At 45.3% G+C, this 70,721-nt stretch overlaps 4 protein-coding genes and 1 pseudogene across 11 annotated transcripts; 3 read left to right on the top strand and 2 right to left on the bottom strand.

Moving 5' to 3' along the window:
• Positions 1 to 5,179: 5,179 nt before the first annotated feature.
• LOC123082574 (uncharacterized) lies at positions 5,180 to 8,117 on the top strand. 5 transcript variants are annotated; one of them, XR_006439068.1, is made up of 5 exons: positions 5,454 to 5,485; positions 5,612 to 5,677; positions 5,750 to 6,220; positions 7,088 to 7,222; positions 7,566 to 8,117. XR_006439068.1 is itself a non-coding variant. In XM_044504877.1 (3 exons), exons 1-3 carry the CDS (start codon positions 5,267 to 5,269, stop codon positions 7,175 to 7,177), a joined length of 360 nt encoding a protein of 119 aa, XP_044360812.1. In that variant the 5' UTR covers positions 5,180 to 5,266; the 3' UTR covers positions 7,178 to 7,557. The 5 variants fall into 5 exon arrangements, 1 of the variants encoding a protein (XP_044360812.1); XR_006439069.1 differs by lacking the exon at positions 5,612 to 5,677 and having other exon boundaries at positions 5,180 to 5,485; positions 6,170 to 6,220; positions 7,566 to 8,105; XR_006439070.1 differs by lacking the exons at positions 5,612 to 5,677; positions 5,750 to 6,220 and having other exon boundaries at positions 5,180 to 5,485; positions 7,566 to 8,106.
• Positions 8,118 to 17,541: 9,424 nt separating this feature from the next.
• LOC123087500 (beta-fructofuranosidase, insoluble isoenzyme 4) lies at positions 17,542 to 25,510 on the top strand. Of its 2 annotated transcripts, XM_044509521.1 has the most exons (10): positions 17,543 to 17,725; positions 17,930 to 18,039; positions 18,140 to 18,194; positions 22,019 to 22,142; positions 23,208 to 23,216; positions 23,311 to 24,182; positions 24,283 to 24,441; positions 24,743 to 24,984; positions 25,100 to 25,193; positions 25,276 to 25,510. In XM_044509521.1, exons 2-10 carry the CDS (start codon positions 18,023 to 18,025, stop codon positions 25,294 to 25,296), a joined length of 1,593 nt encoding a protein of 530 aa, XP_044365456.1. In that variant the 5' UTR covers positions 17,543 to 17,725; positions 17,930 to 18,022; the 3' UTR covers positions 25,297 to 25,510. The 2 variants fall into 2 exon arrangements, with proteins under 2 accessions (XP_044365455.1, XP_044365456.1); XM_044509520.1 differs by lacking the exon at positions 17,930 to 18,039 and having other exon boundaries at positions 17,542 to 17,725.
• LOC123087502 (uncharacterized) lies at positions 22,790 to 31,540 on the bottom strand. 2 transcript variants are annotated; one of them, XM_044509524.1, is made up of 4 exons: positions 30,992 to 31,540; positions 30,657 to 30,764; positions 30,413 to 30,506; positions 22,790 to 23,190 (listed from the first exon to the last, which is right to left on the bottom strand). In XM_044509524.1, exons 1-4 carry the CDS (start codon positions 31,203 to 31,205, stop codon positions 23,157 to 23,159), a joined length of 450 nt encoding a protein of 149 aa, XP_044365459.1. In that variant the 5' UTR covers positions 31,206 to 31,540; the 3' UTR covers positions 22,790 to 23,156. The 2 variants fall into 2 exon arrangements, with proteins under 2 accessions (XP_044365459.1, XP_044365460.1); XM_044509525.1 differs by lacking the exon at positions 30,413 to 30,506.
• Positions 31,541 to 32,336: 796 nt separating this feature from the next.
• On the bottom strand, positions 32,337 to 38,034 carry LOC123087501 (inactive poly [ADP-ribose] polymerase RCD1). Of its 2 annotated transcripts, XM_044509523.1 has the most exons (8): positions 37,738 to 38,027; positions 36,227 to 36,511; positions 34,245 to 35,432; positions 33,805 to 34,046; positions 33,625 to 33,701; positions 33,040 to 33,225; positions 32,845 to 32,940; positions 32,337 to 32,718 (listed from the first exon to the last, which is right to left on the bottom strand). In XM_044509523.1, exons 3-8 carry the CDS (start codon positions 35,273 to 35,275, stop codon positions 32,641 to 32,643), a joined length of 1,710 nt encoding a protein of 569 aa, XP_044365458.1. In that variant the 5' UTR covers positions 35,276 to 35,432; positions 36,227 to 36,511; positions 37,738 to 38,027; the 3' UTR covers positions 32,337 to 32,640. The 2 variants fall into 2 exon arrangements, with proteins under 2 accessions (XP_044365458.1, XP_044365457.1); XM_044509522.1 differs by lacking the exon at positions 36,227 to 36,511 and having other exon boundaries at positions 37,738 to 38,034.
• A 5,861-nt stretch (positions 38,035 to 43,895) lies between these two features.
• Positions 43,896 to 49,278, top strand: LOC123084047 (putative serine/threonine-protein kinase-like protein CCR3; annotated as a pseudogene).
• Positions 49,279 to 70,721: the final 21,443 nt, after the last annotated feature.

Raw genomic sequence — 70,721 nt, 5'->3', positions numbered from 1 at the left:
ACATATTCTACGAAGATCTTTATCGGTCAGACCGCATAACAACATACGGTGTTCCCTTTGTCATCGGTATGTTACTTGCCCGAGATTCGATCGTCGGTATCTCAATACCTAGTTCAATCTCGTTACCGGCAAGTATCTTTACTCGTTTCGTAATACATCATATCGCAACTAACTCATTAGTTGCAATGCTTGCAAGGATTATGTGATGTGCATTACCGAGAGGGCCCAGAGATACCTCTTCGACAATCGGAGTGACAAATCCTAATCTCGAAATACGTCAACCCAACATTTACCTTTGGAGACACCTGTAGAGCTCCTTTATAATCACCCAGTTACGTTGTGACGTTTGGTAGCACACAAAGTGTTCCTCCGGCAAACGGGAGTTGCATAATCTCATAGTTATAGGAACATGTATAAGTCATGAAGAAAGCAATAGCAACATACTAAACGATCGGGTGCTAAGCTAATGGAATGGGTCATGTCAATCACATCATTCTCCTAATAATGTGATCCCGTTAATCAAATGACAACACATGTCTATGGTTAGGAAACATAACCATCATTGATTAACGAGCTAGTCAAGTAGAGGCATACTAGTGACGTTTAGTTTGTCTATGTATTCACACAAGTATTATGTTTCCGGATAATACAATTCTAGCATGAATAATAAACATTTATCATGATATAAGGAAATAAAATAATAACATTATTATTGCCTCTAGGGCATATTTCCTTCAGTCTCCCACTTGCACTAGAGTCAATAATCTAGATTACACAGTAATGATTCTAACACACATGGATCTTTGGTGCTGATCATGTTTTGCTCGTGGAAGAGGCTTAGTCAACGGGTCTGCAACATTCAGATCCGTATGTATCTTGCAAATCTCTATGTCTCCCACCTGGACTAGATCCCAGATGGAATTGAAGCGTCTCTTGATGTGCTTGGTTCTCTTGTGAAATCTGGATTCCTTTGCCAAGGCAATTGCACCAGTATTGTCACAAAAGATTTTCATTGGACCCGATGCACTAGGTATGACACCTAGATCGCATATGAACTCCTTCATCCAGACTCGTTCATTTGCTGCTTCCGAAGCAGCTATGTACTCCGCTTCACATGTAGATCCCGCCACAACGCTCTGTTTAGAACTGCACCAACTGACAGCTCCACCATTTAATGTAAACACGTATCCGGTTTGCGATTTAGAATCGTCCGGATCAGTGTCAAAGCTTGCATCAATGTAACCATTTACGATGAGCTCTTTGTCACCTCCATATATGAGAAACATATCCTTAGTCCTTTTCAGGTATTTCAGGATGTTCTTGACCGCTGTCCAGTGATCCACTCCTGGATTACTTTGGTACCTCCCTGCTAGACTTATAGCAAGACACACATCAGGTCTGGTAAATAGCATTGCATGCATGATAGAGCCTATGGCTGAAGCATAGGGAACATCTATCATTTTCTCTCTATCTTCTGCATTGGTCGGGCATTGAGTCTTACTCAATTTCACACCTTGTAACACAGGCAAGAATCCTTTCTTTGCTTGATCCATTTTGAACTTCTTCAAAATTTTGTCAAGGTATGTGCTTTGTGAAAGTCCAATTAAGCGTCTTGATCTATCTCTATAGATCTTAATGCCCAATATGTAAGCAGCTTCACCGAGGTCTTTCATTGAAAAACTCTTATTCAAGTATCCCTTTATGCTATCCAGAAATTCTATATCATTTCCGATTAGTAATATGTCATCTACATATAATATCAGAAATGCTACAGAGCTCCCACTCACTTTCTTGTAAATACAGGCTTCTCCAAAAGTCTGTACAAAACCAAATGCTTTGATCACACTATCAAAGCGTTTATTCCAACTCCGAGAGGCTTGCACCAGTCCATAAATGGATCGCTGGAGCTTGCACACTTTGTTAGCTCCCTTTGGGTCGACAAATCCTTCCGGCTGCATCATATACAACTCTTCTTCCAGAAATCCATTCAAGAATGTAGTTTTGACATCCATCTGCCATATTTCATAATCATAAAATGTGGCAATTGCTAACATGATTCGGATAGACTTAAGCATCGCTACGAGTGAGAAGGTCTTATCGTAGTCAATCCCTTGAACTTGTCGAAAACCTTTTGCAACAAGTCGAGCTTTGTAGACAGTAACATTACCGTCAGCGTCAGTCTTCTTCTTGAAGATCCATTTATTCTCAATTGCTTGCCGATCTTTGGGCAAGTCAACCAAAGTCCACACTTTGTTCTCATACATGGATCCCATCTCAGATTTCATGGCTTCAAGCCATTTTGCGGAATCTGGGCTCACCATCGCTTCTCCATAGTTCGTAGGTTCATCATGATCTAGTAGCATGACTTCCAGAAGAGGATTACCGTACCACTCTAGTGCGGATCTTACTCTGGTTGATCTACGAGGTTCAGTAGTATCTTGTTCTGAAGTTTCATGATCATCATCATTAGCTTCCTCACTAATTGGTGTAGGTGTCACAGAAACCGGTTTCTGTGATGTACTACTTTACAATAAAGGAGCAGGTACAGTTACCTCATCAACTTCTACTTTCCTCCCACTCACTTCTTTCGAGAGAAACTCCTTCTCTAGAAAGTTTCCGAATTTAGCAACAAAAATCTTGCCTTCGGATCTGTGATAGAAGGTGTATCCAATAGTTTCCTTTGGATATCCTATGAAGACACATTTCTCCGATTTGGGTTCGAGCTTATCAGGTTGAAGCTTTTTCACATAAGTATCGCAGCCCCAAACTTTCAGAAACGACAACTTTGGTTTCTTGCCAAACCACAGTTCATAAGGCGTGGTCTCAACGGATTTTGATGGTGCCCTATTTAACGTGAATGCGGCTGTCTCTAGAGCATAACCCCAAAATGATAGCGGTAAATCAGTAAGAGACATCATAGATCGCACCATATCAAGTAAAGTACGATTACGACGTTCGGACACACCATTACGTTGTGGTATTCCGGGTGGCGTGAGTTGCGAAACTATTCCGCATTGTTTCAAATGTACACCAAACTCGTAACTCAAATATTCTCCTCCACGATCAGATCCTAGGAATTTTATTTTCTTGTTACGATGATTTTCAACTTCACTCTGAAATTCTTTGAACTTTTCAAATGTTTCAGACTTATGTTTCATTAAGTAGATATACCCATATCTGCTTAAGTCATCTGTGAAAGTGAGAAAATAACGATATCCGCCACGAGCCTCAACATTCATCGGACCACATACATCTGTATGTATGATTTCCAACAAATCTGTTGCTCTCTCCATAGTACCGGAGAACGGTGTTTTTGTCATCTTACCCATAAGGCACGGTTCGCAAGTACCAAGTGATTCATAATCAAGTGGTTCCAAAAGTCCATCAGTATGGAGTTTCTTCATGCGCTTTATACCGATATGACCTAAACGGCAGTGCCACAAATAAGTTGCACTATCATTATCAACTCTGCATCTTTTGGCTTCAACATTATGAATATGTGTGTCACTACTATCGAGATTTAATAAGAATAGACCATTCTTCATGGGTGCATGACCATAAAAGATATTACTCATATAAATAGAACAACCATTATTCTCTGATTTAAATGAATAACTGTCTCGCATCAAACAAGATCCAGATATAATGTTCATGCTCAACGCTGGCACCAAATAACAATTATTTAGGTCTAATACTAATCCCGAAGGTAGATGTAGAGGTAGCATGCCGACCGCGATCACATCGACTTTGGAACCATTTCCCACGCGCATCGTCACCTCGTCCTTAGCCAATCTTCACTTAATCTGTAGTCCCTGTTTCGAGTTGCAAATGTTAGCAACTGAACTAGTATCAAATACCCAGGTGCTACTGCGAGCATTAGTAAGGTACACATCAATGACATGTATATCGCATATACCTTTGTTCACCTTGCCATCCTTCTTATCCGCCAAATACTTGGGGCAGTTCCGCTTCCAATGACCAGCCTGCTTGCAGTAGAAGCACTCAGTTTCAGGCTTAGGTCCAGATTTGGGTTTCTTCTCTTGAGCAACAACTTGCTTGTTGTTCTTTTTGAAGTTCCCCTTCTTCTTCCCTTTGCCCTTTTTCTTGAAACTAGTGGTCTTGTTGACCATCAACACTTGATGCTCCTTCTTGATTTCTACCTCCACAGCTTTCAGCATTGCGAAGAGCTCGGGAATAGTCGTTCATCCCTTGCATATTATAGTTCATCACGAAGCTCTTGTAGCTAGGTGGCAGTGATTGGAGAATTTTGTCAATGACGCAATCATCTGGAAGATTAACTCCCAATTGAATCAAGTGATTATTATACCCAGACATTTTGAGTATATGCTCACTAACAGAACTGTTCTCCTCCATCTTGCAGCTATAGAACTTATTGGAGACTTCATATCTCTCAATCCGGGCATTTGCTTGAAATATTAACTTCAACTCCTGGAACATCTCATATGCTCCATGACGTTCAAAACGTCGTTGAAGTCCCGATTCTAAGCCGTAAAGCATGGCACACTGAACTATCGAGTAGTCATCAGCTTTGCTCTGCCAGACGTTCATAACATCTGGTGTTGCTCCAGCATCAGGCCTGGCACCCAGCGGTGCTTCCAGGACATAATTCTTCTATGCAGCAATGAGGATAATCCTCAAGTTACGGACCCAGTCCGTGTAATTGCTACCATCATCTTTCAACTTTGCTTTCTCAAGGAATGCATTAAAATTCAACGGAACAACAGCACGGGCCATCTATCTACAATCAAACATAAACAAGCAAGATACTATCAGGTACTAAGTTCATGATAAATTTAAGTTCAATTAATCATGGAACATATAAAACACGCTGTGCTACCCACCCATACGAGGGATCTGCATCGCGCTTTCAATCTGGCTCGACCAATCTGTCTCGCTGGAGCTTTTTGACCTTGCTGTCAAAAATCGGACCACTTGGTTTCTCCCACGCTGCTCTTTCGTGCTCAAGTGAATGACGAGTGGGCCTCCATCGCTCCCAGGGCCGGCTTGACAGTGTGTGATGTGTGTGTGGCCTGTGCGTTGAGTGAATTTTTTTGACCGAGGCGATCGTGGGCGTATCCAGTATCCACCAATCTCGCATCCTTCTCGAGCCCCACATCCCTAGCCATGCCTCGCCGCCACCTCTCCTTCCCCCCATTCATCCTCTCGAGCCGCTGCCACTGCCGCCGCCACCCCTATCTCTCCTCCTCACACATCCTTTCTCCTCGTCACATCTGGCCGGAGGAGAATGCTGCGGCCGCATCCCCTGGCGATGGCAGTGGGGGCGGGTGAGGCTGCAAGGCGACGAGCCAAGGCGGCAGTGCAGGGCCTCACAGGTTCTCGATCTGGAGCGGCAGGGACGGACGCCGGCGAGGCTGGTCCCCCACCTCTCCTCACCTTCTCCGACGTTCCCGGTCTGGAGCGGGAGGGAAGGACGCCGGCGAGGCCAGCCTCCCTTCACACACAGGTACTTCCCCTCTCCCCTTTGTGCCCCCTCTCTCTTCCACGGCCTCTCTTTATTGTTACACACAGAGTCATTGGGGCAGCACACCATATGAATCCAAAGTTACTCACGTGATTCTTGCCTCTCCAGGTTTTAGATCTTTCTAAACTATTTGCTATTGTTGTGTGAGAACTGAATCAACTGATGGATATCAAGGTTTGCTGCCTTCAAGTTGTGTTTCCCCATAATAAGGGCTCCACTCAGTCAATTATTTTTTTATGGCTGCAGATTATGTGGGATGTTCTGCACAATCAACTTGGGAATAATTAGCAAGTAGTGGTGTCAATGGCATCCGTCAGAGCCATTTTGGTGGCACATGCACACCACGTTCTGGAATGTCTCACAATCAACTTGGGCAGTTGATGTAGGCTGCCTCAATTTTCTGTCTGTGTAGCAGCAACAAGTTCATGAATCTACTGCTTGTTGCCTTTATTATTTTGATCTATGAAAAAAGAAAATTTACCCTGTCATTTATGTGTACGTTTCTTCTCTTACTGATTTTACTTGCTCGACAAAAGTGCAACAAAGCAATTTTTTATTCATATAGATATATAAAATGCATTTTTATGGTGTCTCTTTCTACATGATATTCTTTGTGTTCCACGATAACTTTTAGTGATTTTTGGTGATGTATATGGATTGCGGCAGATGAAGGAGGATGGAGGGAATGTGGATACGGCTTGGTTAGCATCTATTGAGGTTGTTAGTGAGCATTTCCTCCGGTGTCAACTACTAATGATATTCTTTGTTGAAATTAGCTAAAAGAAAAAAGTGCTTATGCAATATGCTTGGTGAAACTTTCTAGGTTTTAGGTTGGTGGACCATACTTATGCAAAAAGGATAGTACAAATTTGGGATTAGTTTATGTTCTCATTCCACAAGGGTGGAGTGACCATTGTGTTTTTGTATGCCAACTCTTGTTTCGTTAGTTAGTGGCAGCAACAATGTATTTGAACCTTCGTAGTAAAGCCAAGACACTACTGGTTAAAAAGAAACCTCTTTTTTTAACACCCAGAGGCTTGTTTATTTTGTGGATGGTTGTTGCACTTTTCTCTATTGAAGAACAGGAATGCCATATGTACATTTATTTTCTCTGTAAAATCCAAATCATCAATACCAATCTCTCTTGATTTCTTATATTGTTTTTGGTCACAGATTAGAGTTTTTTTTTCTGTTCTAGCGAAACAGAGGTGGTGGTCCAATTATACCTATATTACTTCTTTTGGATGCTATCAAATGCTTTTATTAAATTTTATTCATAGCTGATTGGGTCTCCTGTAGGACTATTCAGAGAAACGTGCATGTTAGTCTCTATTGAGATCACAAGGTAAGGTTAAATGATTACCTACCTTGTGATCTTCGGTTTTGAGAAGAAGTGTATCTCTGTCCACTGCACGTTTCTCCCAAACTATTCAGTTAGTTTATTCAAATGACAGAGCGCATGGGTTCCTTTAGGTTTCTAAATGGAGCTGTGAAGTTTTCTAACCTAAAAAGTCTGCGTGATTAGACAAACTCTGGAGGCAGCCACAGGCTACCAGTTATAACAACCTTGCCATTTTCTTGCAGGAAGTCACTATGAAACAAGAGGAGATGGATAGGACTTTCAGATCTGGCGTTCTCCCTGTCACTTACTGCCTGATTTATACACGGAAATAAACAGATAATTTTACAGTCCGTACATCGCAGGCCAATATAAAAAAGGTAAATCTATACAAAGAAAAAGAATGTTGTTTGTTACTTCTTTTCACGTACTCATTTTTGTTTTTAAAGGTTAAATTCAATAGGTACCCGCGGTTACGGGTATATATAGATGAGCTTAGATATTGTTTCCTGTTCGGAAATAAGGGTACATGATATAGACAACATGTTGACAGTTTGAACAGCTTAATAGACGCAAAGAAATTTCCATTGCCTGCTATGTATGTAGCCTGAGCAGGCATTTGCAGCGAGTGGCCAAAGAATAGTAATCCCTTCCAGTCCTTGCATTGTTCTTTCTAAGAATCCTGATAGGCTGCATCTTGACAATGTTTACTATCTATTGCAGTACTTTTCCACTTCACAAAATAATACCTCAAAAGACACATGTATGAAGGGTATACTGTTTTCCCAATCAAAGTAGGAAACGGACGCGCCAATGTCATTGCTCGGCTTATCATTGGAGTCGACAACAGAGCTCCCATCGCAACAAACTGGGCTCAATTCTTTCGCATGACAAATATGAGAGCAGGAGCACCATATGTGTTTGCCTTTGAGGAACTAGCTGGGGAGCTCCATCTCACTGTACAGACTCCCTCTGATAGTGGTGTAGGCAGCCACCGGCATTATCTGATAATATAGTTTAGGTTCAGGACTTGCGTCATGTACTGTTTTGTGGCCCGTGAAATCTGCTTCACATCACCTTATTCTTTTTTTTTGCGGGTGATCACCTTATTCTTTCTGACTCGACTACTTGGTTGTACGAACTGGAAGTACTCCAAATGGTCTAATTGTAGTTTCGTAGGATTTATAGTGCCTCTGTGTTGAGAAAATCAATTCTATGTTTCTCGCTTTTACAAATGTGTGGTAACTATTACTCAAATAGTCCTTGACCTTAGTTGGTCTCTAAATCAATGACATATCCATGCTATGAATATCCGGCTTGCTCGCGCTTTTTGCGCCATGGGCGCAACGGGTCATCTACTATTACTAAAGAACTCCCACTTAGATAGACATCCCTCTAATCCTCTAAGTGATTACGTGATCCAAATCAACTAAACCATGTCCGATCATCACGTGAGATGGAGTAGTTTCATTGGTGAACATCACTATGTTGATCATATCTACTATATGATTCACGCTCGACCTTTCGGTCTCCGTGTTCCAAGGCCATATCTGTATATGCTTGGCTCGTCAAGTATAACCTGAGTATTCTGCTTGTGCAACTGTTTTGCACCCGTTGTATTTGAACGTAGAGGCTATCACACCTGATCATCACGTGGTGTCTCAGCACGAAGAACTTTCGCAACGGTGCATACTCAGGGAGAACACTTCTTGATAATTTAGTGAGAGATCATCTTAAAATGCTACCGTCAAACAAAGCAATATAATATGCATAAAAGATAAACATCACATGAAATCAATATAAGTGATATGATATGGCCATCATCATCTTGTGCTTGTGATCTCCATCTTTGAAGCACCGTCATGATTACCATTGTCACCGGCGCGACACCTTGATCATCATCGTAGCATCGTTGTCGTCTCGCCAATCTTATGCTTCCACGACTATCGCTACTGCTTAGTGATAAAGTAAAGCATTACAGCGCAATTGCATTGCATACAATAAAGCGACAACCATATGGCTCCTGCCAGTTGCCGATAGCTCGGTTACAAAACATGATCATCTCATACAATAAATTTAGCATCATGTCTTGACCATATCACATCACAACATGCCCTGCAAAAACAAGTTAGACGTCTTCTACTTTGTTGTTGCAAGTTTTACGTGGCTGCTATGGGCTTAGCAAGAACCAATCTTACCTACGCATCAAAACCACAACAATAGTTTGTCAAGTTAGTGTTGTTTTAACCTTCGCAAGGACCGGGCGTAGCCACACTCGGTTCAACTAAAGTTGGAGAAACTGACACCCGCCAGCCACCTATGTGCAAAGCACGTCGGTAGAACCAGTCTCGCGTAAGGGTACACGTAATGTTGGTCCGGGCCGCTTCATCCAACAATACCGCCGAACCAAAGTATGACATGCTGGTAAGCAATATGACTTATATCGCCCACAACTCACTTGTGTTCTACTCGTGCATATAACATCAACACATAAAACCTAGGCTCGAATGCCACTGTTGGGGAACCTAGGCTAGCCTATGGTATGATTGTTGTTCGTCCTATGGACTAAAACCCTCTGGTTTATATAGACACCGGAGAGGGCTAGTGTTGGGGAACATAGTAATTTCAAAATTTTCCTACGCACACGCAAGATCATGGTGATGCATAGCAAGGAGAGGGGAGAGTGTGATCTACGTACCCTCGTAGATCGACAGCGGAAGCGTTATGACAACGCGGTTGATGTAGTCGTACGTCTTCACGGCCCGACCGATCAAGCACCGAAACTACGGCACCTCCGAGTTTTAGCACACGTTCAGCTCGATGACGATCCCCGGACTCCGATCCAGCAAAGTGTCGGGGAAGAGTTCCATCAGCACGACGGCGTGGTGATGATCTTGATGTTCTACCGTTGCAGGGCTTCACCTAAGCACCGCTACAATATTATCGAGGAGTATGGTGGAAGGGGGCACCGCACACGGCTAAGAAAACGATCACGTGGATCAACTTGTGTATCTAGGGGTGCCCCCTGCCCCCGTATATAAAGGAGCAAGGGGAGGAGGTCGGCCGGCCCTAGGGCGCGCCAAGGAGGAGGAGTCCTCCTCCTAGTAGGAGTAGGACTCCCCTCTTTCCTACTCCTACTAGGAGGGGGAAAGGAAGGGGGAGAGGGAGAAGGAAAGGGGGGCGCCGCCCCCCTCTCGTAGTCCAATTCGGACCAGAGGGGGAGGGGCGCGCGGCCCACCCTGGCCGCCCCTCTCTCTCTCCACTATGGCCCATAAGGCCCATTACTTCTCCCGGGGGGGTTCTGGTAACCCTCCGGCACTCCGGTTTTCTCCGAAATCATCCGGAACACTTCCGGTGTCCGAATATAGCCGTCCAATATATCAATCTTTATGTCTCGACCATTTCAAGACTCCTCGTCATGTCCGTGATCACATCCGAGACTCCGAACTAACTTCGGTACATCAAAACTCATAAACTCATAATATAACTGTCAAACCTTAAGCGTGCGGACCCTACGGGTTCGAGAACAATGTAGACATGACCGAGACATGTCTCCGGTCAATAATCAATAGCGGAACCTGGATGCTCATATTGGCTCCCACATATTCTACGAAGATCTTTATCGGTCAGACCGCATAACAACATACGTTGTTCCCTTTGTCATCGGTATGTTACTTGCCCGAGATTCAATCCTCGGTATCTCAATACCTAGTTCAATCTCGTTACCGTCAAGTCTTTTTACTCGTTTTGTAATACATCATATCACAACTAACTCATTAGTTGCAATGCTTGCAAGGATTATGTGATGTGCATTACCAAGAGGGCCCAGAGATACCTCTCCGGCAATCGGAGTGACAAATCCTAATCTCGAAATACGTCAACCCAACATTTACCTTTGGAGACACCTGTAGAGCTCCTTTATATTCACCCAGTTACGTTGTGACGTTTGGTAGCACACAAAGTGTTCCTCCGGCAAACGGGAGTTGCATAATCTCATAGTTATAGGAACATGTATAAGTCATGAAGAAAGCAATAGCAACATACTAAACGATCGGGTGCTAAGCTAATGGAATGGGTCATGTCAATCACATCATTCTCCTAATAATGTGATCCCGTTAATCAAATGACAACAGATGTCTATGGTTAGGAAACATAACCATCATTGATTAACGAGCTAGTCAAGTAGAGGCATACTAGTGACGTTTAGTTTGTCTATGTATTCACACAAGTATTATGTTTCCGGATAATACAATTCTAGCATGAATAATAAACATTTATCAGGATATAAGGAAATAAAATAATAACATTATTATTGCCTCTAGGGCATATTTCCTTCAGCTAGGGTTACACAGAGTCGGTTACAATGGGAGGAGATCTACATATCTGTATTGCCAAGCTTGCTTTCCACGCCAAGGAAAGTCTCATCCGGACATGGGACGAAGTCTTCAATCTTGTATCTTCATAGTCCAAGAGTCCGGCCAAAGGTTATAGTCCGGCTATCCGTACACCCCCTAATCCAGGACTCCCTCAGCGACTATCCGTCATCACCACCATCTTCTTCACCAGCAAAGGGAACCTGAGTATTGGCTATGGGCACCCCCCCTTGGCAACTGCCAAGCTTGGGGGAGGTGCCCCGGTATCGTATCACCATCACACTCCTATCTTTACCGTTTTTCTTAGTTCGATCCTTTTAGTAATATCTTGATCTAGTAGAATAAAGTTTTAGTATGATCTAGTTGTGAGTTTTGCTTTATGATCCCTCTATGTAATCGAGTCCATTAGCTATATAATAAAGATTAGTGTTGAGTCAAGGGCTTGATTATCTTGCTATGATCTTAAGGAAATAAAAGAAAACAAGAGTAGAATAAAAAGAAATAAAGAAGATCATATGGATCTTATGGGGAGTAATGACTTCACATATAAAGAGTATGATGATTAAAAGTTGTTGAGAGTTGACAAACTTAGTTTTGGTCATCGTTGCAATTAATAGGAAGTAATAAAGAAAGAGAGGTTCTCACATATAAATATACTACCTTGGACATATTTTATGATTGTGAGCACTCATTAAAATATGACATGTTAAAGAGTTGATGTTGGACAAGGAAGACAACGTAATGGGTTATGTTTTCTTATATCCGAAATAAAGTATATTGTCATGGATCGTCCAACATGTTGAGCTTGCCTTTCTCCCTCATGCTAGACAATTCCTTGCACCAAGTAGAGATACTACTTATGCTTCCAAATATCCTTAAACCCAGTTTTTGCCATGAGAGTCCAGCATATCTACCTATGGATTGAGTAAGATCCTTCAAGTAAGTTGTCATTGTTGCATGCAATAAAAATTGCTCTCTAAATATGTATGATTTATTAGTGTGGAGAAAATAAGCTTTATATGATCTTGTGATGTGGAAGAAATAAAAGTGACGGACTGCATAATAAAGGTCCATATCACAAGTGGCAATATAAAGTGACGTTCTTTCGCATTAAGATTTTGTGCGTCCAACCATAAAAGCACATGACAACCTCTGCTTCCCTCTACGAAGTGCCTATATTTTATTCTTATCTTACCTTATGCAAGAGTCATGGTGATCTTCACCTTTCCTTTTTACATTTTATCCTTTGGCAAGCACCTTGTGTTGGAAAGATCCTGATATATATATATCCAACTGGATGTAAGTTAGCATGAGCTATTATTGATTGACATTACCCTTGAGGTAAAAGGTTGGGAGGCGAAACTATAAGCCCCTATCTTTCTCTGTGTCTGATTAAAACTCCATACCCATAAGTATTGCGTGAGTGTTAGCAATTGTGAAAGACTAAATGATAGTTGAGTATGTGGACTTGCTGAAAAGCTCTTACATAGACTCTTTCCGATGTTATGATAAATTGCAATTGCTTCAATGACCGAGATTATAGTTTGTTGGTTTTCAATGAAGTTTCTGATTCATACTTGACATTGTGAATAGATTGTTACTTTATCATAAGAAATCATATGACAATATTTATATATGTTGCTGTTATAAGAAAGATCATGATGCCTTCATGTCCGTATTTTATTTTATCGACACCTCTATCTCTAAACATGTGGACCTATTTATCGTTATTGGCTTCCGCTTGAGGACAAGCGAGGTCTAAGCTTGGGGGAGTTGATACGTCCATTTTGCATCATGCTTTTATATCGATATTTATTGCATTATGGGCTGTTATTACACATTATGTCACAATACTTATGCCTATTCTCTCTCATTTTACAAGGTTTACATGAAGAGGGAGAATGCCGATAGCTGAAATTCTGGGCTGGAAAAGGACCAAATATTAGAGACCTATTCTGCACAACTCCAAAAGTTTTGAAACTCCACGGAAGTCATTTTTGGAATTAATAAAAAATACTCAGCGAAGAAAGTACCAGAGGGGGGCCACCCACCATCCACGAGGGTGGGGGCGTGCCCTACCCCCCTGGGCGCGCCCCCTGCCTCGTGGGCCCCCTGGCAGGCCTCCGATGCCCATCTTCTGCTATATGAAGTCTTTTACCCTGGAAAAAATCATAGGAAAGCTTGCGGGACGAAACACCGCTGCCACGAGGCGGAACCTTGGCGGAACCAATCTAGGGCTCTGACGGAGCTGTTCTGCCGGGGAAACTTCCCTCCGGGAGGGGGAAATCATCATCATCGTCATCACCAACGATCCTCTCATCGGGAGGGGGTCAATCTTCATCAACATCTTCACCAGCGCCATCTCCTCTCGAACCCTAGTTCATCTCTTGTATCCAATCTTTGTATCAAAACCTCAGATTGGTACCTGTAGGTTGCTAGTAGTGTTGACTACTCCATGTAGTTGATGCTAGTTGGTTTACTTGGTGGAAGATCATATGTTCAGATCCATTATGCATATTAATACCCCTCTGATTATGAACATGAATATGCTTTGTGAGTAGTTATGTTTGTTCCTGAGGACATGGGAGCAGTCTTGCTATAAGTAGTCATGTGAATTTGGTATTCGTTCGATATTTTGATGAGATGTATGTTGTCTCTCCTCTAGTGGTGTCATGTGAACATTGACTACATGACACTTCACCATTGTTTGGGCCTAGAGGAAGGCATTGGGAAGTAATAAGTAGATGATGGGTTGCTAGAGTGACAGAAGCTTAAACCCTAGTTTATGCGTTGCTTCGTAAGGGGCTGATTTGGATCCATATATTTCATGCTATGGTTAGGTTTACCTTAATACTTCTTTTGTAGTTGTGGATGCTTGCAATAGGAATTAATCATAGGTGGGATGCTTATCCAAGTAAGGACATCACCCAAGCACCGGTCCACCCACATATCAAATTATCAAAGTACCGAACACGAATCATATGAGCGTGATGAAAACTAGCTTGACGATAATTCCCATGTGTCCTCGGGAGCGTTTTCCTTCATATAAGAGTTTGTCCAGGCTTGTCCTTTGCTACAAAAAGTATTGGGCCATCTTGCTGCACTTTATTTACACTTGTTACTTGTTACCCGTTACAAATTACCTTATCACAAAACTATCTGTTACCGATAATTTCAGTGCTTGCAGAGAATACCTTGCTGAAAACCGCTTGTCATTTCCTTCTGCTCCTCGTTGAGTTCGACACTCTTACTTATGGAAAGGACTATGATAGATTCCCTACACTTGTGGGTCATCAACAATCTCTTTGACAGGATCAAGGTTTCGGATGAAAACTCATCTGTTACAAAGGGATTTCATTTTTTTGAACTTATTTGAACTCCATACTTTTGTGTGTTCAAAATGCACCATTCAAAGCTAAATCATCAATTTTCAACTCTTTCTGACTTCATCTGGTATTTTTCATGCATTTACTGATTTTTTTGAGCTATATGACCCTGAAATTGAAAAGCAATACAAATGAACTCTGAAAAGGTTGAAAGTTGGCATGGTATCATCATTTCACCCACATAGCATATGCTAAAAAGTTGAGAGGGTTACGGCAAAAACTGGATGCACTTCCTGTACAAAACGGACAATCTCTTTCGAAGTATTAGGGTTTCGGACGAAAACTCATCTGTTACAAAGGGATTTCATTTTTTTGAACTTATTTGAACTCCAGACTTTTTGTGTATTCAAAATGCACCATTCAAAGCCACATTATCAATTTTGAACCCTTTTCGACTTCATTTGGTATTTTTCATGCATTTACTGATTTTTTTAATCTAAATGACCCTGAAATCGATAAGCACTACAAATGAACCCTGAAAAGGTTGAAAGTTGGTATGGTATCATCATTTCACCCACATAGCATGTGCTAAAAAGTTGAGAGGATTACGGCAAAAACTAGATGCACTTCGTGTACAAAATGGACAATCTCTTTCGAAGTATTAGGGTTTCGGACGAAAACTCATCTGTTACAAAGGGATTTCATTTTTTTAACTTATTTGAACTCCAGACTTTTTGTCTGTTCAAAATGCACCATTCAAAGCCACATCATCAATTTTGAACCCTTTCTGACTTTATTTTGTATTTTTCATGCATTTACTGATTTTTTTTAAGCTAAATGACCCTGAAATTGAAAAGCACTACAAATGAACTCTGAAAAGGTTGAAAGTTGGCATGGTATCATCATTTCACCCACATAGCATGTGCTAAAAAGTTGAGAGGGTTATGGCAAAAACTGGATGCACTTCATGTATAAAATGGACAATCTCTTTCGAAGTATCAGGGTTTCGGACGAAAACTCATCTGTTACAAAGGGATTTCAATTTTTTTGAACTTATTTGAACTCCAAACCTTTTGTGTGTTCAAAATGCACCATTCAAAGTCACATATAGGGCATGGACAACACATAAAGCCATTCTGCTTGTTTGCCTCAGCCACTGCGAGAAAATTATGTACACCCTCAATGTACTCGGAGGTGCGTCTGTTACCGTACATCCATTGCTGATTCATCTGCGTGCATTATATATAATTAAGTGTGTCAAAAACCATTACAGAACATCATGAATAGATAAGTCACCAAATTAATAGAAGTTCATCATCATATTAAAACCAAAGTAGATACATAGTTCTCATTGAACAACATATAGCTCTCCAGAGCATCTAATTAAACCATACATTAAAACTATGTAAAACATTTCAATGCAACAGCAAATGCAATCATAATCGGAACTAAGGTAACAATTGATCCAACGGCATAATGATATCAAGCCTCGGTATGAATGGCATATTTTCTAATCTTTCTAATCTTCAAGCGTGTTACATCCATCTTGATCTTGTGATCATCGACGATATCCGCAACATGCAACTCCAATATCATCTTCTGCTCCTCAATTTTTTTCAATTTTTCCTTCAAGTAATTGTTTTCTTCTTTAACTAAATTTAACCTCTCGACAATAGGGTCGGTTGGAATTTTCAGTTCACATTCCTCCTAGATAAAAAAAATCTATGTCACGTTGGTCGGCATAATTGTCATAAACACTAAATGTACCAAATAGTTATAAAAGATAATATATACCACATCCGAATCATAGACAGGACGAGGGCCGGCGGAGACGGCTACCAAAAGCATCGCACTATATAATAACAAACAATAATAAAATTAAGAAAATTACACAAGTATCTATGTAAATCATACAAGTAACAACTTTTTTTAGAAAGAAAATAAGATCAAGAGGCTCACCACGGTGGTGTCGGCGATGAGATCGGCGCGGGCGATCGACGACGGTGAGGACGGGGACAGGACAGGACGGACCGCCAAACCTAGACAAATCTCGAGGAAAATGGAGTTTGGACAAGGAGCTTCGAGAGGAGAAAGCTTAAGTGTGGCTCGGGCATTTCATCGAACACCTCATGTGCATAGGAGGTGAGCTAGAGCACCACAAAGCTCTCCCACGGCCGGCAAAAAAACAAAGCACTCCACTGCTCTGCTCGCGGGCAGAGGGGTATATATAACCATCTCATTGATCCCGGTTCATGGCTGGAACCGGGACTAAAGGACCCCCTTTGGTCCCGGTTCCAGCCACGAACCGATACCAATGGTTGTGGGCCAGGAGTGAGGCACATTGGTCCCGGTTCGTGTCTGAAATCAGGACCAAAGGGGTTAGACGAACCGTGACCAATGCCCCACGAGGCCCAGCCGGCCCCCTGGCCTCACGAACCGGGACCTATGCCCCAATGGATCCCGGTCCGTGACTGAACCGAGACTAATGGGCTGACCCGACCTGGACCAAAGCTCTGTTTTCTACTAGTGGACAATGATGTTGAATGTATATAAACTGATGAGAATCAATTTAATGGAGTCATGTGGTACTATTCAACATGAAATATCCACGTGCAATAACAAGGCTGATGGTGTATGCGTGTTGATGGGGTTGACCCAAGAACTGGAGCGCAGGTCAAGGCTCAATGACACTATGACGTAGGAATAATTTGGATCAAGCTCAAACAAAGTCTCCCTAATTGCCTGACAAAATGTTGGGCGGGCGGGACAAATGTGACAAGACAAGTGCATCAATTGTGATCATGACAGCAACAACTCCACGGCTCACTAGGCAGGTGGAGAATGGGATGATCCATGAAGCACAACTACCGCCGTACCGCCAATACCGTAATTTACTTTGCTGGGGCCCTATCTTACGTGGAAAGACGAAAACAATACATGAAGCAGCGGACCCATGCATGCCGGCCATACAAACAAATTGAGCGTCAGACGAGAAACATGCATCCCACGCTCTTCATAATACTGTATATTCTTATGATTGCATGTCAGTCACGGGTGCCCCTACCCACCCACGCACCCAGTTCATAATATATATTATTACATCGATGTTCTTCGTTCAAACAGCGAAGCTCGATTTGCGTGGTGCTCTGCCGCCCGCCGGAGAGGATGGCGATGACCGTGCAAGGTGAGGAATTCTTCCTTGCTTGCTTAGTTAATTGTTCCCTCCCTGGTCCCGACCCCAGCCCAGCCCTGTTGCTCGCTCCAACTCCAGCTTCATTGGTTGATTTGTACTCCCTCTGTTTCATACTAGTAATTTATTACTGGATTGTACTTCCTCCGTAAAGAAATATAAGAGCGTTTAGATCAAGCTTTTATATTATTTTTACAGACGGAGAACTTGCCAAGTGTCTGTCTGACTAACTTACTGGATTGTATGCTCCTGCTGGCTGGATGATGTCTTCTGTCAACTCACTCTTGCTTGATGTCTGTCTTCACAGTGTAAGTTCATGCATTGTTCGATTGTTTGTCAGGTTCATTAACTATTTGAGTCGATTTGTTTCTTCGGATTATTTAGTTTCCAGATCTTCTGCTGTTGCAGCTGGCTTGCTGGCCTTGCGTGTATGTTCTCCACCAGCGTTCTCTTCCAAATCCTGGTAAATAAGCCATGTTCACTCACTCACTTCACTCTAATTATTATGGCTAGCTCCCCTCCTTTCTTTATTAAATGGACTTTAGCCTTATACTTACTGACGGTGCCAACCATTTGTTTTAACTAGAGAATACCACGCGCGTTGCTGCGGAAATTGATTGATGAAAATTGGACTGAAAACATAAGAACCAAAATTTAAAATACAAATGACACTCCAGAAAAAAAAAAAGCTGAGTATGAAACATACTCGGCAAATCCCCAAATAACCTCGGCTCAGATTAAGCCGAGTGATGCACTCGACTTATGGCTCTCAGCTTCATTTGGACTAGCTTATGGCGTATAAGCCGAGTGTCGTTTTACGGCTACTTGGCTTACAAATAATCTGAAGTAAATATAGAGGCTCTCACCAAACAAAGTTACATGACGGCCGACTGAGACTAACGGCCACGGTAAACCGAGTGTGCCGCTTGGCTTAATTTTCCAACCAGGGCCAACGGCCTGCCGCCACGTGTCATGATGTCACATTAAGTCGAGGGCAGTAGTGCACTGATGGTGTATGAGTAAGCCGAATGTTGCTGTTAGCTGGGGGCATTTTGCCCGGCTTAATTTTTCACCCACAGGCGACGTCATGCAGCCACGTGTCCGCTGTAAGACAAGTTCCATTTGTAAGCCGAGTGCCGAGGGCAAACATGGACTACGTGTAAGCCTAGTGGCCCCATTCGGCTTACTCGGCTTAAACCAATGGCGGTCCGGCTTTAAAAAATGGTAATTGTTATCCAAGTACCGTGGGAGTGTACTTGGCTTATACCAACGACCGTCACGCTAGCCGTTCGGCGGCCACGTGGCAAACATCGTTGCCGGGAGTTCCATGTAAGCCGAGTGCTTTAATTTTCATGCCAGAACGAAGGCAAACGATTTGCCTCGTCTCATTAGTTAAGAAGAGTTTTGAATTACATGACCGATCATCCATAAACGGCCTGAACCCGATTAGCCTACTCTCATAGTATAAGAGAACTCAAACGCTTGGCACCTACCAAACTCCAAAGCCTGGTCTCGGCTTTGATTCTAGACGTGATTACATTTGGCATGGAGGACACGTCCTTAAACACTCTTGCATTCCGCCCATTCCAAATCTCCCATGAAACAAACATGAAGAGAGATGTGAGGCCCTTTCTCACATTGGCTTTGACGCCCATCATGTGGTGCCACCAATCCTTGATGTTGTCGAAGCTACTTTAGTCGGTGATGTCCACACTAGTCAACCCCATCCAAGTCTTGATCTCCGCCCAAATGCGCATCGTGAATCGACACGTAAGATGATGTGCGCCGCCATCCCCGGCTCCCTCTTGCATAATTGTCATAGGCCACCATTCGGCCATCCTCTCCATTGGAGCCTATCCGCCGTCCAAACACGATCCTGAATGATAAGCCAAGTAAAGAATTTATGATTTGGTGCCGCTCAATTATTCCACACAGCCGGTTTCATTTGCGATGCAGTGGAGTCGTCAAGCTAAAGTCTGTAAGTCGATGATGTTGTGTATTCACCGGAAGGCGAAAGCTTCCAAACGATCTCATCGTCCACCTCCTCATCAAGGAAGACCTCTCATAATCCAACCCAAAGATTATAGTATTCAAGGATGTGTTGAATTGTGAGCCCCAAATTTGTGTTGATGTTCGTAATCCACCGGTTGAGATCCATAGCCTTAAGGATGGTGTCATTCTTGTGTTTTGAAATTGCAGAAATGGAGGGAGCAATTGCTTTAGGCTTCCGACCTCCAAGCCAATGGGAGTGCCAGAAGGATGTCCTTTGCCCATTGCCAATAGTGATGGAAGTGCACTCATAAAATAGTGTCATATCCTCTTCATCACCCGGGTGCTCCAAATCAACCCAAGCTCTATCTTGTTCCTTCCAAACCAACCAAGGCCATCTAAGCCGCAAGGCACGTGCGAATTTGTCCATGTCCAGGATGCCTAGGCCGCCCATGTCCTTGGGTATACAAACCTTCTCCTATTTTGTCTTACATTTCCCAAACCTTATCTGTGCCTCCCCATAGGAAAGCCCATTGCAACTTGACAATGGTGGTCATCGGTCCTTTGGGCACCACAAGCGAAATGAGGTGGTGGATGGCCTGTGAAGTGATGACCGATTTTACCCACGTGCTCCTCCCAGCCATCGTAATGTACTTTCCCTGGCCAGTCATGATCTTTCTGGTAATCTTATCAAGCAAATGTTGGAAGTCCACAACCCACAAATGATGAGTGGACAGCGGAAGGCCAAGGCGCGGCAAAGGGAATTGAGCATGAGCCGCCGCGAAGGCACAAAAAATTATGTCAAGGTCGACATTGGAGCATCTAATAGGGGCCACCAAGCTCTTGTGAATGTTCGTAACTAGGCCAGTGACGTTCCCAAAGCTTTTAAGTATGGTTGCAAGCATGTCCACGTCCTCTTTGATAGGCGCCAATAAAGTTGCAGCGTCGCCGCGTATAGAGAGGTGCGAAGGAAGGCACCATGGCCACACAATCTGTGTAGATCTCCATTCTATGTTGCCGCATCCAAGATCTGTTGTAGGGGGTTAATAGCATGGACAAACAAAATGGACGACAAAGCCCCCCCCCCCCCCCTGGCGGAGGCCCCTTCCATGCTGAATAGGACTGTTGGAATACCACTGAGGAGAACCATCGATGTAGATGTCCGAAATAGAGTCGTGATGCACTCACGAAACTTCGAAGTAAAACCTCTTCCCTATAATACGTCAAGCAGATATACCCATCTAACTGAATCAAATGCCTTCCTGATGTCCAACTTGAGCAGAAGCGATGGTGTGTTTGTTTGTTGTAGTCGACGAGCATAGTTGCATACATACATTAAGTTGTCGTGGATACACCAAGATTTGATGAAAGCACTCTGAGCACGGGATATGAGGATGTTCATAAATGGGGTGAGCCTCATTGCCATCACCTTGGCCACAATCTTGGCGATGGCATGGATCAAACTGATAGGCCTAAAGTTCATGATCACCTCAGCCCCCTCCTTTGGCAACAGAACCACATTTGCGGAGTTGAGCCACTGGAAGTTCACAACATGCAAACTTGAGAAGATGGAGATGACCTTCATAAGATCATCCTTTATGATTGGCCAACAGCTCTTGAAGAACACACCGGTAAAGCTGTCGGACCTCGGAGCCTTATCACTAGGCATTGCCTTTATGGCCCCCTGAGTGCTTATATCATGTCAAGTATATCATATAAGTCAAGAGCATTTTCTATAGTCACTCGGCTTACAACTATGTAAGCCAAGTACTTTTTGTTTGCCGTGCGTCCTTCATTTGATACTCGGCTTATGTTGATGTAAGCCGAGTACTCATATTTTTACACTTGGCTTACAGCTAGCCAAATGGCGACATGTGATTTTTCTGTAGTATGACCTCTAATGCATATGAATTATTCTACTTATATTCAACAATTGAATAGAAATCATTTTCCCCATTCATGGTTGTATGTTATGGTGGATCTTTTTTCATGCATGATTGCATCTTGAGGTGGGCTTTATCCCATTCATAATTGTATAGTGATTTGGCATGCTTGCATGTTAAGATAAATAAATTAGTGAGAATGACTCTCTTAGGTATATAGGTATATAGGTATATAGGATTAACGTACTCGCTCTCCGTTTCACTTTCTATTAGTTTCTACAAATTATTCAGTTGTGCTGAAGAGACAACTAACTAATAATTTCTTGATTATATGAGTACTCCTACTAACTAATTTCTTTCTATAAGTAGATCGAGCCTAATTAACTTCAGCTTGGTCCGCCCCAAAATTTCTTAGGTACGACCCTGCAGCAATGGAGGGGTCTTCTTCTGCTCACAGTCGTCAACAAAAATCCCCTCCATTGTCAGCAAGAGGTACAGGACTGCCTACCACTTCCAGCCTCCCAAGAACTGGATGAATGGTATGTATATATGTTTACCTCTCTGGTTTTTCTTTTCTTTTCTTTTTAAGCTCCCTCTATGCTTTCTGTCGACTTCTATTCGTGACCAATCAGATATAGTCTCTGATTTGGTGTGCTTTTTCTGTTCTCTTGGTAAAAGAAAACTTGGTTAACTCGCACAGAAAAATAAAATTGGTTAGGGTTTCGCCTAACTGGGGAGGCTAAGTTAAAACCTATTAGCCAATCTAAATTTGGTATGCCAATATACTTGTTAAATGTAGGGAGTAATATTTTTACAGTAATACCGTTATGAACCTGTATCGTTATGAACTTTTCTTTGTGTCAAAAATAATTACAGGCCAGGGAAAGCTTCGTAGGCACCTGATTACTTATGCAAATCTGTTGCTGAATGTTGCCCAAAGTAGGCACACACTGTAATGCGATGCAGTTAGATTTCAAGTAATACTACCATAATATGATGATAACCCTGTTCTTTAGATGCTTCCGCAAAACCCAAATCGTAAAAGTTGGCTAAGTTGGCAAAATTTTTAATTGGAGCTTATGCAAAACATTTGAACTACGTACCGAGATATTTATGTAGATTTTGTTTTTATAGAACCGGGAGGCTTCAAGACTTTTTGTATTTTCCATCTTATTTGGATAGAGTTTGCTTTGTAACTGGAGGTACAGAGGCAATATAAATCATTTAAGTGTGGCGGAAATGAGGGAGAAATATTGTGACATGGTATCTAGGGAATGGGTGTATGTCAATTGGGGAAAATAAGGTGGAGTTGATCCAAGCATAGGCACTAAAAGCAAAGATAAACGAGAGAAAACAAGGCGACAAAGAAAAACAAGATAAAATCATAAAGCCGAAACAAGGGTGTTACGGTTTGAATCCATTTAAAAAAACATGTTTTGCAATCTAGAATATCTTTGGTCCTGTTTTACCAATAGTAATATCCTTTTTTTTTGGAGTAATCATATCCTATTAATTGTACATCTGTTGCAAGTCATCGACATTCCCTCACTTTTTCATATATTTGATGGATTGGCGTTCCTTGGAAATCTGCGACAACAATAAAGATCCAAGTGGTATGAATATCTCCGGCACAACCACTTTTAAATAAAAAGGAGAAAAAATTGCAGCATTCTACATCTTATACTACCTTTATAAAAAAAAATTCAGGACCAATGTACTACAATGACATCTATCATGAGTTCTACCAGTATAACCCCGATGGCTCCAACAGTCCCAGTCTCTCCTATAACATAGTTTGGGGCCATTCAGTTTCAACAGACCTCGTCAACTGGATCGGTCTTGAACCCGTACTAGTACCGGATACCCCAAGTGACATATGCGGTTGCTGGACCGGCTCAGCCACAATTCTACCTGGTAATCAACCAGCGATCACATACACTGGTCTCATCAACATGGAGAAGCATCAGGTCCAAAACATTGCGCTTCCCAAAAACCGGTCTGATCCGTACCTCAGGGAATGGACCAAAGCAGGCAATAACCCAGTGATCCAACCGGTCATACCAGGCTTGAACTCGAGCCAGTTCAGGGATCCGACAACTGGTTGGATCGGACCAGATGAACTATGGAGAATAGCAGTTGGTGCTGATCTGAACGGCTCCATTACTGCACTTTTGTACAAGAGTGAAGACTTCTTGAATTGGACTAGTGTTGAACACCCGCTGTATTCATCCAATTCCTTCGACATGTGGGAGTGCCTGGATTTCTTCGCGGTATTGTCGGGAAGTAACGGTGGACTGGACATGTCTTCAGCAATCCCTAATGGCGCCAAGCATGTCCTCAAAATGGGCATGGATTACAGCGACAAGTACATGATTGGGGTTTATGATCTCAAACGTGATGTCTTTGTGCCAGATACTGTCATAGACGACTATCGGCTGTGGCTGAGGATCGATTATGGAAATTTCTATGCTTCAAAATCGTTCTTTGACTCAAAACAGGGTAGGAGGATCATATGGGCTTGGAGCAACGAGACAGATGCTTCTTCAGATGATGTTGCAAAAGGCTGGGCAGGAATCCATGTAAGAAAATCTGCCCTTAATTGGTTGTAATTGCGTCATATTGACATAATGATTTAACAAATCGGTGTAACATCTTTAACCTCACTTTTATTATATTTAGTCAATCCCTAGGACAATTTGGTTAGACAGCGATGGCAAGCGGTTGTTGCAATGGCCAGTTGAAGAGATTGAGTCCCTTCGAAGAAATGAAATCAACCATCAGGGACTAGAGCTCAAGAAGGGAGATCTATTTGAGATTAAGGGGATTGACACTTTGCAGGTAGTTTCATGTTCACAAACGTGTTTACTTAGTCTTCCAAAGATATTTTTTTAACTTCAAAAAGGGTCATGCCAGTAAAAGCTATATATTTAAGGGATATTACATTTACTGGCATGACCCTTTTTGAAGTAAAAAAATATCTTTATGTTTGACATGACCCTTTTTACTGGCATGATACATTTCTGTCAACAGAAAGATAGGCATATATACACACACACATATATTCTTAGGTTTATGTGTTTTGTGTATTTTCTTAGAGCAAGTCTGGCTAACCAGGCACATAATTTTCTTGGAAAAACAGGCTGACGTCGAGATAGATTTTGAGCTGACATCCATCGATGACGCCGAACCTTTTGATCCTTCCTGGCTTTTAGACGCTCCGAAGCAGTGCCGGGAAGCTGATGCATCGGTTCATGGTGGCATAGGGCCATTTGGACTTGTTATCCTGGCCTCCGACAACATGGAGGAGCAGACTGTTGTGCATTTCAGAGTTTACAAATCACAGGAAAAGTACATGATCCTCATGTGCACTGACCTAAGAAGGTTAGTGCTTATGCTTTTTTGCATTCATTTTGGTTAGCCTTGGTTTCCATAAATGCCTATCTATTAATGTCTGGAAGGAAACTAAAAAGAAATTTCTCTCATTTTCTTTGCATAGGTCTTCCCTGAGACCAGGACTGTACACACCAGCCTATGGAGGCTTCTTTGAATTTGACCTTGAAAAAGAAAGGAAGATCTCTCTCAGAACTCTGGTGAGTTGGGAGGATTTGCTTCATTAATTTCTCCAGTTATTTACTTCATGACAGAACTAAAAAAATGGACGCCTCTGTGCAGATTGATCGGTCGGTGTTGTGAGGAGTTAGTTGCAAATAGGAAAGTGAGAAGGGTTAAAATGTAAATGTAGTTTGTATATACTGAGACAAGGAGGAATGAATCGGGAGATAAGGTTCTTCCAGAAATCCCTAGCTTCCCCCCTTAGCTTCCTGACTAGAGAAGAGAAATCCACAAAATCCAACAACATGGTATCAAAGCAGGTGCTGTAGCCGCCGCCGGCGACCAAGGGAATGGTGGCGCTCCTTGCTGTGGTCGAGGAGAGAAGAGGAGTGCTTCTGGTGGTGGACTGGAGCGAATAGAAGGAGCTGCGGCCAGGGTGTGAGGCGGTGCAGCGGGTTGGAGTTGAAGCTGGTGGCTGTGCGACCTGGGAGTGGTGCTCCTGCTTGTAGCCTTGTGCAGGCTGCTCGAAATCGGAAGCCTCGGCAAGGGTGTCGCCGGCAGAGAGAGCCAGCGCACGGATTGTGTTCGGTTGGGGCAGCAGTTGGTGGAGATCCACTGATTTGGAGGCGAGCAGAACTGTAGGTGTGGAAGCAGGCTGGAGGTGCCAAGCAGAGGTGTAGGAGAGTGTTCCCTGGAGGTGGTTGCGTGGTGTTGCTGGGAAAGATTTGTGTCCAGGAGGAGGCAGGAGCTGCTGTTGTGTTGCAACAGAGAAAGAAGCACCAAAGGTCACAAGTGTGCTTGGTCCTAAAGCAAGAGGATTTCTGGGCTGCTGAAGACCAGGTCAGAGCAGCACATCAAGGAGAGGTTTGCAACGATGGGTGACAAGGATGCTGCTCCATCGGGAGTCACGGCAGGGGAGCTTGCAGCGGTGTTGCAAGCCATGGATGATAAATATAGATTGTTGTTCGAGGCTATGAGCAAGCAAGGAGGGAGTTCAAAACCAGAAGCAGAGGTCAAGGAGGAGGTTCATCCATTGCAAATGCCCCTGGTGAAGTTAGATGGGTCTGAAACCTATGCAAGTTGGGCAGAGCACGCAGAGACAATTCTTGTCTCAAGAAGTCTAGAGGGCTATATACATGGGGCAATTGAAAAACCAGCTGACGAGAACTCCAAGGAAGGCCAGAAGTGGAAGATGACCAACGCATTGGTGAGAGCATGGCTGCTGAGTTCAGTCTCACCTCAAATTGCTAAGCAGGTGGAAAGGATTAAGGAGGCGTCAGAAATTTGGCGGCTACTGAAAGGTACATATTCTGGAGTCGGTAATGAGATGCTTGCTTGTAAAATTCAGAAGGAGCTGCAGGGGTTGAGTCAGGGTGACAAATCAGTTGTGGATTATGTGTCCGAATTGAAGAGATTGTGGAGTGAGATTGATTACTTTGATCCAATTGATATGGAGTGTGGTAAGTGTATTGAGAAATTTAACAAGTGGACGGAAAAGAGACGTGTGAGGGACTTCCTAAATGGACTTCATTCTAAGTATGAAAACAGGAGGGCTGCACTGTATGGTAGCGGAAAGCTTCCTACACTGGAGCAGGCAATATCAGCTATCATTAGTGAGGAAACCAGATTGAAATTAGAGGCAGCCGGGTCAGTGATGCAAGGTATCATGCAGCGGCGATCAGCACTCTATGCAGTAGAGGGTGGAAATTATCAAAGGTTGGGATCAAATACAACTGAGAAGAAATGCTTCGAGTGCGGTCAGCCAGGACATTTGAAGTTTTCATGCCCTGAGTTAATGGGAGGCGGCAGAGGAAGAGGGCAGGACTGGCGTGGAAGAGGCCGTGGCCATGGGCTTGAAGGACGAGGCTACCGTGGGCGAGGTACACGCCCTGCTGCTAAAGCAAACACGTCGGTGATCACTGAAAATACCACCCAAACTATGAGTGTTGAGATGACTGCTGAGGATTGGGAGAAGTGGTGCCAATTCAAGGGGCTTTCTCTAGGTGACAAGACAACTGTTGAAGCGCCTACCTCTGCTGCCTTAGCAAATTTCGGTGGTAACAACTCTCACACTGTGATAGATAAGTCCATTGATGCACCATGGTTATTAGATTCAGGTGCATCTAGACATATGGCTGGTTCCTACAGAAATTTTATTGACTATACTCCTGATTTAAATAAGAAAACCGTTAAATTAGCTGATGGCTCCTCCCAAACCATTATGGGATCAGGAACAATTATGTGTAGCACTGATATGTCTTTGTCATCTGTTTTGCATGTTCCCTCGTTCCCAATAAATCTGCTATCCATCAGTTGCATCACAAATGAACTTAATTGTGTTGCTATCTTCTTTCCATCATGGTGCTTGTTTCAGGAACTTGGGACTGGAAGAAGACTTGGGACGGGGATCATGCATGATGGACTGTATTATCTGGATAATAATATGCCACCTGTGGTTGCAGCTGTTGCGTCCCTTTCACCACTTGACGAATTCCTTCTTCACCACCGCAGGCTAGGACATATGTCTTTTGTCACCCTTGGTAGGCTTTATCCTGCTCTTTATAGTAAAGTTAACCAGGGGAGTCTAGTATGTGACGCTTGTCAATATGGTAAACAAACACGTAGCTCCTATACATCGTCTGATAATAGAAGTGACACGCCACTTCAAGTTATACATTCTGATGTGTGGGGTCCTAGTGGAGTTTCATCTTTAAATGGATATCGCTCGTTTGTTACCTTTATTGACTGTTGTACTAGAGTGACTTGGGTTTATGTGTTGAAGAACAAGAACGATGTGTTTGAATGCTTTGTTGATTTTCATAATATGATCAGAACGCAATATAATGCTTGTGTGAAAACATTTCGCACTGATAATGGCACAGAGTATGTGAACAAGGAATTTAATGAGTACTTATCCAGTTTTGGGATTATTCATCACACAACTTGTCCAGGTACTTCAGAGCAGAATGGTTTGGCGAAAGGTTATAGCCAGACATATGGAGTGGACTATGATGAAACCTTCGCCCCAGTTGCAAAGATGAACACCATCAGAGCTTTAATCTCGGTGGCAGCAAATAACAAGTGGAAGTTGTTTCAGCTAGATGTGAAGAATGCATTTCTTCATGGAGATTTGAAAGAAGAAGTTTATATGGAGATTCCACCAGGGTTCAGTGGGCCTGAGACAATGGGTAAAGTGTGTAGATTGAAGAAATCACTTTATGGACTTAAACAGTCACCAAGGGCTTGGTTTGGGAGATTTTGCAAGGAAGTCTGCACTTTGGGTTTTCGACAAAGCAATGCTGACCATACCCTTTTCTTTAAGCACCACGGAAATAAAACTGTCGTATTGGTCGTATATGTTGATGACATTGTGATCACAGGGAATGATGATGTGGAGATAAAGAACTTGAAGAAAATGTTGGCGAAATCATTTGAAGTCAAAGACCTTGGCTTCCTCCACTTCTTCCTGGGAATAGAAGTAGCTTATGGAGCTCAAGGTATCTATCTCTCTCAAAGGAAATATGTGCTTGATCTTCTCGCTGAAACTAGGATGCTTGAAAGTAAACCAGCTGCCACACCAATTGAACCAAACCTTCGTATTACAGCCAATTCAGGAGAACCTGTTGATAGGGGGAGATACCAGAGACTTGTGGGACGTTTAATTTATCTATCCCATACTAGACCAGACATTGCATATGCCGTGAGCCTGGTGAGTAGATATATGCATGATCCTCGATCAGGTCATCTAGATGCAGTAAATAGAATTCTGCGGTATCTCAAAGGTTGTCCTGGAAAAGGAATTCTCCTTTCCAACCATGGGCATCTAGAAGTTGAGGGATACACAGACGCTGATTGGGCTGGGTGCTTGGATGACAGGAGATCCACTTCAGGTTATTGCGTCTTCTTGGGAGGAAATTTAGTCAGTTGGAGGAGTAAGAAGCAAAGTGTTGTCGCCAGATCCACAGCAGAAGCAGAGCTGCGATCCATGGCTTCAGGGCTATGTGAGTTGTTATGGCTTCGATTATTATTAACTGAACTTCGGTTGTTTAAAGGAGGACCACTCAGGCTCCATTGTGATAATCAAGCCGCAATCAACATTGTCAACAATCCGGTTCAGCATGATAGAACAAAACATATCGAAATTGATAGACATTTTATTAAGGAGAAACTTGATGAGGGAGTACTTCAAGTAGGTTTTGTTAAAACTGGAGACCAACTTGCTGATGTATTAACAAAGGGCGTGAGTGTTGTATCCTTCTTTAAGTTGTGTGGCAAGATGGGGCTCTTAGACATTTTCACCCCATCTTGAGGGGGAGTGTTGTGAGGAGTTAGTTGCAAATAGGAAAGTGAGAAGGGTTAAAATGTAAATGTAGTTTGTATATACTGAGACAAGGAGGAATGAATCGGGAGATAAGGTTCTTCCAGAAATCCCTAGCTTCCCCCCTTAGCTTCCTGACTAGAGAAGAGAAATCCACAAAATCCAACAACAGTCGGCGGTGGAGAGCTTCGGAGGTGGTGGCAGGGTCTGCATAATGGCTAGAGTTTATCCGGTGGCGCTTGTCAATGATGATGGCGGCCCTCACATGTTTGCCTTTAACAATGGAAGTGCCACGGTCAGAGTGCCTCAGCTCAGGGCATGGAGCATGAGGAGAGCGCAAGTGAGCGTTTAACACGAAAGAGCAATTCTATGTGACATGTGATTGGAGTTAAATCTAGTCATTTGTTGATTTCAATATTTAGCATGGGTTTTTGAAGTAGAGGCGTGAAGTAGACGCCGGCGAGCTACGATTTAAATTTGCAGAGATTTGGAATAAATAGTGTGAGCTTGTGCATGCGAGAATTCATGACGGAAAATGCGTTTGCGCTTGCGAGATTGTGAGATATGGTGCCGCTCATTGTGTTTCCTGAATGATATGGATTAAGGACATCTCTTGCTTCAGTTCTGCACATCGAGTTGTCGTTTCTTTAATTCTTTTATGATTCTACCATCTATTTGTAAAAGGGCGTGCCCAGTGCTGAAAACTCCCACACAAGCTGGAGTAGGAAGGGAATTTCTAGACAGCCTTACCCTTGCATAATAATTCTGCAAGGAGGCTGGTTCTGAACGTAGATTAGGAAGCATGTCTATTCTCTCGCAGGCTGTGACTCTTTATGATGAAAAACATGCTTCCCTGAATATGATGAAAAAGACTCCAAATGTACGCGCACAATACGGAGGATTGGATCACATGAGTACTTTGGATAACTGATCAAGTACCTTGTGTTGTAGGCTGGCTTACTACCGGAGGATTGAAACCAGCAGCTTGTCATTAAGCCGGGCCTGCTTAACATTAACAGGCATACTCGAGTGCCTGTTTATCAGACCAAGATGCCAAGGTTTGGAAACTATCATCGCGGTTGAACAAAAAAATGAAAACACAGAACTTTCAATTGGAATCCATGCCGTCCACAAAATAGCAGCAGATACAACCATGGGTAATCAAGAGAATAGGTTCACTTACCAGAAGAAACTATGCTATTATTTGTCAACTGGGGCAGACAAATGATCTGGCCGGTTCCCTTGTAATCGGCAGGACACTGGCCAAGCTTGTGAATATACGCTAGATCACCTACAACAAGAAAATGATTTAATGGTATATCCATGTAAAGCCGGACAATAGTATAATCCACAAATAGTCAGATTATATTACAGCAGGATGAGTGCAAGCAATCAATCAATCACAAATTACAGAAAAGCCAATTATGTTGAGACTTAAGAGACATCGGACCTACTCCACAAGTACAAAACAGCAGCACATGCCACTTATTAAGACAAGCAGAAATTAAACACACTCACAGAAAGGGAAAGCAGTGAGAACGAAACTATGCACGCGGCAGTGTTGGTTACACGCCTCCAGCTTGATGCTCGCGATGCCCAGGAAGAAGAAGCTTTGGCACAAAAAACCACCAAGTATGAAGAGTATTTTGACAGTTTTGTCTTTCGACGGTTTTGTGGCAATGCTTAAACATTCAGCGGGTTTTGCTGCCCTATCTTGAGAAAATGTTAGCATCTCTCAGAGTACCATGTTGCGATGTGCCAAGTCAAAATAGTGTGAGTCTGATTTTGCTTTCTCTGGGACTAGCTTGGATGTGGGTGCATTTCCCACTGACAAGCGGCCCACAAGAGGTGTTGTGCTCCATTCTACTGTAACTGTAAAGAAGATTTCCCATTGCTTAGTGTAGCACCAGTACGTATAAGGGAGAGGATAATACTTCATCAGGCAACTCCACAGATTTCCCAGCTCCTTTGTGGGCCCTGGATGCCTAATCATTTAGGCGATGCTGGAACACCCAGTCGAAAAGATAAAAACAACTCTCCAAAGTACGAGTAGCACCGTTGTGCGTGTGTTAAGAGAGAGTTTACCTGCTCATGGACTAGGATTGCAGCTGACTGAATCAAGTAATGGGTACTGCCCAAGCTTGTGCTGCCAGTGGTCGTTGTTTGATGTATTCCCTCCGTAAACTAATATCAGAACGTTTAGATCACTGTTGTTTTACAGAGGGAGTACATGACACGCCAATATTGGCAAGAAACCCCTTTAATCCCACGATCCACGCCAATATTGGCAAGAAGACACACAGCAATCTTGACAAGAAACTCCTTCAACCCCATGACAAAAAAGTTACCCTCTGTGCACGCTTCTTTCTTTTCTTTTCTTTTCTTGAATCTTGCCTGCTCTCTGATAGACTGACAAATAAATGATACTCTGCCCCAATGTCCAGTAAAATAATAGCTGTAGGAATTCAAGTAAAGCAATGGATGCAAGTATCACCAAGGTTATAACAACATCATCTGTAACGGTGCTTGTGAGAGTGGAATTTGTCTTCCCAAAGGCCTCAGAAATCTCTTCAACGGAGGCCTGACAATAATGTATGCTGTGATAGATACTACCTTGGAGAGATAGATAGATGCCTGCTACCAAGATTGCTTCTTTTTCTTGGTGTGGTTGGATCCAAGAAACAAGAAAACTCTGGATTTTGTCTTCCCACCATGTTTCTTCCAACACAACAGGAGCTGAAGAAGCAACGGCCCCCAAGGGGGAAATCACATGAGCCGAGTCAAGCTCACCATTACTTGTATCAATTCTATGCTAGGCTCGTCAGCAAAAGAGAGAAAATCTAGAGCCAACTAAAACTCACCATTACTTCTATCAATTCTATGCTAGGTTCATCAGCTCAAAATTAAAACAACAAATCTACCAAGTATAGTACAGTACAAGCTGCAAACAGATTTGCACACAACAGCAGCGGCTACAACAGAGTGTTTCCAGTTACCGACTGACGCCAAGAGACCAACCAGATGGAACCAAACAACTTAACAGGCTGCTCACAGTCTACTCACTAGTTTTGTCTATAACCAACTGACGCATAACTTAACGGCTTTCCTTGTACTCTCTGTATCTCTCCACTAGGAGCGGCTCCACGAGCTGTTATATCGACAAACTGCTACTTCTGGAGGTGCTGCTCTCCCGTGCCGGGTGTTCTTCTTGGTAGCACTTCAGCACCTGCCATGGGTGGCACCACCTGCAACCGTCATGGACAACATGAGCAAGTGTTTAGCACAACAAAACAGGCTACACTGCATACGATGAGAAAGACTTTGAATGTATGCACACGACATGGAGGATTAGCGTTAATGGTCTCAAGTACCTTAGGTTGCAGCCTCATTACTGTAGAAACCAGCAGCTTGTCGCCGACGATCTGTCTTAGTCGTCCCACAAACTCGGGCCTGCTTATCTTTCTCCTCTGTTGGAACATCAACAGGCACATCACATTTAGCATGTTGACTGGGAACAATAACTGTAACCAAGTACAGTATCTCAGAAGGAAAACAGCATTAACAACCTTGAATTCTTCATAGTGTCCATGGATTACGTCCATGTCAGAACGGGGAACTTTTGTGGAGATGGCAGCAAAAAGCATTGGGAGGGGCATCCAGGGTGAAGTAGGAGGCCTTCGAGTTGGAGCACGCCCAAACCTGGGTGCTTGTTGTTTACCAGCTGGAGATGCCATGGTTTCGGAACTATCGTCCTGATCACAACAAACAACCAAAAAATAATATGAAGAGCTGAATGTTCCCAAGTAAAATGTCGCACCAAAATTAAGTACGTACTAACTACTGAGTCCATCCATATGGAGTGCATATAAGTACAAGTAAGCCCCGTTCCATCGCAAGCTTGGAAGCAAATTATGACAATCCTTAACAGGCACGCCAACAACTTTCAAATCTATGCTTAATCATATTTTGTAGATAAAAGAAGGCCAACGGCCATAAGATGGTAGATAATAACCTATCTGAATACACCTATCTAATACACACCAAACATGCAGCAGTCTATACGTGTGGGGTATCAACATGCTGTCCATTCAAGACACAATGTGTACCAAAGCTGAGATATGATTGTAACCAGTTAAACATAATAGGAATACCTTGATTACACTTTCTGCTGAACCAGAATTTCTTATCTCAGATACGTTGGATGCAGTATCTTCTCTAGCCATGTATTCTGCAGTAATATTAAATGAATTCTCTTGTGTAAACAACACAGAAGTAAAAATGAAAAATGGAAAGACAGATAAAATCAAGAACCATGAGAGTGGCTGTAGTACCATTGGTCATGGAAGGTGCTTTGATAACAACAGCATATTCAGCATAGATGTGTCGATGCACATTAGCATCCCATATGACATAGTGCTTTGGCTTTTGAAGATCATCCACGCCACTATCAAATCTTTCATTGGTTGGCTGGAATTGCTTTGATCCAGGAAGTACAACCTCAACATTCCCCATTATAACACGGCACAGCATCATCCTCATGATGCCATTTTCGTCAATATCTGAGTAGCTGGCACTGTGGAAAAATAATCAAGTAAGATCATAAGAAACCACTGAATATTCAAAGCAAGAACAATCCAGCAGAAAACCTAAAGATGCATATATACAAACAAATATTCTATTTGTTGCAGTGAATTTTTTTGAACAGATGGACGTATGGCCTAAAGTTTAGATTAACATGCATAGATTAATCAGAAACAGAACAAGTGTTTACCAAGTTTTGGCGCAGTTCGCTGGAGCAAGATGTGTACCAATGCCATACATTGGCCCCAGCATTGGTTTTGTAACTTCCAGAACACCACGCATCATCATCTCCTCCATAGCATCCTTGGAACAAGGTAGCCACGCATAGCGCACATTTGCATTCCCACGATGCATTTTGGTGACTTCAAGTTCCTTCTGGAAAAGATTGAAGCGAGCCCGCCCTTGCTGATCTACCAGTGGGGTTCTGTAGATCCCAACAATATTTTCTTCACTAAAAGGTTGGCCTGCCCCTTCAAGTAATAATTTGCGCACAGCTGAATCAACAGGTTGGCCAATTTTCTGCTTACAAGTAGCAGCATGTATGTTTCCACTAGCAGATTCCTTCAAACAGATTGCAGGACCAGCTTTATTTTCAACAGCAGCATAATTATGTACCTTCTTAGCATGAGGGAGTACTGCATCAACAGAATCTGAACTCGAGCTTTCAGCTCCAGCTGTTAAAATCAAAGTCCCAGCACACTCACCAGCTTCAGATTTACCACTGGGGTCACTTTTCCCATGCTGAGATGGTTTAGATGTTACCAGTCCAGCACATAACTCTGGAAAGAAGCGGTTACCATGAACATCAATCCATGCTATTGGCTTGTTTGTGGTCATTGAAGAATCAATGCAGACCATGTGCATAAAGTCCAACAGGACTTGCTGGTTCTTGAATACAGCATTAGTAATTGGCCTCTTCAACTTGAAGTCCTGCTGTACCAGATTCACAACATGCTCTGGAAAATCCCTCCATTTACCCTGGTGGTAACAAAGCACACGCACCGGCAACCCGCTTGTCTTGAAGTTCTTATACCACTCCAGAATATGGCCAGCACAAGAGGTCATTTTAGACTTCTTAAGGGCAGCAGAACCATCAGCATGCTGAGAGACCTCAGCAGAATCATCTGTGCCAGTAATCTTCACAGCAGACTCATGTTTCCTCTTGCGATCATTAGCTTTCAGAACATGTTCATCCAGTATCATTCCAGCCTTCCTTTCCATATTTTACACAAAGCTCGACTAAAACTAAGTATTGACTTTCTTTACAGATTTACACCACCAAGTAAACAGTATAGCTTAACCTAGCTAGTTAGATTGTGCTAGCACAAAAGTAACTTCAAAATGAGCCACGTTATCCACAAGGGTAAGTGAAATGGACCTGGGACATAAGCACAAAAAAAAGGAATAAAGATATGTACAGAGGGGGGAGCATGGGTGGCGGAAAAAAAAAGTATTGTGTGACAAATCTATGTATTTCTTTCATGACACACCATGCAGAACCAAACCATGGAAAGATATCACCAGAAAAGAAAATAGCAATCTACACCAATATTAGCTCAATGATTCACTAAGCCTTTCAACTAACAAGTAAAAACAACCTGGAGATGTTATCAGTGCTCATTTTGTTCTCCGGATGAAGTGTTAACTATTAAGGATTACCATTGGCAGTAGTAAGTTGCAAATCACAAAGGGGTGTGAGTTTCCTCGGGACTAAATTCACCAATAAATACTGATGGCGCATGGAAACTCATAAGAATATGAAATGAATATGATTATGATTATGTTCTGTTTCTCTGAAAAAAAACTAGTTGAGTATTCATGGAATTAACCTGTCCTGAAACATTAAACATGAACCCTTTACATTGATAGAAATGACTTCTTGTAAGTGGATGATAGATTGTTAAAACCTGTCTTAGACGCTTACAGATGCTAAAGATTAGTATCTAGGAAGAAGGTGCTCTTGCCAGTGGTGCTTTCCCATTTAATAACAATACAGTTTATTTGCCAGCTCATATGACCTGATATGCAAACGACTAAAAAGGTAGGTGTTGGTCGATCTTGCTATATGGAGTATGATATTCTAGTCAGTCTATGAAATTTTCTTTTTCTTGAATAATACTGGGTGCAATACCACAATTATTAACGAATAATTATGCCTTTGTGACTCTTTACCCATGCAGCTTCACATCGTTGCTCCAACCAGGAACGCTGCTGGTGCAGCCACATAAGGGCTCAGCAGCGAGCAATGATGGAGAGAAGCTAACACTGCTGCTGCTGCAACAAACATTAGCATTGCGGGCTTGTGGCCTGGTTGTAAACCACCATTGTTGCTGTCGGGAAAACAGCAACATCAAGGCCATAGTATAATCCCATGGCATTAAAAGCCCCTTAAGGCATCGCCATATTAGTCTTGAGAATGGCTGGATGATGACAGCTTGTGCACAAAGCTTGTTGTGCCTATTAGGTAAGCAGCGTTAGTCCGTAGCACTCAGCACATCAAACTTCTAACATTTGTTTAGTCAGTATGCAACTTACGATGTTATCCAGCTGGCAGACACGTGTTGCACTAGACAGGCATTCAAAGACATTTTTACCATTTCGGAAAGCATCATATAAGGTTGTTTCTGAATATGTAAATATCTAGCAGTTACATGCATCCTATTAACTTAATATGCAAGCCGTGCATGAAAAATTAAAGCACACGTCTTAAGTAGCACGTGCAAGCTCGAGCGCACAAGGGTGGATTTTGAGCACAAAAATGTCCAATACTCAGCACCGACCAAACACGTTAAAGCAAAGTACGTAACTTGCTCTGTCGTCTAGCGAGGTAACGGCTATGCAGGAAACTACAATTAATTAGTACACACCGAAGGAAAGCTCTAGCTTACTGAATCTCCGACCATTTTGGCGCTGCACTAGCACGAGATGTAATGCATCACATCACACAAGGTTGTCCCCTGACTACGCAAGCATATTACATAGCTAGTACTTAGAACACTTTAATGACTCAACACAAGATGTCTGCACAAGACGCAGACGCATCAATCAATATGAAGCAGCAGCAGGGACCAGCGCGCGAAACGGTGAACTTTTCGCGCGCCAACGGGCCATCTCATGTAAACTTGGCGCCAAGCCGCCAACCAATCATGCTCAGCAAGTATGTGATCTACTTTGCTAACCTAGCTACCAGGAACGCTATACACAAGGCAGACATACACGCCTGGTACCGCCGCGCTGTTGCTCCCATCCCATCCTACCAAACAAAAACTCTAGCTTCTACTCTGTTCCTTGTCATTTCTAGCTAGGATGCAACAGCATGGCATGTATGCGAGCACTGAATAGTTAGGTCCCATAGAGCAACCCATAGCACGATGCCTACACGATGAGCGAAAGCATGAATGAAACTGAAGCCGACCGAACCAACCCAGCACAAGAAACTGAACTCTAGCTGCGACACCATGACATGTATGCAGACAACGAATAATTAGATCGTACCACATAACAACTAGTAGCCTGACTAACGCCTACACAAGAAGCAAAAGCATCAAATCGAAGCAATCTGAACCAGCCCAACACAGATAACTGAACTTGGAGCACAGAAATGGCTATCCAATCCAAGCAGCCACCGAAGAGCACGCATCCTCGAGGTAGAGAGATTTAAGAGGGGTTAGGAGGGATTATACCTGCGGAGGCTCATCGCGGCGGGCTCGGGGCGTAGAAAGGAGCAGCCGGGAACGGACTAGGACTCCACTGCGCTCCTCCGGTTCTTCAGATCAGAGATACGGCGGCGAGGTAGGGTTGGGGTGGGGGTACAGGAAGGGCTGGAGAGGCCCTTTTAAGCCGCCGCCTCCGCCGCTATCTGCCGCGGCATGTGCCTTCCCTTCCCTTACCGTGGGTGGGTCGCCGGGTTGGGGTGGGGGAATCCGGTGGCCGCTGCGGCTTCCGGTGGGCGGGGGAGAGACTGGCGGTGCGGCGCTGGGTGCGAGGGTCGGGGTAGATCTAGCCGGGCGCCGACCGCGGGGAGGCGCGGATCCGGCCGTCGGATGGGTTCTGTGGGCGGGATCGGACGGCTGGCGTGAGATAGGGTGAGGGAGCGGGGTGCGCGTGAGGGTTTCGGCGGGTGGGGCCCGTGGGGGTGCGTGGTTTCTTGCCAAGGGGGGCGTGGACCCGCCGCTCGTCCTCATCGCCACGGCATGGGTCTTTCTTTATCGCGTCACAATCCCGCTCTCTTTCTCGCTAAGGAATGTATATAGACATATTTTAGCGTGTAAATTCATTCATTTTGCTTTGTAAGTAGTTAAGTTGGCAACAAGGACGGGATGACTCCCCCACCCCCGTCCCGATCTCCACCAATCCCCATACCCGCGAGCCCCGTGAAGCTTCACGGGGACAAAACGCCCCCCATCCCCATTAATATCGGGTACCCAGTACCCGTCGGGTATCCATGGGGATTTCAAAGCTGACTGGGATAGGTGAGATTAGAGAAGACATGGTTGTTGGGGGAGGTGGAGAAAAATAATTGTGTGAAATATCTAGGTATTAATCTATATATCCTGCATTTGTAGTACGCATGGCATAGTTTTTGGGTATTCATGAAGTCTTCATGGGGTAATTTTATACCCATTCCCGCCTCGTGAGACTAACAGGTACCCACCAGACAATACCCCATCCCCGCTCCATGACGATAAATCCCCACGGGTACCTGTCCCCATGGGGAATATTGCCATCTTGAGTATGTAGTTCATTATTGAAATCTCTAAAAATAAGTGAATCCACATTGTAAAATACGTCTATATTCATCCATATGTAGTCCATATTCAAATCTCTAAAAAAAGCTTGTATTTAGGAACAGAGGAAGTAGTATATAAGCCCGTAGAAAAACTCACTATTCTTTTAAAGGCATACCTCACTACACCTAATTTTTATTTTTCATGTTGAAGTTGGATGTATTAACGCTTATATGGTTCTTGACAAATTTGCTCGGGCTTTACCGGGTATGACATTTGGGAAGAAAAAAGAAGTTGTAGACGCTATATATTTTTGAAAACGAAGGAACCATGCCCGCACAAAAGTGGCTCGATCCATGTCTTTTGATTTGAAAACCGAAGCTTTCGATAAAGCCAAAGGTGTTCTTCATGGCTTTTGATCTCGGATGGACTAACACCCGCGATATGCGTGGGGCGAGGCATTTCGATGTGGGCGCCAGGTTAGGATGTGTTCTTTGTGTTGTTGTGCTCCTAAAGAGAAAATTAGCATGTTAGTATTCAAGCGCCCTTTTTAGTGTGTCTTGCTAGACAAGTCTTCATCTTTATTGGAGTCCGAATGTGACGCGGATTGCGCTTTATTGAGCAAGCTGGACGAACATTCTATTGGGACATTAGTAATTGTGGCCTTGAAGTTCTAGGCAGAATTTTCCAAAGCAATGCTTAGTTTGATACAGAAGTTTGGCATGTCTCTCGCACTTTTTTCTCTCCAAATAGTGACTACCTACTGGTTTGTTACCGAATGATCAAACTAGCCTGGCCTGGAGCGCGCCTGGAATATGCTTGCAAGTTGTTTGGTTTCCGTTCACAGAAAGTTTGAAGTGACATGGCCTAGAAAGGGAGGGAAATTATTAGCCTGGTTTGAGGAGCCAGGTAGTTAGTTAGCCTGGTCCAGGCTTTAGCAGCCGACCGCCTGGCGAGCTGACTGGGTCCTAAGGCCTCCTTTGATTCATAGGATAGAAATGTTGTAAGAATAGGAAAATCATAGAAAGTGAGATAACATACATCTTAATTCCTATAGAGAAAGAGATGTTATTTGATGCATAGGATAAGAATTTTTCCATTGAGTCTTATCTAATGTTTTTTTTCCTCCAAAATGTGAAGGATTGATTCCTATCCTATATAGGAATAGGAATCCATTCCTACAAACCAAATGGCCTCAAAGAAAATTTTTCTATGCAAATCCTATTCTATAGAAATCTTATGACATTCCTACAAACCAAAGGAGGTCTAAGTACTAAGCAAAATGTACTTTGTATTTGTCCTCACGGCTCACGAGTTAATTTTTTAATCCTAATAGCTCTTCATGGTTAGGCTAGAACCAAGCACCCTTTTTGCCTAGGCTGCCTGACCAGGCAAGAAATCATTCGGGATTCACGTCCACACCAGGCAGCAAATTTTCCCAGGCACACAACCATGGACAAGAACCAAACTAGCCCTAAATGCCCACGATATGCTTGGGATAAGGTATTTTGGTGTGGGCACCGGTTTGGCATGTGTTCTTTGTGTTGTCGTGTTCCTAAAGACAATTCGAGCATGTTACTATTCAAGCGCCCTTTTTAGTGTGTCTTGCTGGGCAAGTCTTCATCTTTATTTGAGTCTGAATGCGACGCGGATTGCATTCATTGTGCAAGCCAAATGAACATTCTACAGGGATGCTTAATCTCGTCTCTGTTTCGTTTCTCACTAGTATACCTCACTTGTTATGCAGACCCCTAGACTTTTTTCCATGTAGAGTTGGATTATTAATAATGATTATATTCCCTAAAAATGCTTATATGATTCTTTATAAATCTGCTCGAGCTTTACAGGGTCCGATGTCCGGAAAGTAATATATAGACGTTATATATTGGAACAAAGGGAGCATGCCCACACAAAATTAAAATTGAAGCTTCGCATGAAGTTAAAAGGTGTTTTTCATGGCTTTTGATCTCAAATGGACTAAACACCTGCAGCATGCTCAGGAGAAGGCATTTCGGTGTGAGCAATGTTTGGGGTGAGTTCTTAGTGTTGCCGTGTTTCTAAAGAAAAAATGATCATTTTATTTTCCAAGCGCCCTTTTTAGTGTGTCTTGCTAGACAAGTCTTCATCTTCGCTGGAGTCCGAATGCGACGCGGATTGTGCTTGTTCAGGTAAATGCACATTCCATAGATGTGACTTTTCTTTGGGATATTAATCATTGTGGCCTCGAATTTCTTGGGAAAATGCTCTAGAGCAATGTCTGGTTTGGTGCAAAAGTTTCCCGTGCCACTTTCTGGCAATTTTTTAATATTGACTACTAATTAATTGGTTATCGAGTGATCTAGCTGGCCTTGCATAAAGTTGTGCAATTTGGCAAGACTTTGCTTTAATAATTTCTGGAAGCAAACCAAAGCACACTCGTAATAAGTACGACTTTCAAAACGTCAGGCCATCTAGATCAGCCTCCAAGGAGAGGATTTTATGGGGCCTATTGCCTACATCTTCTTAGGTACGGAGCATCTCCAGCTCTTACTGGCTACATTACTTCTATTGCAAACACCCTTTGAGATTTGATACTTTGGTGTATTTGTAGGGGAATGTGTTGTGCAAAACGCATTTTCTTTACCGTGCAGCCAGGATCATTATTGATGTGCAGGTAACGAGATCATACCCTCGATGATCGTCGGCACAACGGAGATACTGATGGTGTCGATGAAGTCCTCCAACTCCCACAACTAGGTTGTACCTCTCAGCCGAGAGAGATTCTCCTCATGATGATCCGTCTGGTCTAGCTTTGGCGATTATGACACCTCCAAGGTATTCACATCTACCGAAGTAGCAACACCACAACAGCTTGTGGACCGACACGACGAAGCAGCGGGGAACTACGAGAAGGAGTTACAGCAGCCTTACGGTGAACACTAAGATCTAAGGTAGATGTGTAGAGGGAAGCGGTGGCCAACTAGGAAGGGGGAGGCAGCCAGGGGCTTTCTGCTGTGCTCCCTAGTCCCTTGTATATATGTGTCCATGGAGGAGGGGACGACCAGGGCGGAGTCCTACCAGGACTCCACCTCACTTGCCTTGCCCTTCAAACTAGGGGATCTGGCTTGCCTGCTCCCTTTCCGTGCTCCCATCCGTGCTCCCACTTAATCCTACGGCTGTCTTTTTTCCTTTTTTCTTTCTAATCTAATCATTTTCCCCCTGATTTTAGGGGGATGGGGCTGGGCCTTATTTTGTTCCAATCAAATCAAGCCACGTAGACGGGAGCACGGATGGGCACACGACGGGGGAGCAGGAAAGTCTCGTCCCAAACTAGGAGGGGTTCGGCCAACCTGGCTCCACCAGGCTGCCTTGCCCCCCAGGAAAGCGGGGGGTTACCCCGTAGGAGTCCATTGAAATGTTTCAGAATATTCCAAAACCTTCCAGACCTTCTTTGAAGCTTCCATCATATTCTAGAACATTTGAGTACCTTCCGAAACACTTTACAGAGGAAGCATGCATATAGAGTTGGATGTGTTAATGCTTATACGATTCTTGACAAACTTGCTCGAGCTTTACGGGGTCTGACGTTCGAAAAAAAAACTATACGCATTATATTTTGGAAACGAAGGAAGCATGCCCACACAAAAGTGTCCTGATCCATGTCTTTTGATTTGGAAGCCGAAGCTTGGGATGAAGCTAAATGTGTTTTGCATGGCTTTTGATATCTTGGATGGATTAAACACCCGCTATATGCTTTGGATAAGGCATTTCGGTGTGGACATAGGTTTGGGGTGTGTTATTTCTGTTGTCGTGTTCCTAAAGAAAAAATTGAACATGTTATTATCCAAGTGTCCTTTTTAGTGTGTCTTGTTAGGCAAGTCTTCATCTTTATTATAGTCCGAATGCGACGCGGATTGCGCTTATTGAGCAAACCGAATGAACATTCTATTGGGGCAGTTTTTCTTTGGGATATTTAGTCATTATGGCCTTGAAGTTCTGGGGAGAATGTTTCAGATCAATGCCTATATGATTCTTGAAGTTCTGGGGAGAATGTTTGATGTAGAAGTTTTTCTTTTTTGCATATAGAGTTGGATGTGTTAATGCCTATATGATTCTTGACAAACTTGCTCGAGCTTTACAAGGCCTGACATTCAGAAAAAATAAAATCTATACACATTATATTTTGGAAAGGAAGGAAGCATGCCCACACAAAAGTGACCTGGTCCTTATCTTTTTATTTGGAAACTCAAGCTTCAGGGTGAAGCTAAAGGTGTTCTCCATGGCTTTTGCGCTCGCATGGACTAAATACCCGTGACATGCTCAAGAGAAGGTGTTTCGGTGTGGGCAACATTTTGGGGGTATGTTCTTTGTGTTGTCGTGTTCATAAAGAAAAAATTGAGCATGCTATTATTCAAGGGTCCTTTTCAGTGTGTCTTGCTAGGCAAGTCTTCATCTTTATTGAAGTCCGAATACGACGCGGATTGCGCTTGTTGAGCATGCTAAACGAACATTCTATAGGGGCGGCTTTTCTTTGGGACATTAGTCATTGTAGCCTTGAATTTTTGGGGAGAATGATCCAGCGCAATGCCTGGTTTGGTGTAAAAGTTTGGCATGCTAATTCTGGCATTTTTTCAAATACTGACTACTGAACTGGTTGATTATAGAAGAAGAGGTAATAGCACCGCAGGTCCTCGAACTTATCCTAGATGTGATAATTTAGTTCTATAACTTGCAAAAATGGACTGATCAGTCCTACAACTTGCAATGGATGTGCAAGTTTAGTCCTAGGCCACTCACACGCTGCCAAGTGGCGCGAGAGTGGTGGAGACAGTCAACTCTGTGCTTTTTGCATACACCCCCTGCTGTTTGTTTTAATCAACCCACACTACACCCTATCTTAGTTAATTTCTGTGTTGGATCCGTTCATCCTACTCCCTTCTCTGTTCCCAACTCTCCCAGCTCTGAACTCTCTTCCTCGCCACCGCAATCCAGCTGGAGCACACCCGTTGTGCTCCGGATGTGCCTTGTTCGTAGCTGGAGGACGCCATCCGGAGGCCCATGGCCATTGTGCTTTTGCACGGCAGTTTAATCTGCTTCTTGTTGAACATTGGAACACGCTTATGCGGTTTATATAAATGTATTGTACATACGAACAAGGACTTCTTGTACCAGAAGATGCAGCTCACAGGCTCAAAACTGGTACTGCAAAGGTAAGAAGGAGATAAGACATGCCTGTCTGCTCTATGTAGAGGGACATCATGTATAGTATAATGGAATAATCAGCTATAACTGAATGGCTGGTCGAATTTCGCATAGGAGTGCCACACGGCTCCTGCAATGTGTGCACCTAAAACACTTCAAAACTTTTATTCAGGTGAGGTAAATAGACCCAAATGAACTATGCAATTCTGCAAGATAGTTATGGATGAACTGACTTCGCAATATTACAGAATTGGCTTGGCTGCCGGGGAGGGTGATGAATTGACTTTGCAACAAGCCCATGGAGTAAGATTTATGCAGTTCCAGGCTGTGCACCCCTGCAGGCCAAAAATTTCTTTGCTGCCCTCCTTGTGAGTTAATTGATCTGTGATAACAAAGTGTGCCTAATTTTTGCTGTTCTTATATTATTTTCGTTAGAGATTAATCAAAGTGCGCTGGCTTTGACTCAATTTCAGCTAAATGAAGCAGGCACATCTTACTAAATTTCTAAACTGACAAGTGAATTATGCATTTGCATTATTGCAGCTCAAACATACTCCCTCCGTTCCAAATTACTCGTCGCAGAAATGGATGTATATAGAAGTAAAATACATCTAGATACATCCATACCTATGACAAGTAATTCGGAACGGAGGGAGTACATTAGAAACCTGATCCTGTAATGGTTTGCAGGCATTGTTTCTAGTCCGTTATGGTTACACTGGTGAAATTATGGATAATCTGGTAAGTATGTACATTGATTTTGGCAATGTTTAGTGGAAGTAATGAGATAAGTACTGAATATCTGTCTTGTTTTCATGGGAAAACATAACTCTCGATCCTAATTCTAAGATAGAGAGATCCTATTCTTTTCCGGAACTGGACTAACATGACTTCGTACATGAACTTTTTACAATATACACATATTATCACCTGCTAACCGTGAGACTTGGTCTTATATATAATTTTTTTCCGGAACTGGACTAACATGACTCCGTACATGAACTTTTTACAATATACACATATTATCATCTTTGTATAGAGATTTTTTTTTTTGCTAATTCACATTTTCTGTCATAACCTATGTTCTTGATTGTTTTCTTGGAACCCGTAAGTGCACAGGTGTTCTGGTTTGAATAGGTATAGATGACACTCCATCTAGATTTGCTTTGCATCCATCGTTCATCGTCAATGGGGAGAATCTAATCTACCTGCAGTTCTTGCCGGCGGGGTGCGTGGACCCCTAGTCGGCGAGCCTGACCCGCTTGAAGCGCTGGTCGTCGAAGCTGCAGTCAGCCTCGTGCGGCTGGGTGTTCCTGACACTCATGGCCCAGTTTTTGTTCCGGACGATGAGCGTGAGTGAGAGGTTGTAGGCGAAGGCGGTGGCGGGGGACGTGGGCAGTGCGAGGCGCGTGAGGGAGGCGTCGGCGACCTCGGCGTGGCGGATCAAGCCGTAGGCCACGAGAAGGACGGCGAACTGGAGCTCGCCGGATGTGCCAAGATATCTGAAATCGTTCTTCCTTCACTACATACAGAGTCATAATAATCCTGGAAGATTCGTAAGCCCTTGCTGTTGGCTTTCCAGGCAGGACGATGAGAAGATGTTGTTCGGCAAAGAGAGAAATTCATTGTACGTCATTATACTTGAGCCGGTTGACAGATTGGTACCACTATTTTAAAATACCGTAACTACGGTCCACGTACTTGCGCACAGGGTTCATTCTGGTCCATTTGTATGATTCTGTGTACGTATTTGCTGACTTGGCCTGATCAGCGGGGGGGGGGGCTCCGCCGTCTGCGGTGTTGCCGCCGTCAACGGCACCGTCTACTGCGTCGCCGGCGCCGGCTCATCGGCCTACAACGCCTCCGCCTCCCCCGTCGCGCCGCAACTCGTCTTCTCGCAGGTCTCGGGCGGCACGGGGTTCCTCTGCGGCGTTGGCGCAGTCCCAGGCGGCGGCGTCACCGCGCTCTTCTGCTGGCCGCCGGCGGCCCCGGGGCAGCTCAGGCGGGTGTACAGGGGACCGGTGCCACTCTCGGACCTCGCCGTCGGGGCCGACCACGTCGCGGCGTAAGACGGGCAGGCGCGCGGGATCCGATGGTGGAGGAGGGGGTCTGGGCAGTTCCCGGAGCTCGTGCCTGGCGCGTTCGGGTCCCTCGTCTCCGGCGACGGCTTCACCTGCGCGCTGGAGACCGGCTCCTCGGTTGTCCGATGCTGGGGGCCGCTGGGTAGCGCCGTGCAGGCAGACTTTGCCAATGTCGGGGGGGGGGGGGGGGGGGGGGGGGGGGGGGGGGGGGCGCCGCATCGCCGCGCGCACTGGCCTCTAACGCCGAGCGCGGCATCCGCGGTGACAGCGACGACCTGGGGCGCCGCAAGAAGTCGTTCGGCGCGAACATGCACCCAAAGCCCATGCCCAAGAGCTTCTTCAGCTACCTCTGGGACGCGCTCAAGCCTCAAGGACGACCTTTTCATCGTGCTCGTCGGCTTCGCCATCGAGGAGCACAGCTGGTACGACAGCGTCGGCATCTTCCTCGTGGTGTTCCTCGTCGCTGCCGTGTCCGCCGTCAGCAACCATGGCCAGGCCAAGCGCTTCGACGAGCTAGCCAGCGAGTCCGACAATATCGCCGTCACCGTCGTCCGCGCCGCCCGGAGGCAGGAGGTCTCCAGATTCAATATCTTGGTCGGCGACGTGGTGATACTCAAGCAGTTTGTCTAATTTACATCTAGATGTTTTTAAGGATGTCACATCTAACCTCCCACAAGTATATAATGCATCAACAAGAAATAAAAAAAAACTAGAACAAAAAAATAGACCACAAACAGAGTGAAAATCAGCTTAGATGTGACATAACTATGTCATATCTAGATGTGTCCTAAATAGATCCATACTCAAGATCGGCCACTCGGTGCCGATGGACTGGGTGTTCCTGGAGGGTCATGGCCGCCTGCAGGTGGACGAGTCGAGCATGACAGGCGAGTCCCACCCGACCGAGATCGATGCCGAGAATAACCCCTTCCTCACCGCCGGCGTGAAGATCATCGACGGCTATGGCCGAATGCTTGTCACCGTCATCGGCACCGACACCTTGTGGGGCGAGATGATGGGCAACATAACCAAGGAGGACGCCGATGAGCCAACGCCGCTCCAGGAGCGCCTCGATGGCTTCACCTTAAACATTGGCAAGATTCGCGTCGCCGTCGCGGTGCTCGTCTTCACCGTGCTCACCGCGCGCCACTTCACCGGCAGCACCAAGGACGACCAAGGGAAGCCACTGTTCAACAAGGGCCACGTCACCTTCGACGCCGTGTTCAGCTCCCTCGTCAGCATTTTCCAGCAGGTGCGTGCAGCGTGAAGGCGGCCACCGGCTCGGGCGCGGGCGTGCTCCCACAAAGCGACCTCGACCCACACGGGCGTGTGGCCTGTTCCGGCGGCAGCTCTCCCGCGCCATGACGCGGCAGCGCAACGGGCCGTCACCCTTCAACTTCAAGGAGCACACAGAGGAGTACACCTTCACGCAGCTGGCGACGGCGACGAACGGCTTTGCGGCGGAGGCCAAGATCGGCGCGGGGAGCTTCGGGACGGTGTACCGCGGCAGGCTCCCCGACGGGCGCGAGGTCGCCATCAAGTGCGGTGAGGCGTCAGGGCCAATGGCGCGCAAGTTTCAGGAGAAGGAGAGCGCGTCCAACATAAATATACAAAATGAGATTTGTTTGATTAAAAAATCTTATTTTTTATATTTATGTCGGACAAAAAAAATCTGAAAGTTTTATCTCGCATTCTAGTTACAAACTTATGTTGTACTGCAAAGTTTGAAGTTCAAGACATGTTTTATATGAGAGGAACAAAAAAGAGAAAATTACATGTAATAAGGTAGTTGTGTAGCACAGACCTCAAACCAACATTGGAGTGCTAGGATAGTGAGGCCCGAGTGCATAAGCTCACAAAATCTGCATTCGTTCCGGCGAAAACATGTTTTAGAGCCTATGCACCCGGGTACTCCTTATCCAACCACTCATTCCTGCATCACGATTCGTGCAAATAATTTTCTCTTTTTTGTTTCTCTCATATAGAACATGTATTTGTACTTCAACTTTGCAGCACAACAAAGCTTTCTATGTAGAATGTGGGATAAAACTTACAGATTTTTTTGGTCCAACATAAATATATAAAATGAGATTTGTTTGATTAAAAAAATCTTATTTTTCATATTTATGTCGGACAAAAAAATCTGAAAGTTTTATCTCACATTCTAGTTACAAAGTTATGTTGTACTGCAAAGTTTGAAGTTCAAGACATGTTTTATATGAGAGGAACAAAAAGAGAAAATTCCATGTAATAAGGTAGTTGTGTAGCACAGATCTCAAAGCAACATTGGAGTGCTAGGATAGTGAGGCCCGGGTGCATAAGCTCACAAAATCTGCATTCCGCGTTCCGGTCAGAGCTGGCCTTCCTCTCCCGGTTCCACCACAAGCACCTCCTCGGCCTGGTGGGCTACTGCGAGGAGAACGACGAGCGGCTGTTAGTGTATGAGTACATGAAGAACGGCGCGCTCTACGACCACCTCCACCCCAAGGGCGCCGGCGCCGACGCCGACGCGGCGTCGCCGGTGGCGTCGTCATGGAAGCTGCGCATCAAGACCATGATGGACGCGTCGCAGGGCATCGAGTACCTGCACTCGTACGCCGTTCCGCCCATCATCCACCGTGACATCAAGTTGTCCAACATCCTGCTGGACGGCGGGTGGGTGGCGCATGCGTCGGACTTCGGGCTGTCGCTGATGGGGCCGCCGGAGACGGAGGAGGCGGGCAGCACGCAGGCGCAGCAGCAACACCTTTCCATGAAGGCCGCCGGCACGGTGGGGTACATGGACCCGGAGTACCACGGCCTGCACCACCTCACCGTGAAGAGCGACGTGTACGGCTTCGGCGTGGTGATGTTGGAGACGCTGGCGGGGAAGCGCGCCATCTTCAAGGAGGCCGAGGACGGGAGCCCCTTGAGCGTGGTGGACTACGCGCAGCCGAGCATCGTCGCCGGGGAGCTCGGCAAGGTGCTGGATGGGCGCGCGCCGGAGCCGTCACCGCACGAGGCCGAGGCCGTCGAGCTGGTGGCCTACACGGCCGTGCACTGCGTGCGGCTCGAGGGCAAGGACCGGCCGGCGATGGCCGACATCGTGGCCAACCTGAAGACGGCGTTCACGCTCTGCGAGGGCAACGCGGGCGGCAGCCGCGGCGCCACCACCGGGGGCGGCTTCGGCAACAGCTCGTCCAGCGCCAGCTTCTCCATGACGTCCATGGAGCTGTCGGGAAGGCTCGCGGAGTAGCTAAATCCGTTCGTGAATTCAAATCCAGGAGATTCAAATTGTGATTAGCTCGGGAACAGAAGGAGGCGAGGTCTGGCGGGGAGTAAGAGCGGACGGACGGATTAAATTAGCGTGCGTGGAAAAAGGTAAAAGGGCGGCGGGACGAATGGACGGGGCGACCGCGTCGGGGTTTCCGGTGCGTCTGGATGGTTTCCTGGCGAGCGTGGATGCCGTGACCTCCGCGGGCGCGAGCGTGGAGGCCATGTTTAGGGGCTGGTTTAATGGTCACGGCTTTTTTGCAAAAAAAAAACCCTGAATCGACTAGTATTCACCCCAGGATTGACCAGGTGGCGGTCAAAGCAAGGTGGCGGGCACTGACTAGGCCAAGTCAGCAAATACGTACACAAAATCGTACAAATAGACCAAAATGAACCCTATGCACAAATACATGAGCCGTAGTTAGGGTATTTTGAAGTAGTGGTGCCAATCTGTCAACCGGCTCAAATTTAATGACGTACAGTGAATTTTTCTCTTCGGCAAATGGCACTCTGCTCATCTCCCCCTACTTTTCAGTCATGCAAACCTGATGGATGCTGGGAACGGAGAAGGGAGTAGGACTGTAGGACGAACGGATCCAATCACGAAAATTGACTAAGATGAGATGTAGTGCGGGTTGATTAAAACAAACAACAGAAGGGGTATCTGCAAAAAGCACAAAGCTGGCTATCTCCGCCACTTGGCTGCGTGTGAGTGGCTCAGGATTAAATTTGCACATCCATTGCAAATTGTAGGACCAATCAGTTTACTTTTACAAGTTGTAGGACTAAACCATCACGTTTAGGACATGTTTGAAGACCTGCAATGCTATCACCTCATTATAGAATGATGTAGCCGACCTCAGAGGATGGCAGTTGCTTTTGGGTGCCCTCTCCCTGCGCTCACAAGCCAAAAAAATGCTCACCTGAAGCCTGGCTAGGCATTCAATGGCAGGTTTACGTATTTGCCCTCTGAATGAAACCCACTACAGCACACACTTGCTGTCCAGAAGAAACGCCAGCAGTTGGATTAATTTTGCCGAGGATCCAATTGACCGGTAGATACCAAAAGATGATCCATTTGACCACATGATACTAAGAAGAGAGTCACTGCATATACAAGTCATCCTCTACATGTTATATCATCAACTAGTCTCTATCTGCTCGCGGTTGCAGGATTCGTAAGCATGTATAGGATTGCATAGCCTGATAGCACGGTTAGAACCCTTGATCCTCGGAACATCATGCTTCAAGTCGACCGATCAGGGTTGTTGGGGGAGGCCAGGTGTAACATCTCACATTTTCAATTTGAAATGTTATACATAGGTCATGCATGCATACCATATTTTATTGCATTTTGCTTTGCGATCCTGGAAATTCTAAGCGACTCCAGGACCCGCGAAGAGAGTTGGGAATTTCGATATTTTCATATTTGAGTTTTCTCAAATTTTGAAAAGAGGATCAATTGGTTTTGATTATTTTTCTCTTCGAAAATATTTCATATTAAAATATATGAGAGGAGATAATATGACTTCTCCAAAATAAAATGAATATTGGAGGAAAAATATTAAAATCAATTAAGGTTTTATTTGGATTTTATTGCAATTTTATTTGAATTAGGTAAAACAAATGCGTTTTTCAAAATTGCATTAGAGGTCCAAATAAATGTTCACTTTATCCACAATATTATTAGAGGACGTGAAAATTTATTTCAGGATTTTTGGAGTCTGTTTAGTATTTCTTTTAATTATTTTTCTACATCATAATTTATTTTAAAAAAAGAGTAACCGACCTATCGGGCCGTGTCCGTACAGGACACTGCACCCGGCCGGCCCTTATAAGCCGAGGCCCGAGCCAGCGCCCCAGCCCACCCCAGCGCCCCACCCCCGAAACCCTAGAGCGCCGCGCCGCTCGCTCGCCCGATCCGCCTTGCCGCCGCCACCGCCATGTCGCCGTCTGTCGCCGCCGCCGGTTTTTGCGAGAAAACCGTTCGGTTTTTTTTAGAAACCCTAGTTTGTTTTTTCTAGATCGGTTTTTTGGTTTTTTTCTTCGTTTAGTTAAATAGCGGACGTTCGTCCGTACGTCGTTTTAACGAACGCCGTTCACCCATTAGCCGCAGACAGCGAACGTTCGTTTGTTAGCCTATTCGTCAGTTTTCTTTTTCCAGGGTTTTTCCATGATTATTTTCGATCGCGATTTCTGCCTTAATCTTCGTTCTAGTATATGTTTTCGCTCGTTTATCTGAATCAGGTGAAACAAGCACCTAGATCCTTGTCTCAAAGCCCTCTTTATGTTTAACCAACTTAAACAAGATTTTGGTACTGTAAAATTTGACTTTAGTCTAGATTAGTAATCGGATCTTGTTTCTTTCGTAGTTTGAGTTTCGTTGCTCCATTTGATTTGAATCTTTTTGCAAACCGGAGTTCTTTAGTTGAGCTTTCTGGTTAGATCTTCTTATTTGAGTTTTCCCCGTGCATATTTGCTTGATTGCTTATGTACACTATTGTTTGTTTGTGATAGAACACCCGGAGTGCGAAGTGTGCTACTACGAGCCTTTAGGTTTTGCGGATCATCAGCAAGGCATGTAACACTTTGATCATACCCCTTTATTACCCAGTTTTTATGCATTAGTTTTAACCCTCACACATTGCATGAGTAGGATCTCTTAACATGTGGGTTTGGGAAGTAGATGATGAGGTAGAACCTATTACCTGTTTTATTATCAAACCCTTGGAAGTTACTTCTACATTATGCTTATACTGCTATGCTATGCTCGTAGACGTGGATTGAGTTTGAGAGTATCCATGACAGATGTGAGTTGTTAATTAATGATTCAACTTAAGGTGACAACTTTAATACACATCTGGGTGGATTGCTTGTGGGCACCTGGAGAATCCAGTGTTGTCCTAGGATATCCGGGAGTACCCGTGTGATCATCCTACGGTCCGCCACCCAGGCTCAAAGGGATCATAAGATTATTCATGCTAGAAACTTCCATGTGTAGCCACATGCCATTATGGGCTCTGACATAGTGGAGTAAGTTGCATGACCTCTTTTAGTGGTAGACTAGCAGTTGTAGTGGATGTAGTTTGGTACGGTCTACCCAGGGTCAGAGTTAATGCTTCTGAAAGATTGTGTCTCGGTCATCCGTTTCTCAAACACCATGTAGTGCGAGAAATCCAACGGAGGAGATCAAGTCTTGTGGGGAAAAATGCGCAAACCTCTGCAGAGTGTACAAACTAATCATGGTTAGCCATGTCCCTGGTTATGGACATCTTGTGTATCTGGTACTTGAATTATTGATTTGATCTCATCACTCTAAAATTAATTTCACTACTAGGAAAAGGGCTATAGATAGGATTGATACTAATGTCGCACCATGGAAGCAGTGCGCCACTACTATATACTAATGGCGCACCGGTTGGTGATGCGCCATTAGTGTGGAAGACACTAATGGCGCACCAGAAACAGGGTACGCCACTAGTATTAATTTTTTTCCATTTTTTCATACAAACTAATGGCGCATCAGGTCGAAGTGCGCCATTACTAGTTCTAACTAGTAATGGCGCACCAGGCAGACAGTGCGCCATTACTGTAAATTTTTTATTCTTTTTTTTGCAAAACTACTAATGGCGCACCGTTTCACAGTGCGCCATTACTAGTTTAAACTAGTAATGGCGCACTATTACCCGGTGCGCCATTAGTATATATATTTATTATTTTTACTTTTTTGCAAAACTACTAATGGCGCACCACCTGCAGGTGCGCCATTAGTAACCAGGGTTACTAATGGCGCATTTGCTGGTGGTGCGCCATTAGTAACCTGGGACCCCAACAAGATATTTTGGACAGCCCCACACCTACCCACTCACTTTCCCCACTTCATTCCCTCCACCTCCTTCTCCAAGCTTTCGGCTGCCTCCTCCTCCTCACCTCATTTCCACCATAGATTCATCAAAATTAAGTGGTGAAATTACCTTTTTTGATAGGTAAGTAAGGGGAAAGCTATCTTCATGATGTAGATCTACTTTTTTTCTCCCTAGCTCGCTCCAACAACGTGCACATGCACTTTTTGTGGCCTAGCTAGATCTATGTATGTTTGTGGTGTTGCATGTGTTTGTGGTGTTGCATATATGTTTGTGTTTGAAGGTACCGGTATTTGAAATGCGATAGTTGCCAATATTTTGCCGGAATGTTTTGATTCATTTCCATTTCGGCGAGAATTTTGGCACTATGCATTCTTTTTGGTCCTATTTTTAGGGAAGGTCATGCCAAATTTTTTCTTGGTTCTAAAATATCGTTTTGCTCTACCCCGCAGGCGACCATGGTCCGCACGATGACTGAAGGCATCGTGAATAGGTTTTTGAGCTCCGCGAAGGCCGAGATGCTTGAAAAGAACAAGACGGAGATAAGATGTCCGTGTCGAAGATGCAAGCTGAAGAGCCTTATTGCGGACCCGAATTCTGGGCAGGTGCGGGACCACCTGCTCTTGCGTGGTTTCATGGATGGCTATCGGTGGCAAGGTGATGAAGATGACTATGAAGTCGTCCATGGGGGCCGGGCAAGAAATGAGGAAGGGCAACAAGACAAGTACCACCGCGGCGAGGGCGGGCGAGAAGACGAAGAATCTCCAGGACATGATCACAACGGTGATGCTGTACACAGTCATCATGTAGAAGATGTCGTATATGATGATGAGGAAGATCAAGATGAAGGGCATGATCATGAAGATGAAGATGCCGGAGCAGACGACGATGGAGGCTGGGTGCAGGACCCTCATATTCAAGAGCTGCTTCTCAAGCAGACGGATAACGTAAGAGCTGCCGCCCGAGAGAAAGCCAAGCTGGATCAACTGGAGATAGACGCGGTTACTCCATTGTATGAAGGATGCAGGCCCGAGGATACCCGCCTGAAAGTAACGCTCATGGCTCTGGAGATGAAGGTAAAACACAAAATGACCGATGCATGCTTCGACGAGAACATGTCATTCTGGCACGAACGTCTTCCCAAGGGGAACAAGTGCCCGACCAGTTTCGAGGAGGCGAAGAAAATCGTGTGTCCTCTGGATTTACCGCACGTGAAATACCATGTGTGCATGAACAATTGTATCATTTATCGGGACGAGCACGCGGAGTCTACCATATGTCCGGTGTGCGGCGTCACTCGATACAAGAAGAGGAAGAAAGCTCCTCGAAAATCGGTGTGGTACTTTCCGATCACTCCTCGTCTGCAGCGGTATTTCGCGGACCCTAAGGTAGCAAAGCTCCTGCGTTGGCACACGGATAGGGAGGAGAAGAAGCGGGAAGATGACGGAAATGATCCGGAGATAAATAAAAAAGACAAGATGCTGAGTCACCCTAAGGATGCGAGCCAGTGGCAAGCGTTGAACTTCGAATACCCAGAATTTGGGAAGGATCCAAGGAACATCGTGCTGGGCGCGAGCACCGATGGAGTCAATCCGTTTGGCAGCCAGAGAAGCACACATAGCACCTGGCCTGTGTTTGTGTGGATGTACAACCTTCCCCCTGGTTGTGCATGAAGAGGAAGTACATTCACATGAGTATGCTAATTGAAGGGCCGAAACAACCAGGGAACGACATCAATCTGTATCTGGGGCTGCTGAAGGAGGAGCTAGACACGCTGTGGAAAACGCCAGCCAATACGTGGGACGCCGCAGAGAAAGAATATTTCCCTATGAGAGCCGCACTGCTCACGACGGTGCACGACTATCTCGGTTACGGATATCTCGCGGGGCAGGTAGTCCACGGATTTTCTGGATGCGTAAGGTGCATGGATGACACAACGTATCGCCAGCTAGATAGAGATCCCGGGTCTTCGAAAACCGTGTTCATGGGACATCGAAGGTGGCTTCGCGACGATGACCCGTGGAGGAAACGCAAGGATCTGTTCGATGGTGAAACCGAACCCCGAAAACGCCCGTGTACGAGGAGCGGCGAGGAAATAGACGAGCTGTTGAAAAATTGGAAAGACTGCCCACTGCCGGGAAAGAAGCAAAAGGCGCCAGAGCCGGGAAAGAAGCGAAAGGCGCCAGAGCCGCTGCTGAAGGTATGGAAAACGAGGTCTGTTTTCTGGGACTTGCCGTACTGGAAGATCCACCGTGTGCCTCACAGCCTTGATGTCATGCATATCACGAAGAACGTGTGCGAGAGTCTGCTTGGTACCCTGCTCAACATGCCAGAGAGGACCAAAGATGGGCCGAAAGCAAGGGCAGACTTGAAATCAATGGGCATCAGGCAGGAGCTTCACGCTAATGATGATGATGATGATGAGGCGAAGCAGGACACAGAAAGTCGTCGCAAAGGCAAAAAGGCCAAGAAGACCGGAAATGACTACCCTCCCGCGTGCTTCACTCTAAGTCAGGAGGAGATCGAGCAGTTTTTCACCTGCCTCCTAGGAGTAAAACTTCCTTACGGTTACGCGGGGAAGATAAGCAGATACCTAGACCCAGCGAAGCAGAAGTTCAGCGGGATGAAGTCTCACGACTGTCACGTGCTGATGACGCAGATACTTCCAGTTGCAATCCGTGGGATCATGGACGCGCACGTCCGTGAAACGCTATTTTGCCTATGCAACTTTTTCGACGTCATCTCTCGGAAGTCGATTGGCGTGAGGCAACTCAGAAGGCTACAGGAAGAGATCGTGGTGATACTATGTGAGCTTGAGATGTACTTCCCGCCCGCATTCTTCGACGTTATGGTGCATCTGCTGGTCCATATCGTGGAGGATATCATCCAACTCGGGCCGACGTTCCTGCACAGCATGATGCCGTTCGAAAGGATGAATGGTGTCATCAAAGGATACGTTCGCAACATGTCACGTCCAGAGGGAAGTATAGCCAGGGGCTTTCTGACCGAAGAGTGCATCTCCTACTGCACGAATTATCTAGGCATCGAGAACCCCGTTGGTCTGCCCGTCAACAGGCACCTCGGCAGGCTCGCTGGATGGGGTCACCGTGAGGGTCGCCGCGAAATGCATGTCGACTTCGAGGGTCGACTCGCCGACTTTGAAAGAGCAAACCTAGTCGCGCTACAACACATAGACGTGGTCGATCCTTGGGTGGTAGAGCACAAAACCTTTATTGAGAAGACGTACAATGACCGAGGCCAACAGAGGACGGACGGAGATATACTCAAAGAGCACAACTCATGTTTCACGCGTTGGTTCAAGCAGAAGCTTCTGTCGTACCCTTTACATGAGGATTCTTCCGCGGAAGAACAACTCATATTCGCCTTGTCACAGGGCGCCGAGCACAACCTGATGACCTATGAGGCGTACGATATCAACGGCTACACATTCTACACCGAGGACAAGGACATGAAGAGCGATGGTTATCAGAACTCCGGGGTAACGATGGAATCCTACACCGGTAACGACAAGGACAGATACTACGGAAGGATCGAGGAGATCTAGGAGCTGAGCTACGCTGGAGAGAAGGTCCCGATGTTCCGTGTCAGATGGGCCAAGAGCGTCCTAAAGAAGACCGGTATTTCACCACCATGGTTATACCCGAAGCCAAATCCAAGACCGCGGGCGCAAACGTCACCGCGAAAAATGAGCCATGGGTACTGGCTTCCCAAGTGGACCAATGCTTCTTCATTACCGACCCGTCAAAGCCCAGTCGTGTTGTCGTGAGGAGAGGCAAAAGGAAGATCATCGGAATGGATGGAGTAGCCAATGAGCAAGACTTCGACAAGTACGGCGACCCGAAGATCGAACATGACGACGACGATGAAGTAGCAGCACACACCACAAGAAGAAGCAGGACCACCCTACCTAAAGGACGTCCGTTCCACAGAAGAACTCCATTTGCGAAAAAGAAGGGCAAGAAGATTGTGAACAGATAGCTAGCTAAGATCGATTGTATTTAAATCGTAGTCTTCATTTCTCGATTGTATTTCATGGGCACTTTTTGATATCATGAATATTTTTAAATTTCATGGGCACTTTTTGAATTCATGAGGACACTTAATCTCGATCCCCCTCCATCTCGATCTCGATTCCCCCTCCATCTCGATCTCGATCCCCTCCATCTCGATCCCACCCGCACCCTCCCCCGCTCCACCGTCACAAATGAATGCAACTAAAAATCCAAAAAAACAAATTTGATTATATTTTCAAATAACAAATTTGATGATATTTTCAAATAACAAATTTGATGATATTTTTTAAAAAATTATTACTGTTTTTATAAAAATTTATTACTGTTTCATATTCATATGCATTTTCTAAAAAATTATTAGATGCAACAAAAAATAATAAAAACTTACTTATGGCGCACCGCTGGCTGGTGCGCCATTGCTTTGCAAAAAAAAAGATTACTTATGGCGCACCGCTCGGGGGTGCGCCATTGCTATCAAGAAAACCTTCTAATGGCGCACCGCCAGGGGGTGCGCCATTAGTAATGTCCCCCTTAGCTAATTCCCCCGATCCCTTCGTCCCTCCCTCGCCAGATCCACTTCCCCCTCGCCACACCCTCACGCGCACCCCTTCCTTCCACCGCCCGCTCCACCGTCGCCGCCCTGCCTTCTCGGGCTCCACCGCTGTCGCCCTGCCTCCTCGAGCCGGGCAGCCACACGCGCCCAGCCTCCGTGGCCCCGACTCCGGCACCGTAGCGCCTCCCTCCCTGTCCCCGAAGCAGCCGCCCCCGCCCAGGAACGCCGCCGCCGAAGCTACATCAGAGACCGGTCCATAGGCACGTAGCCACCACCCCTCCTTCCTCCTCCCTCCCCCTCCCTCCTTCCCTATTGCATCCTATGCCCGCTCAAAATCCCCCCTGATTTCTGCACTGGATGACCACCTGCCCTGCTGCTGCCCGCCCTCGCCCCGCCTGCACCGGCCCCCGCCTCTGCTCTCGCCCCACGCATCGCGCTCAGCCTACCGCCGGCTGAGCCCCAACCCCGCCCGCGCGACCCTGCTGCCGCTGCTCTGTCGTGGTTGCACGCCTGCGCCGCCGCGCTACTCTGCTGCTCTACATGCTGCTATCGCCGCCTCCTTTCCTCGTCCTTGCTGCTCCTCTCCCCTCGCCCCTAGTGCTGCTACTCCACTTCTCTAAATCCTTCTTGCTGCCGCTCTCTACTTCTTCTACTCCATCTTTATGCTATGAGAAATAACTGTCATCGAAATCTTGCTTTGTGATTGAGTAATCTGCTAGTATAATTGTGTGTTCACCTTGTTTACTAGTCCATGTACTAGTTATCTTTGTACGTGTTTGACTTTCAGTCCTTGCTCACTATTTGCTCATCTGCACGTCAAGGAGCTGGAGCTGCATCTGCACTCCAAGGAGCGGCTGGTTAGTACTGCTTGTTCTTGTACCCAGAGCAGTTGGTGATGTTGCAAATAGAAGTAGAGTACTGCTTGTTGTACTTGTGATCTTGCAAATAGGAGTTGGAGTAATTTAACTTAACTGGAGTAATTTGTTGCATCTGTTGTAGGTGGTCTAGTGCTGCCCATCTACTGCCCATTTCCTCTGGTACCGGAGTTGGAGTTTAGTGTACTGGACACTTTCATAGATTGCTAGGGTACTTCCTCTCCTTTCTCTCCTTTAGTGTACTAGAAACTTCCATAAATTTCAGAAACTTCATATAAAAATTTTATTCACTGCTGCTGATGTACTACTTGTGATGCTGCTGCTGCTGCTGCACTACTTGTGATGCTGCTGCTACTTGTGATTTTGTCAACTTGTGATGCTGCTGCTACTTGTGATCTTCTGAAATGACCCCTTTCTCCTAAAATGTTGATTAATTTCTGTTTCGGTTGAGAATGGGGCACTCCTAGGTCAAGAAAATTAGCAAATGTCATGCCCAATTTTCTTGACCTAGAAGGTGCCCGATTCTCAACCGAAACAAAAATTAATCAACATTTATAATTTGACCTAGAAGATGCCCAATTTGTTAACTCTAGTTCAGGTGTTGAATGTTAATCTGAGTGTGTGTGATGGTGACTGAACAGATAAATCATGTCTCCCAACATTTTCAGCTAAGTGGACTCTCACACACACACACTATCTAGCTTTATACTTAAGCAGTGGCGAGATCTGCTCCCTCCACACAATGTGCAACAAGCAAGCAGGTGGATCTAGGTAGCTTGGCTAGATTAGCTATGAGCCAATGTGGTCAAGTCAAAAGAGATGATGCAGATGGATGGATAGATGGATGGATGGGGATGCAGCACCACTCCACCACCTTCACTTGTCTAGCTTGTGGTTTACCCCTCACTCTCTCATGCACCAGAAGAATATGATACATACATCCACTTTGATAAGCTAAAACTAGTAAGAGAAGCAGGGCAAAAAATAACTTTTGTATTTATTTTAGATCACATACACAAAATAACCTACCAGCAATACAAATCTAGTTTCAGAAACATGTGATACATACATCCACTTTGATAAGCTAAAACTAGTAAGAGCAACAGGGCAAAAAATAAATCTATGTACGATATAGGGGTGCTACAGCTATATCCTCCATCCCGTCCCACCGGAGCAAGCAAACCTACAAGCTGCTCCTCATGTTTTTCCCTCTACTAGTAGACTGGAACTTCCCAATGCTGGCTAGTTTGCACCCTCTACAAGTTGCTACTGCTTCCGAATAACCTAACAGCCATCGAAATCTAGTTTGAATCAGAAAAATGTGAGAAAACCCATCGATTGAGGCGGACAACTAGTTGTAGATGAGGAAGGGCATTTGAGGCCCCATCGAGTCTATGAAGATGTGATGGGTCCTGATATATTGACTTGCGGATTTATTTTTTCCTAGACTGCCTCGGTGTCGACAAACCCTAAATGATGAGACCATGATCTTGTTCCTTGACAATAACCAACTTTTTGACCAAACTTTTTTCCTATTTAGAGCGAAACATGGCCCACAACGATGAGGCCGGCGGTTCAGGCGGCAAGCAATTCTGGGAGCTGTCCCAGGAGATGGAGGAAGAACCTCACCGCTATGAGGACGCCGCGGAAGACACCGATCCTGACTACACAACCCCTAGTGGCGTCGGGGATGACACCACTGATGGTGCCGCTGAGGATGCCACCACAGATGATGGCGGCGCACACACAGATGGCAGCCAACCGAAGAAGCAAAGGAAGGACCGGCGCCCGAATGCGCTCCGCACCCTTAAGGAGGAATTCACTCAAGTGGACTCCGACGGGAATCCAACAGAGCCCAAACATATAGTCAAGGGGTACTCGGTTCAGCTCGAGTGCATTCTCCGGAGCACCGTCTCGATCAACACCGAGAACCTTAGGCATAAGGACCGAGGGAATTTGCGCAACCTCCTCTTCACGAAGCTGCACGAACGATACAAGTTCCCCGCCGAATTTGAAAACACACGCCTCTCAGGGAATAAAGTGAACAGTGCCGCCCTCACGAAGATGAGCACGGCCCTGTCTACTTGGAAAAGCGCGGTGAAGAGAATGATTGATAAAGGTGATAGTTATGAGAAGATCAAGGCGAAATATCCTTTGATGAGCGAAGATGAGTACAAGGAGTTCAAGATCAAGTGCGAGAGCAGTGCAACCTCCGAATCAAGTCAGTGGGGGAAAGAAATGCGGGAGTTGAACTTAGGGGAACACAAACTCGGTCCCGGCGGTTACAGAGTGGCGGAGCCTATATGGGACAAGGAGGACGCGGAGCGTGCCGAGCAAGGCCTACCGCCCCGCTTCGAGAAATACAGCGGTGACAAGCAGACCAGGAACTATGTCAGGGCCCGGTACAAGGAGGACCCGATAACAAAGGAGCTTACCATGGATCCGAAGACCAGGGCGCTTGAACTTCTTCTGGTAAGGAATACACCCCCGCGTAATTAGCTCCATATGGTTGCACTCTAATTAATCCCCAATATTTCTAAATGGTTCACGTTCCTTTCGCAGGACACTGAAAGCAATAGCGCGGGGTCGTCTAAGAGCTCCCCTTTCGACACCCCTTTAAATAGGGCGTTGAACGTAATGAAAAATAAGGATAAGCTCACTAAGCCGACGTCAGCTGGTCGTGTGGCCGGCAAAGGCTTGTCCACAAAATGGGAGTCATACTATATCGCTGGTGTGCGGAAGGAGAAAAAGACCAGCTCGAAAAGCCAGACGCGCGAGGTTGAAGAACTCAAGGCACAAGTGGCGCGGATTCCGGAGCTTGTCCAAGAGCAAGTGCAACAACAACTTGGAATGACGCTCAACACCATGGTGCCTACGTTGATTCATGGGCTGACAACATGGATTGCGGGCGGCCAACAGGGGCCTCCCCCGGCTCCCAGCTTCACGGCCAGCAACTCGCACAGCGCGCAGGCGGCGCCATTGGTGTCTCCGGCGGCGGCGCCATTGGTGTCTCCGGCAGAGGCGGTATTCGTGTCTCCGGCACCGGCACGGGCATTGGAGCTTAATGCACCCGGGTGTACGCCGGCCGACACCTCGCCAACAAGCTCCCCCTCCGTCAGTTGCACGCCCGCCGTTGGCGGTGCCTCGACATTAGCCGAGCTCGACGGCATCACGGTAACTAAGCCTCTCGGCCGATGACTTCATCTCCTTGCCTTTGACTGGGCATCCCTGACGCCTTGTACATGTTTTCGCAGGGCACCACCGACGTTCCTTGCACTTCGTGGGCGCCGAGTTGGTCGATGTCGCCAAGGGTAGAATCATTCAACCGGGCAACCCCATGTTCCACGGTAATCCGATGCCACCCACAATGTATAGGGTTGAAGTGGTTCGGGTGCTGCCAGGCTGCGACGAGCTGTTACCTTCGATTCGACCCGCTGGGGCCGATGAAGAAGATGAGATGACCCTCAGCGCCTGTGTAAACTGGCCCCTGCTTTGGCCGAAGAGCCAGATTCGTTTGGGGGCGGGGGACACCACCCCACAGACAAGACCGCCAGTCGTGCCGGCGCCAAGCCATGGCAAGAACGCCACAACGCTACCGGACCTGTCGGACATCCCTATGGCACAGGATCCGGACAGCCCTATGGCACAGGATCCGGACGGCGACGACAACGACGATGGTACATTTAGCAACGTTGATAAGTACTTTGCCGAACATGGGTACGCTGACGAGTTCTGCGGGCCTCTTTCTCAAGAACCCAACCAAGACCACCGCGATCTAGCTGGTATGGCGGAGAATTCCAATTGCAACAGGCATCGTCTGGCGTTCAGTTCTCAGGACACGCCTCCAGCTCCCGCCTTCACCGAGCCTCAGATAGCTGAGGTGCGAAATATTATCAGCCCCAACACGCTCAAGAAGGCGGTCTGTGAGCAGAACTCGGTCCCATTACAGGAGATCAAGAAGAAGGGATGGAAACGAAAGACTAACAAGGGCGCCGGTGCGAGCCAGCCGGCACCGAGTTCGATCCGTGCTCAGGACAGGCCACCTTCACCTAAGGATATCTCGAGGAGGGTGCATGTGGCGGGTAGGGCGATGCTACCGCCAAATATGCTGAATGCTGCAACCGGTGCTATGCGAAGTCTGCACGACAGTGTTCTTTCTTTGGAGAAGCGGCATCTCAGAGAGAAGGATGTGGCATACCCGGTTTTTGTGGCCAAGGTGCCAGAGGGCAAGGGATTTGTGGATGGCGACATCGGGGATACGATCGTCCTGCGGTTTGATGACATCTTTGCTATGTTTAACCTTCATCCGCTGCACTACACCTTCGTTCGGCTGTTTTCGCTGAGTATGGAGATGCGGATCATTAGAGACAAGACCCCGGACATCGTGATAGTCGACCCCTTCTACATGCGTGCCAAGCACTTGAGCAGCACTGGGGACCGCCAAGTTGCGAGTTCACACCTCGAAGGCGTCATTCTGGCAAACCCAGATAAGGATAACTTCCTTGTGGCTTACTTTCCCGAGTAAGTCATCCCTTAACCGCCCCGTAACATATGATTTCTTAGATTTCGATCGTTTTTTTCTAACATTCCGTGTTCTGTGTAGTGACACACATTACACACTCATCCTCTTAAGCCCGAAATATTCCATGGCCACGTATTTCGACCCGAACCGTAACTCCAACATAGACTACACAAATGTCAAGAAAGTTCTTGATGATGTTCTCCCCGGCTACACCAAATCTGGAGGCACCTTCACCAGGGTAGTTCGTAAGTACGGCAAGCACATGTTCTCACACAATATGAAGTTCTGCTGCGTCAAGCAGCCGCCTGGCGGTCAGAAGTATGCCTACTACGCCCTCCATCACGTGCGGGCGATCGTAAGGGACCATCATCAACTTCTGCTACCAGATAATCTCAAAGATTAGGCTGCGAGCTTGTCGGCAGTCCAGGACGCGAACCTCAGACAAGAATTCTTTCGCATCCAGTCGGAGTTTGTGGACATCATCCATCAAGATGTCCTTCGTACCTCGGGGTAGTTCTTCCTCAGATATCAACAGTCCAACAGTGAGATAGATGAAATGCTACAAATGCAGGGTGACAACGACCGCGATTTCATGACCATTACGACAGACGGCGGCTTCATCCACGTTCCTGTCCGATGAGTCGAGTCGAAAGTAGTGATGTGTAGTTCTGAAACATTGATTGGCTCATGTTGTAATTATACTTTAATGAATTCGTATGTCTCTTTGGTTTGGACAGTCGTTCAACTTAGATGTAATCGATGCTATTTATTAGTAGGACCATGAATCATGCTATTAATGTCTTGCTTTTCTCTTCCGATCCTTTTGTTGCATACTTACATATTGCTTATGTATTGTCTGTTGTTTGGCTTGTGCATAGAGATGCCGTCGTATGTCGTGTACAAGTGTAAGGTTCCCGGAGTCTACGACGACTGGGAGGAGTGTCGGAGACAGGTTCACCGTTTCAGCGGTAACAGTTACAAAGGGTACACGACTAGGGCGGAGGCCGAATGTAGATACGCCCGCTATCTAGCGGGAGAGAGGAGGGAGCGTTGGAGGAACCGGATGAAGACCAGTTTGATCGCGATGATGCTCATCATGATGACCACAACTCTCTTCTATGTGATGGTAGTTTAGATGATCGATATCGACTTGTAATGTGAAGGCAAACTCGATACTCGCGGTCTTGAGACTTGTAATGTTTTATCTTTGTTCGGTCTTTTGAATTCAGAGACTAATATGATGAATTGTATTCAGAGACTAATCTTCTATTGTATTCGATGAATCTGATGTTGCTGTGTGCTGCTGTCTATATTCTGTCCAATAATATATTTTGTAACCTGTGCAAAAATCAGAAAAGCAAAAAAAAATAAAACCTAATATTCATACTAATGGCGCACCACACAAGACACTAATGGTGCACTGTGATCATCACACTAATGGCACATTAACTGCTGGTGTGCCATTAGAATGCCAAAGCACATGGGTACATATGGCCCCCTGGGAGGCATTCTAATGGCGCACTGCAGGCTATACTAATGGCGCACTACGTGGTGCGCCATTAGAACACCAGATACTAATGGCGCACCAGTGGTGCGCCATTAGAATTTAATTCTAATGGCGTGATGCCAGTGGCGCACCGGTAGTGCGCCATTAGAAGGCAAATTCGGTGCGCCACTAGCATGCCTTTTCCTAGTAGTGTTTGTTGGGATGTTAATGACTACTTTAATTGGGATTGAGTTGGAGGAACCTTCTCAATGTTGTTTCAACTACCATGATAGTTAAATAAAATATATTCCTTTGTTGTAGGGAAAAATTGGCTTTTCGCAAAAACAATATAACCATAGAGCCTCCACTAGCCATATATGCATGTAGTGATAGCATTTATCTGTTCATTGCTCTCTTGTGTTACTTTGCCAGCATATTCCATGTGCTGACCCATTTTCGGGTTGCAACGTATCATGTTGCAGACTTTTCAGACGACAAGTAAGATGCCTAGGTCTTTTGTCATGCACTCAGCTATGCTGTTGGAGTTGATGGACTCACTTTATCTTCCAAGCCTTCCGCTGTTATCGTTATTAGATGGCCTTAAGCCATATTTATAGTAATAAGTTCTCTTTTGAGACATTTGATGTAATAAGTGTGTGATTGCTACTCTGTTATAAATCCTTCGAAGTACTGTGTGTGTCAACATTACCGATCCAGGGATGACACTGAAGCACAGAGACTTGACCGTTTGAGGTCGGGTCGCTACAATATGGTATCAAAGCACACGCTGAAATGTAGGACACGACCACTAAGATGAGCCATAGATCACTCATCTCTACTCATTCCTGACTCCTCTCCATTTTCTATTCTTTAGGATGGCGGACACAAGGAACAAGTTTACACAGCCGGATGAAGACACCCCGTTTGGACGACACTTGAAGGGAGTCACTAGGTACCTGAACATCGGAATACCAAGCTTCACCGGGACCTACACCGCCACTTTACCAGAAGAGGAACGTTGGATGATTCGAGTTCAAGTTCCAGGAAGGACATTCACGCCAGTCACTGAGCCCATAGAGTTTTCTTTTGATGCACCAACTTGGAGTCTAGGAAAGAGCATGGCAGCCCACATTGCCATGGGACACATCGGCGATGTTTACCATAAGGAGCTTAAGGACACTATCTACCAGATATGTGGGTGCCGAGATGAGAAATGGGAGATGATCAGCACCAGGAAGGACATGTCCATTGCAGCATTCATCCATGAATTAAACCATCACATTCATCGCCAGGAGAATCAGATGTGTGCAAGAATGATAGATTTGAAGAAGGCGAAGACCAGGATCACAGAGATAGAAGAGGAGCTTAAGTCTACATGCGATGGATATGAGGAGGAAATGATGATACTTGCGGAGAAGAATGATGACATGACAAGGAAACTAGGAGTTTTCATGGGAGACCCCACACCAGGAGGAGAAGACGACGAACCTAAGGAGATTCGTTTTGAAGACTACATCATCATCGATGACACCGACTCCGACCCTGATAGTAGTGATGATGACTATGAAGACGAAGCTGGAGCGGATATCATGGAGTCTTCCACCGATCAAAATTTCTAGTAGACCACCATATGATCAGTAGTATCCCCCCATGTATATAGAATAGATCGAGCACTGTAACGATGGTTAGATCGATTGTATGCCCTTGCTTGATTGATTGAGTGATATGATATGATTGTATTTGTCTCATGTGCATATGGGTAGTTCTTTCTCGCTAGAACTCATTCTATTCTAATCTCTCCCCTCTAAACCCATCAGATGCCTCCGAGACGTGACCCCGGATTTGCTTTCCCACCGGAGCTCACTCAGTTGATCCAGCAGCAGAATACACTGATGCAGTTGCTAGTTTAGAATCAGGGCAACAACAACAACAACAACAACAACAACAACAATAACCCACCGCCACCACCTCCAGTTGACAACTTAGCCCGTTTTCTGAGGTTACAGCCAGCGGTGTTTTCTAGTAGCACGGAGCTTATAGTTGCAGATGATTGGCTACGTAGGATTGGAAGGGAGTTAACCACTGTTGGTTGCACAGATGCTGAGAATGTGCGTTTTGCCGCACACCAATTGGATGGACCCGCAGCCGCATGGTGGGAGAATTACACAACCACTTTCCCCATAGCCAATGTCACTTGGGAGAAGTTTCAGCAAGCTTTCCGCACAACCCATGTCTCAACTGGAGCTATGAGCATGAAGAAGCGTGGGTTTCACAACTTACACCAGGGCAACCGTACTGTAGGTCAGTACGTGGAGGAGTTTAGTAAGTTATCTTGTTATGCCCCAGATGACGTGGCCACCGATGCCGTGAAGCAGGAGAAGTTTATGGAAGGGATGAATGATGAGATGAGCTCTTGTTGATGGTGGCAACATTCAACAACTACCAGGAGTTGGTAGATAAGGCTCTTATGATTGAAGGGAAGCAGTAGCAGATTGAGAGCCGTAAGAGGAAGTATGGACAAGGTAAGTACAACTCAGGAGCTCAGCAAAAACCCCGTCTCACCCTGAACTCGGGAGGATTTACCCATAACCATGGAGGCCATAACCATAATGGAGGAATTCCGCATAACCACCACGGCCCTAGGAATAGAAATGGGAATGGAGCAGACAGCAATCAGAACCGCTCTAACCCAGCAACGCCCGCCAAGAAGGACCCGAGTCACATTACTTGTTTCAAGTGCGGGAAGACTGGACACTATGCCACCGAGTGTTCTGAAGCAAAGAATTGGAATGGCAATGGGAACTCTGGGAAGAAGCCCAACCCATTCAACAAGGGACAAGTGAACCACGTGAACGTGGAGGAGGTTGAAGAGCAGCCAGATGCAGTTATCGGTGAGTTTTTGGTTAAGTCGTTTACCGCAATTGTTCTTTTTCATACTGGTGCATCACATTCATACATTTCAAGGGGATTTGTGGACAAGTTTAAGTTACCCACATTAGCCCTTAGGACACCCCTACTAGTAAGTTCCCCAGGTGTAGAGTATATGCCAGCCGATGGTGCGACCGGTTACCCTTAACCATTGGCAGCCACGTTTTCCCCTCAGACCTAATAATTTTGGAATCCCAAGGATTGGATGTGATACTCGGTATGGATTGGTTATCAAAGTATGGAGGAAACATTGGTTGTGCAAGTAAGTCGATTTTACTCACCACCCTGGAGGGAAAAAGGATTAAGTATGTATCCAGGTATACTCCCAAGAGTACTCACGTAAATTCTCTCACGGGAGTTGTTCAGGAAGAAGTGCCTGTAGTGAAGGATTACCCAGATGTATTTCCTGAGGAATTACCAGGCATGCCGCCAGATCGTGATATTGAGTTTTTGATAGAGCTGTTGCCAGGCACCAGACCGATATCGAAGAGACCCTACCGGATGCCCGCAAATGATCTGGAGGAGATTAAGAAGAAGATCAAGGAGTTATTGGAGAAAGGTTACATTCGACGAAGTTCATCACCATGGGGAGCCCCAATGCTCTTGGTTGAGAAGAAGGATAAGTCTCTGAGAATGGTTGTTGATTATAAGGCATTGAATGAAGTGACGATCAAGAACAAATACCCATTGCCTATGATCAATGATCTGTTTGACTAGTTGCAAGGAGCAAAAGTATTTTCCAAGATCGATCTTCGATCAGGATACCATCAGTTGAAGATTCGAGAAAATGATATAACTAAGACAGCTTTTACCACAAGGTATGGGCTATATGAGTATACGGTTATGTCATTTGGATTGACTAACGCCCCTTCCTATTTCATGAGTATGATGAATAAAGTGTTCATGGAATTCTTGGATAAGTTTGTTGTGGTGTTCATTGATGATATCTTGGTATACTCAAAGGATGAAGAGGAACACAAGGAGCATTTGCGTTTGGTTCTTGAGAAGCTCAGGGAACGTCAGTTATATGCCAAGTTTAGCAAATGTGAGTTTTGGTTGAAGGAAGTTGGATTTCTTGGACATGTTATATCAGGAGAAGGTATAGCAGTGGATCCTACCAAGGTTCAATCAGTCACTGAGTGGTTGGCATCCACCTCAGTTGGAGAGATCCACAGTTTTCTTGGACTCGCGGGATACTATCGGAGATTCATTGAGAATTTTTCCAAAATTACGAAGCCTATGACGACATTGTTGAAGATGGACACTAAGTTCAAATGGACTGAAGAATGCGAAGCAAGTTTCCAGGAGTTGAAGAAATGTTTTACTACGGCCCCAGTATGATTTTGCCAGATATACGCAAGGATTTCCAAGTGTATTGCGACGTGTCTCGCTTATGACTAGGAAGTGTACTTATGCAAGACGGAAGAGTTGTTTCGTATGTCTCACGACAACTTCGACCACATGAGTTGAATTATGCCACACACGACTTGGAGTTAGCAGCTGTAGTGCATGCACTCAAGACCTGGAGACATTTTCTTATTGGGAACCATTGTGATGTGTACATGGATCATAAGGGTTTGAAGTACATTTTCACATAGAAGGAGTTGAATCTCAGGCAAAGGAGATGGTTGGAGCTTATAAAGGATTACGATATGAAGTTGCACTATCATCCAGGAAAGGCCAATGTCATAGCAGACGCTTTGAGTCGGAAGAGTTATGCCAATACCCTAGTAACAGGAGGTTTGCCCAGGGAGTTAGAAAAAGATCTCAGGGAGCTTTGTTTGGAGATAGTTCCTAGAGGTTAAGTTACAACCATGGAAGTTCAGTCGACATTGTTGGGAAAGATTTGAGAAGCTCAGAAGGATGACAAAGAAATTGCCGAGATAAATGAGAAGATCAGTGAGGGCAAAGCCAAAGGTTTTCGTGAGGATGAGCACGACACCTTGTGGTTTGAAGACCGTATATTTGTGCCCAACAATGCCGAGATCAGGAAGTTGATATTATAGGAAGCTCACGACTCGCCATACTCGATACACCCCGGGAACACCAAGATGTATTTGGATTTGAAGGAGCATTTCTGGTGGACCAGAATGAAGAAGGATATTGCCGAGTATGTAGCCATATGTGACGTATGTCAGAGAGTGAAGGCAGAACATCAGAAGGCAGCAGTGATTACTGCAGCCTATGCCGATACTCGAATGGAAGTGGGATAAGCATGGCATGGATTTTATCACCGGATTACCGAGGACCCGATCGGGATATGATTATATCTGGGTAGTAGTGGACCGCTTGACCAAAGTAGCTCACTTTATCCCCGTGAAGACCACCTATACAAGTGCAAAGTTGGCGAAGATATATATGACCAGGATCGTATGTCTGCATGGAGTTCTGAGGACCATCGTATCAGATTGGGGAACTCAGTTTACTTCAAAGTTTTGGCACCAGCTGCACGAGACCTGGGGTACCAAACTAGAGTTCAGCACCGCTTTTCATCCGCAGACAGATGGACAGACTAAGAGAGTCAATCAGATTCTAGAGGACATGTTGAGAGCTTGTGCGCTAGATTATGGATCTAGTTGGGTTGACAACTTGCCCTACGCGGATTTCTCATACAACAATAGTTACCAGGCCAGTTTGAAGATGGCACCATTTGAAACCTTGTACGGACGGAGGTGCAGGACACCGTTAATGTGGGATGAAGTTGGAGACCGTCAGTTGTTTGGACCAGATTTGATTAAGGAGTCCGTAGAGAAGGTTAAACTAATTCGAGATAGACTGAAGGTAGCTTAGTCCAGACAGAAGAGTTATGCAGACTCAAAACGCAAGGAGGTAGTCTATGAAATCGGAGACAGAGCATGTTTGCGAATGTCACCTCTGCGAGGAGTTAAGCGTTTTGGAGTTAAGGGAAAGTTAGCCCCGAGATTTATAGGGCCGTACCGTGTTTTGGAACGCATGGGAGAGGTTGCCGACAAGTTGAAATTACCCGAAGAACTGTCAGGAGTACATGATGTGTTTCATGTTTTCCGGTTGAAGAAGTGCCATGCTGAGAAGGCCGATATCCCTCCCAGAGATACGGTGCTCCTGGAAGCGATTCAGTTGGGTAGTGATTTAACCTATGAGGAGAAACCAGTCAAGATTCTCGAGTTTGCCAGCCGAGTTACTCGC

Source organism: Triticum aestivum, chromosome 4A (genome assembly GCF_018294505.1).
Source record: "Triticum aestivum cultivar Chinese Spring chromosome 4A, IWGSC CS RefSeq v2.1, whole genome shotgun sequence".
Taxonomy (NCBI): domain Eukaryota; kingdom Viridiplantae; phylum Streptophyta; class Magnoliopsida; order Poales; family Poaceae; genus Triticum; species Triticum aestivum.
This window is presented reverse-complemented; position numbering and strand designations above follow the sequence as displayed.

Coding starts and splice junctions, on each gene's coding strand:
- LOC123082574 (XM_044504877.1), top strand. CDS start 5,267: ATGCTGCGGCCGCATCCCCTGGCGATGGCAGTGGGGGCGGGTGAGGCT. Junction 5,486..6,169: donor CAGCCTCCCTTCACACACAG/GTACTTCCCCTC, acceptor GGATTGCGGCAG/ATGAAGGAGGATGGAGGGAA. Junction 6,221..7,087: donor CTTGGTTAGCATCTATTGAG/GTTGTTAGTGAG, acceptor ATTTTCTTGCAG/GAAGTCACTATGAAACAAGA.
- LOC123087500 (XM_044509520.1), top strand. CDS start 17,583: ATGTCAGTCACGGGTGCCCCTACCCACCCACGCACCCAGTTCATAATA. Junction 18,195..22,018: donor GCGTTCTCTTCCAAATCCTG/GTAAATAAGCCA, acceptor AAAATTTCTTAG/GTACGACCCTGCAGCAATGG. Junction 24,442..24,742: donor AGGGGATTGACACTTTGCAG/GTAGTTTCATGT, acceptor TTGGAAAAACAG/GCTGACGTCGAGATAGATTT.
- LOC123087502 (XM_044509524.1), bottom strand. CDS start 31,205: ATGCTAACATTTTCTCAAGATAGGGCAGCAAAACCCGCTGAATGTTTA. Junction 30,765..30,991: donor TCTCACTGCTTTCCCTTTCT/GTGAGTGTGTTT, acceptor TTCTTGTTGTAG/GTGATCTAGCGTATATTCAC. Junction 23,191..30,412: donor AAGCCAGCCTACAACACAAG/GTACTTGATCAG, acceptor TTGTTGTCGCAG/ATTTCCAAGGAACGCCAATC.
- LOC123087501 (XM_044509522.1), bottom strand. CDS start 35,275: ATGGAAAGGAAGGCTGGAATGATACTGGATGAACATGTTCTGAAAGCT. Junction 34,047..34,244: donor GCGAACTGCGCCAAAACTTG/GTAAACACTTGT, acceptor ATTTTTCCACAG/TGCCAGCTACTCAGATATTG. Junction 33,702..33,804: donor AGCACCTTCCATGACCAATG/GTACTACAGCCA, acceptor ATATTACTGCAG/AATACATGGCTAGAGAAGAT.